We start from the raw sequence: 72,089 nt of genomic DNA on the forward strand, positions 1-72,089 counted from the left end.
GAGGCTGAGACAGGAGAACTGCTTGAACCCAGGAGGCAAAGGTTGCAGTGAACAGAGATGGTGCCACTGCCCCCCAGCCTAGTGATAGAAACTGTTTAAATAAAAATAAAAATTAAAAAAGCACAGAGTATATATGTTTCAAAGACTATTACCTAAGTTACAAGTTAAAAGCATCCCAACTCATTAAGTTTAAAAAACAACTTAAGATAGGCTGGGCGCCGTGGCTCACGCCTATAATCACAGCACTTTGGGAGGCCGAGGTGGGCGGATCATGAGGTCAGGAGATTGAGACCATCCTGGCTAATACAGTGAAACCACGTCTCTACAAAAAATACAAAAAATTAGCCAGGCGTGGTAGCGGGCGCCTGTGGTACCAGCTACTCGGGAGGCTGAGGCAGGAGAATGGTGTGAACCCAGGAGGCGGAGCTTGCAGTGAGCCAAGATCGTGCCACTGTACTCCAGCCTGGGCGACAGAGCAAGACTCCGTCTCACAAAAAAAAAAAACCCAAAAACCAAAAAAACCAAAACCACGTAAATGAGCAAGACTCCGTCTCACAAAAAAAAACAAAAAAAAACAAAAAAAACAAAAAAAACCCCAAAAAACAAAACCACGTAAATGCAGAAATTAAAACTCTTATTTCTGCATATCACTGTGGTAAAGGGTTGTTGGTTCCCCGTACCATCAATCCACAAAAGGTATAAAACTTCATGTATTATTATTGTAACCTTGTGCGGATACCAGAGTACCTTTAAAATTCCTCCCAAATTTAGTTCCAAGAGGCAGATGGAGAGTTTGGACTGTCACCCAAAATCTAAAAGGGCCCTTGTTTTGACAATTAGGTTTACGCATGCGGTACATATTGAGGGGCACATAATCACTGGTAGATTGGAAATGCATACCTATCCTTGTTCCTTCCCTAACTAAAAAAGCATTTAAAAGGAGTGAAACTCACCAGGATGGAAAAATCGAGATTAAAAAAAAATGAAAGCTGGAAAATGGACAGATTAGTTTATAATTTAGCAGCTTCAGGAAATAGAATCCCAAGGCCAACAGAACGGACAACAAAAAACTCAGAAATTCAAAAAACAAAACAAAACAAAAAAGCAGGCGTTGGCAGCAGTCCAAATCCCTGGAGGTGGGGGCAAAATAAGGATTGTTTAACCACTCAAATCCCAGATCCTTTTCTCTACACTGCACAGTTGGGCAAGGGTCCACTCTCATTTGTTCATTCTCTAGAAAAGGTAGCCCAGTCTCTGGGATGGCAGGGGTGTGTTACACTGAAAGCAGAGGCCCAACCCTTACCCTGCTGGGTTCTAGAATGCTGGTAGACAGTCTATCATCCTTCAGGCACGAGATACAAATTGACTGAGAATCAGCTAAGACCTTGACATAATGGCATAAGAAGTTCCCTAACTAATCAGCAGGACAGATCATTTTTTCAGTCGACAAACTGCACTCATGCACTTGGAGCTGCCTAGTGGCTCTTTAGTCCCCATCCAGATACAGGGAATGCTTGGAATCTTAAGAGTAACAGATTATAAAACAAGACAATTTAGGCAGGGCACAGTGGCTCACGTCTGTAATCTCAGCACTTTCAGGGGCCGAGGCAGGCGGATCATCTGAGGTCAGGAGTTTGAGACCAGCCTGGTTAACATGGTGAAACCCTGTTTCTAATAAAAACACAAAAATCAGACGGGCATAGTGGTGGTGCACTTGTAATCCTGGCTACTCCGGAGGCTGAGGCACGAGAATTGCTTGAACCTGAGAGGCCTCCAGAGGTTACACTGAGCCGAGAGTGACACCCTGTCTCGAAACAAAAACAAAACCACGTAAATGAGCAAGACTCCGTCTCACAAAAAAAAACAAAAAAAAACAAAAAAAACAAAAAAAACCCCAAAAAACAAAACCACGTAAATGCAGAAATTAAAACTCTTATTTCTGCATATCACTGTGGTAAAGGGTTGTTGGTTCCCCGTACCATCAATCCACAAAAGGTATAAAACTTCATGTATTATTATTGTAACCTTGTGCGGATACCAGAGTACCTTTAAAATTCCTCCCAAATTTAGTTCCAAGAGGCAGATGGAGAGTTTGGACTGTCACCCAAAATCTAAAAGGGCCCTTGTTTTGACAATTAGGTTTACGCATGCGGTACATATTGAGGGGCACATAATCACTGGTAGATTGGAAATGCATACCTATCCTTGTTCCTTCCCTAACTAAAAAAGCATTTAAAAGGAGTGAAACTCACCAGGATGGAAAAATCGAGATTAAAAAAAAATGAAAGCTGGAAAATGGACAGATTAGTTTATAATTTAGCAGCTTCAGGAAATAGAATCCCAAGGCCAACAGAACGGACAACAAAAAACTCAGAAATTCAAAAAACAAAACAAAACAAAAAAGCAGGCGTTGGCAGCAGTCCAAATCCCTGGAGGTGGGGGCAAAATAAGGATTGTTTAACCACTCAAATCCCAGATCCTTTTCTCTACACTGCACAGTTGGGCAAGGGTCCACTCTCATTTGTTCATTCTCTAGAAAAGGTAGCCCAGTCTCTGGGATGGCAGGGGTGTGTTACACTGAAAGCAGAGGCCCAACCCTTACCCTGCTGGGTTCTAGAATGCTGGTAGACAGTCTATCATCCTTCAGGCACGAGATACAAATTGACTGAGAATCAGCTAAGACCTTGACATAATGGCATAAGAAGTTCCCTAACTAATCAGCAGGACAGATCATTTTTTCAGTCGACAAACTGCACTCATGCACTTGGAGCTGCCTAGTGGCTCTTTAGTCCCCATCCAGATACAGGGAATGCTTGGAATCTTAAGAGTAACAGATTATAAAACAAGACAATTTAGGCAGGGCACAGTGGCTCACGTCTGTAATCTCAGCACTTTCAGGGGCCGAGGCAGGCGGATCATCTGAGGTCAGGAGTTTGAGACCAGCCTGGTTAACATGGTGAAACCCTGTTTCTAATAAAAACACAAAAATCAGACAGGCATAGTGGTGGTGCACTTGTAATCCCGGCTACTCCGGAGGCTGAGGCACGAGAATTGCTTGAACCTGAGAGGCCTCCAGAGGTTACACTGAGCCGAGAGTGACACCCTGTCTCGAAACAAAAACAAAAACCAGACAATTTAGAATGTCCAGAGCTGGAGGAAAGAGGACCGAGGTGATGAGGGAAAAAGTAACATTCTTAGCGAGAAAACATTGCTGCAACCTTAGCTCGGAAGTTTAAAATTGCCTAAGTGGTAGACAGAAGGCTTAGAATAGGGCTGAGAACCCTCCACCCCGCCATAGCTGCTGAAAGTAGAGCAATTTGAGAAACATAAAATAGAAAATAGATGGGAGAAAACCAAGAAACTCACATAACTAAAAATCTTTTTTTTTTTTTTGAGACGGAGTCTCGCTCTGTCGTCCAGGCTGGAGCGCAGTGGCGCGATCTCAGCTCACTGCAAGCTCTGCCTCCCGGGTTCACGCCATTCTCCTGCCTCAGCCTCCCGAGTAGCTGGAACTACAGGCGCCCGCCACCACACCTGGCTAATTTTTTTATATTTTTAGTAGAGACGGGGTTTCACTGTGTTAGCTGGGATGGTCTCGATTTCCTGACCTCGTGATCCGCCCATCTCTGCCTCCCAAAGTGCTGGGATTACAGGCATAAGCCACCGTGCCTGGCCTAGAAGTAAAATTCTTAAACTTCAGCCAAGCGTCCCCTCCTCTGCATACTGCTGCTAAAAACAATGGGGACAAAGTTGTAGGCACAGGTGCACACCAGATGAAGTTGGGCACCATTATTTACAAATAAAGGTTAGCTGGACTCTGGGGTTAAAAGTAATCTAAATAAGATATTGCAATATCTTTAAAGTATCTACACAACCCTATTTAACTCTTTAATTGCTCATACCTGATCCAGTGCTAATCTTCTCAGGCCACCGACAAATCAACTGCAAAGGGTTGACAGACGTAAGCAGTATCATCGTAGAATCAGGGTTTGAAAGATCACTTAACAATGGAATTGCTTTTAAAGCTGATGACAATTACATATATAGGTTAAGGAATTCAAGGGTATGAAAGATGTTCTTTTTCTCTCCATTTAGTACCCCAAGACCACAACATGGAGCATGTTGTGTAGATTAAGCTTTCTACAAAGTGCCATTTAAAAAAAACTTTTTATAGTCTATTTCCAATAAATAAAACAAAATCTTCAGCTGTGTAACACTAAAGTCACATTGCCTTCTGAATCTAGGTGGTTTGTGTTCCTGTATCTATACTCCTTTCTGGGTGAAGACATGCACTATGATTTAAAAGATACGTGTAGTACAGGCCATCTGTATGCAAAGAGAAGTTTCTCGGGATGTCTGAGTAGGAACTGAGACTTTTCAGGTTAGCTTCAACTTAATGCAAATACTGAAGTATCTAGAAAAGGTTGTCCTGGAAACAAAGAACTAGTTCGTTTGTTGTTCCTAGGGCAGGTTTATCCTCATTATGAAAGCCTACTTCTGTAATTACTTGCACCACACCTTTTTCCTCTCAGGATGGATGTGATTCATAGGATTTACTCACAACTCAAATGTAGAAGACTAATTTTTGTTTTATATTTTGATTCCTGCCAATTTAAGTTTCTACTATTATGGTTTTTTTTTTTTTTTTTTTTTCGAGATGGAGTCTCGGTCTGTCACCCAGGCTGGAGTGCAGTGGGTGCAATCTCCACTCACTACAACTTCTGCCTCCCAGGTTCAAGCAATTCTCCTGCCTCAGCCTCGAGTAGCTGGCACAGGTACGCGCCACCATGACTGGCTATTTTTTGTATTTTTAGTAGAGATGGCGTTTCACCATGTTGGTCAGGCTGGTCTCGAACTCCTGACCTCAGGTGATCCACCTGCCTCAGCCTCCCGAAGTGTTGGGATTACAGGTGTGAGCCATTGTGCCCGGCCTGTGCTTTTAGATACTATAAGGTTACATTAAAATTAAATGAACTAAGTAACAGGCAGCAATACAAAACCTTCCTCTGACGCCCAACCAAAAGTCCAGCTTATAAAGACAAAGGAGAATGGTCAAGTACGTGCTAAAAAGATCTTAATACCAAGCTATCAACCACTGGCACTATCTGCCATTTGCATCCATGTGCCAGGCACTTTTTTTTTTTTTGAGACAGAGTCTCGCTCTGTCACCCAGGCTGGAGTGCAGTGGCCAGATCTCAGCTCACTGCAAGCTCCGCCTCCTGGGTTCACGCCATTCTCCTGCCTCAGCCTCCCAAGTAGCTGGGACTACAGGCGCCCGCCACCTCGCCCGGCTAGTTTTTTGTATTTTTTAGTAGAGACGGGGTTTCACCGGGTTAGCCAGGATGGTCTCAATCTCCTGACCTCGTGATCCGCCCGTCTCGGCCTCCCAAAGTGCTGGGATTACAGGCTTGAGCCAGGCACTTTTAAGGCCTGGTAAGGTTAAGTTTTAGTGTCTTCATCCTACAGTCAGGAAACCAAGGCCCAGAGCAACTTGTCCAAATCAGTATCTAACAGGTAATAAGGGTTGTTTATTGAGCTCTGTGTGCCAGCCAGTTCTAAACACCTTACAACTGTTACATCCTTATAACCTTATGAAGCTGCTATTTTTATTACCATCCTTTTTTCTTTTCTTATTAGAGATAGGGTCTTACTTTGTTGCCCAGACTGGAGTGCAGTGGTATGATCATGGCTCACTGCAGCCTCCACCTCCTGGGCCCAAGCAATCCTCCCACCTTGGCCTTTTGAGTAGCTGGGACTACGGGCACTTATCACACCCAGCTAATTAAAAATTTTTTGGGGGAGAGACAGGGGTCTCCCTACGTTGCCCAGGCTGGTCTCGAACTCCTGAGCTCAAGTAATCCTCTCACCTCGACCTTCCAAAGTGCTGGGATTTACAAGCATAAACCACTGTGCCTGGCCTTACCATGATTTTCCATCTGGGAAAACTGAAGTACAAAAGGGTTAAGTGACTAGCCTTTGTCCATACAGACAGTAAATGGCAGAGGCAGGATTTGAGTCAAGTAGACTGGGGCAAGGTCTACACTTCTAACTACCACCCTATACTAGTGTATTGCCTGAATAATGAAGTAAATCTTTAAAGTTACTCCCAAAATATTAAGTCACCCAGTTAACTAAAGTGTTCAAAGAACAAAGAGATGCTTTTCATTTCAGCAGAGTTCAGAAGACTTCTTAAGGCCAAGACAGGTTAGCACACTAAAATATATACTCTAAAAAACAAGAAAAAAGGAATTAAGCAATGTGTGGCTTCTCTAACCCAGTATTTCCATTTAATGGTATTAATACCCATGTTTATTATTATTAGAATAAATCTAGCTTAATTTGTCAATCTATTCATTTAGTCCAAGTTTAAAATTGTTAAGAGGCTAGTGAACTGAAGTATCTAGAAAAGGTTGTCCTGGAAACAGTGCTCACATATATACTGGACCTTGTCAAAATTTCATTGTTCTATATATAACTCCCAGCATTTTTTAGCAGAATCAATTTACTTTCTAAAATAGCAAGATTATTAATATACATAAAGCTAATATGTAAAATTTTACCTCTATTTCAGATAGAAGCCAAAGCAAAACATGAGGAATAAAAACATTTATCTATGTATTCAGAATCACACACAAGTTACCTTTACAGTTCAATTTACTATATAGAAATCATTGGGTTTTATATTTTCAGTTAACTTTTGAACTGAGATTACAATATTATAACAAAAAAATTTACATTAATTCAGAACTTTTTAGCATACCAAATTGAAATACATAGGTTCAAATTTCAGATTTATGGCAAACAGTCTTCAAATACAATACAGACATTTCTTAAAAGTTACCATATCATTCACATGTGATATTTGCAACTCTGAACTGTTTCATATAGAACAGCTCTCCTGCAGATATGGCAAAGTTGATATGCCATGAAGTTCAAGGCCTGTATAGTCAAGCCAAGAACTCAAAGTTGCACCATCTTTAAAAGGTTTGGCATTTCTGGACCACAACAATGCACAACATGTAAAGAAGGTAGGAAGCAGTTCCCCCTCCTTGTTAAACGGTTAAAAAAAAGTTACATGGTAGCTTGGAATTTTGCATAAAACCCCATAATATACCTTGGAAAAGTCCAAGGGCAACTGGATGGCAATGGATTGGGGTCCTATATATATATATTTTTAATAGAACCCATGAGAGTCAAATGGGCATTAATCAAATCAAAAAAATATTAAGCACCTACTGGTTTAAGAGATTTAAATTTATTAGAGATTCATGATCAATTTCTTTCCACCTCGAAATCAAGGTGTAAAAACCAGCTATTAAGTGCATTCCAAACTTCTCCTATGTAGCACAGGTAGAATATTCTGTCCATTGGCACCAAAGTGAAGTCACATTTCCTCTTGGGAGACAGAAATTCCACACCTGAACATAGAGTAAGTTAGGAAAAAATGACCCCTGTTGTTTATTACTATTGTGATTCTGAGATCTAGGATTTCTAATATACTAGCAGTGAACAAAGCAAATTCCTGGCAACAACTGTCAGGTTAGTGATGCTAACTCCCTTCGCCCAACCACCATAAAGTTTTAGTAAGAAAAGAATTAAAAGTAATGACTAAGCAGAACAAATTGGAAATAACAAGAAACTAAGGGGACAGTTCAAACCAACAACAAAAAATCCTAAATTTGAAATAACTGCAACTGAAGATTAAGTGTGCTTCACCCCAACCCCCACCCCAACTCTGAATTTAAACATTCCGTGCAAAAGAGCAACAGGTTTCTGGATAAAGATGTAGCCCTTCTTAAGTTTTAGTGCTCTGCAGTTTTCTGCAATTTTATTTCCCTCCCCCCAAGTTTATTCAAAGTATTTAACAGAATCTTCCATTTCAGCCAAAAGATTGTGATTCAAAGATTTACTAAGGTACTCTATGCATTCTATCTATACAGAAACACCTATTTATTATTACAATTGATTTATGCAGGATTAACATTTTTGGTGTTAAAATTGTTAAACATCATGCTTACTGCACATCAACTCTCCATAATGAATCTGAACTTCACAATGATTTACCAAACACTTTACTTAAATTACTAATTAAATAACTGAAAAATGCACTGAGCCAAACAAAACTTAACTGGGCTATAAAGAAAAAAACCCTTCAAAACAGTCCATATACACATCTATTTCAAAACTACCTTTGCTAGCTAGCCCCCTTCCCAAAGTTTTAGCCTGAAAAAACAGTAAAATCTACACAAAATTTTATTGCAATCATACAAGGGTTACATTAGGTCAACAAATACTATGATGCAATTTTACATTTATTAAACTACAGTTCAAAGCACAAATTTACACATTCTAAATACACTAAACGTTATCTAATGAAGTCACACTGGTCTTCCGCTAACATTTGATATATCTGGGTGAAAGACATGAACTTTACAAGACTTTAAACACAAATCCTTAGTATAAAAACTGTGTTCTTGTATGTAAACGATTTAATGGGGAACCCAATTAATGGGCTTCCATCTCCACTAAGTCATCCATTTTGTTGCATATTTTATTTTAAACGCTTAAGGGGTAGGACAAACTGGTAGGTTTAAATCTGGACACATTATCTAAATCTCCCATTATCCCCAATGAATTATAGATGAAAGCTGTTTTTGTCTGGTCCCAAATAGCTATTACTAATAGTTTTTGTTGCCAAAAGAATTAAGAGAATAAGATTGTTTAAATTATTTTTCCACACTGGAATGTTGACCAGACAAGCTTAACCTGCAACTTCAGATCTAAAGAAGCGTTAATGCCTGTTTAAGCTTCAGCGGAAAAGCTGTCTTCTTGGCTCAGCTGAATGCAAGAAGGCACAAAGAAGAAGTTCTTCATCATTGAGTCTGAAGTAATTCCAGCATCTTGCATCTCATACCTAAATAGAAAAAATTCAGTTAAATTCTGAGTTTAAGCCCAAAGACGATGTAATCACCTAACAAATGGATAATAAAATAGGACTATAACTAGTCTTCCAAATACCTTCAAAAGATCATCATTTTTTCTATTATAGCCATGCACTGCAGAGTGATGTTTTGGTCAGACTACACATATGACTATGGTATACCCGTAAGATTACAGTGAAGTTTAAAAATTCCTATCACCTTGTTACATTGCAACAATCATGTCATAGCACAATACAATGTATTATCCTTTCTATGTTTTAAGTATCTTAAGATACACAAATGCCACTGCATTACAACTGCCAACAGTATTAAACAGAGTAACATGCTGTATAGGTTTGTAGCCTAGGAGCAATATACCACATAGCCTAGATTATGTAGTAGACTATGCCATCATAAAATCACCTAATGTTCCATTTGTCAGAACAAATTCCCATCATTAAGCAACTACACTGTACAGGCAATACATGACTGTACTTCTAAGTTTAGCATTCATCACAGAATTAAAACTTATTAGCAAGTCTACAAGGACAGTTCAAATATCCCACCTGCCTTAAAATAAAATCACCTTACCAATCACTGAATGACATCATGTAATAAATGGCTGGCCTCTGAAAATCATTAAAAGCAGAAGGTTCATGGAAAGAATCTGCTCCCATGTTATCAAAGATAAGCCAATCTCCCACATTCAGCTCAGGAAGAAGACAGCTTTCCACAATTTGATCAAGCTCATCACAGGATGGACCCCAAAGGCTGCTTGTAAACAGAGGCTCATCTTCCTTGTATTTCTGTAGGAAAAGTTTTACAATTTTTACTCATACTTACGCAGGTATTGAATTTGTAAGAAGATAAGTATTTTTCACTGTCTCAGATCCAATGTGTTCATGGAAAAAAGGCCTAGAGCCAAGGGCAGGGTGCTCCTTAAGCTCAATGGTACCATTAACTCCACTTAAAGGCAACAAACTAAAAAAGGGACTCCACCAGAAGAATGCAAATCCTCAAAAGGGGCATTTTTCCCCATTCTAAAATGTTTTTCAAAAAATTGGGAAGCATCTTAAAAAATAACAGCTCAGTTTATAAAATGCCAAATAGGTTTTAATATTTCTGATAAAACTTGCCTTGTGAACCTCTGGAATGGTATTTAAGTCCTCAGACAGTTTACTTGCAAAAGAACCATAAACACCATCATTCATATAATACATGAAGGCTGGTTCATCACTTCCGGTTTTTTCTACTGGAATAAAACAGGAAAGGGGAAAATGAATTTTTATTAAAATGGCTCATATAAAACAAATAAATGTAATTTTCACATTTCTCAAACTATTTAAACTTAAAAAGACACAGAGTACTCATTTCACAAAGGAAGATAACCAATGAGCACAAGAAAAAAGTGCTCTAGGGCTGGATGCGATGGCTCATGCCTGTAAAATTCTAGCATTTTGTGAGGCTGAGGTGGGCGGATCACTTGAGGTCAGGAGTTCAAGATCAGCCTGAACAACATGGCGAAACCCCATCTTACTAAAAATAGAAAAATTAGCCAGGTGTGGTGGTGCATGCCTGTAATCACAGCTACTGGGGACGCTGGGGCACTAGAATCCCTTGAATCCAGGAGGCAGAGGTTACAGTGAGACAGTGAGCCAAGACTGCACTACTGCACTCCAGCCTGGGTGACTGAATGAGACCCTGTCTCAAAAAAAAAAAAAAAAGTATTAAGATTCTTGAAGCCGGCCGGGCGCGGTGGCTCAAGCCTGTAATCCCAGCACTTTGGGAGGCCGAGATGGGCGGATCACGAGGTCAGGAGATCGAGACCATCCTGGCTAACACGGTGAAACCCCGTCTCTACTAAAAAAAAATACAAAAAATTAGCCAGGCGAGATGGCGGGCGCCTGTGGTCCCAGCTACTCAGGAGGCTGAGGCGAGAGAATGGCGTAAACCCGGGAGGCGGAGCTTGCAGTGAGCTGAGATCCGGCCACTGCACTCCAGCCTGGGCGACAGAGCGAGACTCCGTCTCAAAAAAAAAAAAAAAAGATTCTTGAAGCCTTTCTGATAGTTGCTGTTTCAAAAAAAGAGGAAAAAAGATCAAGCAGCAAGGAAAAACACTTTTTAGTTTCTTTTCAAATCAGCAAGAGGAAGGCAATATATGCACAAGTAATTAAATATGTGTTTGAATGTGGAATTAAAAATAAAAGTTGAGATTGTGCCACTCACTCCAGCCTGGATGACAGGGCAAAAACCCTGTCTCAAAAAAAAAAAAAAAAAAAAAAAGAAAAAGAAAACAGTGCTCTATATCATTAGTCATCAGGTAAATGCAAATTAAAACCACAATGGGATACCATTACCACCAACCTACTGACTGGATCAACTTAAAGACTGACAATACAAAATATCAAAGAGCATAAGGAGCAACCAGAGTTCACACGTATACACTGCTAGTGGGAATCTCTGTGTGTGTGTGTGTGTGTGTGTATTGAGACAGGGTCTCACTGTTACTCAGGCTAGAGTGCAGTGGTGTGATCACAGCTCACCGCAGGTTTGAGCTTCAGGAATCAATAGATCCTCTCACCTCACTCTGAAACCTTTGAAAACGCCCATTCTACTCACAGCTACTCTACTCTTAGCACAACCAATACTCATTTTCAGCTTTATCACTCACCACAAAAAACAAACCAAGGCTCCTTGGAGAAACAACTGATTACAGGACTGAGGCAGAAAAAGGTTAAAATGAGCCTGGAACATCTTGATATACCAAAAAAGAAGTGCTCAGAGAATAACGGAGACATGTCAAGGGAAAAATGAGAGTAACAGATTATATAAACCTATTGAATAAAGATCTATCAGTCTAAACTCATAAACAAACAGGAGGGAAGGAAAAGATATTCTTTAAGTAAAGGCTAATATAAACAATAAAGAAGTTAGAAATTCATCAATAGATGCTAAAACAAATCGGGTGAAAATCTGGTTAGAAACAGGTAGTTTATTTACAGTCTCTAATTAACTTGCCACTTCACAATGGAGAGAAACCTGCCTGACACAACCTTAAACAAGTGCTCAAAACTAGCATTTAAATTAAAAAAAAAAAAAAACAGCTGGGCGTGGTGGCATGCGCCTGTAATCCCAGCTACTCGGGAGGCTGAGGCAGGAGAATCGCTTGAGAAAGGCAGGAGGAAGCGGAGGTCGCAGTGAGCCAAGATCATGCCACTGCATTCCAGCCTGGGCAACAAGAGCAAAACTCTCTCTCAAAAAAAAAAAAAAAAAAAAACCAAAAACACCACAAGGCCAGGTGTATTGACTCAAGCTTGTAATCTCAGCAATTTGGGAGGCTGAGACAGGTGGATCACTTGAGTTCAGGGGTTTGAGACCAGCCTGGGAAACACGACGAAACCCTCTACAAAATAAAAATAGAAAAAAACCTAGCCAGGCATGGTGGCATAGGCCTGTAGTCCCAGCTATGTAACAGGCTAAAGGTGGGAGGACTGCTTAAGCCAGGAGGTTGAGACTGCAATGAGCCCTGATGGAGCCACTGTACTCCAGCCTGGGCGACAAAACAAGAAAAAACACCTAGCATCATCAATATTAGAACAGACCACTATCATGTGCCTCCTAACATGATGAAGTGAGAATAATAGACCAACACTTCAGTGGACTTCATGCCCCAAATGCATAGCCTAAAAAATATAATCACGGCTGGGCGTGGTGGCTCATGCCTGTAATCCCAGCACTTTGGGAGACCGAGGCGGGTGGATCACGAAGTCAGGAGATTGAGACCATCCTGGCTAACGGTGAAACCCTGTCTCTACTAAAAATACAAAAAAATTAGCCGAGGATGGTGGCAGATGCCTGTAGTCCCAGCCACTCGGGAGACTGAGGCAGGAGAATGGCGTGAACCCAGGAGGCGGAGCTTGCTATGAGCCGAGATCGTGCCACTGCACTCCAGCCTGGGAGACCAGAGCGAGACTCCATCTCAAATATCATGAAGAATCATCAAACAAACCCAAACTAAGGATCAGCTATGAAATTTCTACTCTTCGAAAATGTCAAAGTTAAAAAATACAAAGTAATGAGCTGAGAAGCTATCCAGATTCAAGGAGAAATGACAAATTCAATGTGGTCCTGGACTGGATTCTAAACAAGGAAAAACAAAGCTGTAAAATAAGATAATATTGGGGAAGTGGACAATTTTCCTATGGGATGTGGATTAGTCCACAGCCAAAAAAAAAAAAAAAAAAAAAAAAGGCTTGTTAATGTAAAACAGTATTTCCTACAATAATATTTATTAGCCAACGAGATGGGACTGTCTAGTGCCTTTTTGTTGGTTTGACTTGAGTTAGATTATAAGGACGCTTTGTGGCCCTTAAGTAAGAAAGTATGAAAACAGAGCCTCCCTGTGATCCACGTGAGAAAAGGAGAACAGAAGAGAATAATGGATGAGAATTAATCATCTGGTAGACATTTATCAAAAACACACATATGTAAACATCAGTACCAAGAAAGTTGGATTTGGAAGTCTTATGGAATGGGACCTTGGCTTTAAGATTTTTTTTTTTTTTTATTTGAGACAGAGTCTCGCTCTTGTCGCCCAGGCTGGAGTCCAGTGGTATGATCTTGGGTGACTGCAACCTCCGCCTCCCGGATTCAAGTGATTCTTCTGCCTCAGCCTCCTGAGTAGCCGGGATTACAGGTGTGCGCCACCACGCCCAGCTAAGTTTTGTACTTTTAGTAGAGACGGGGTTTCCACCATACTGGCCAGGCTGGTCTCGAACTTCTGACCTTGTGATCCACACGGCTCGGCCTCCCAAAATGCTGGGATTATAGACATGAGCCACCATGCCCGGCCAGCTTTAAGATTTTTAAAAGCTGAAAACCACCTACAACTTCATGACCATCTGTTCATTTCCAGGCTAACTGCAATTATCTACCAACAAAAATAAAACTATAAACTTCATAACTTACCTCCAGAGGGAAATTTATCATTTTCAACAACTTTCTTTGCTATGATATTAACTGCAAGTGTAAATGCAGAAGACACATAGTAGCTTCCGGGTTCTGAAATTATCTTAACACCAGATCCTTCAGGAAAGTAGATATCCAACAGAGGGCTGATAACATGATTTACCTGTGGATTTTAAATGCCACATTATGATTTCAATATTGGATCAGATAATTCGTAACATTCAGAAACTGATATTAACAAAATCTTCTAGGAAAATGGAGCAGTTCCAATCACAGACTATGAACCTTAGCAACTTCGTAATTATCTCCAAGCAATTAATTAGGCATGCTTTCAAGTCAGTTTATTTTGTAACTATCAGAATGGCATTAATTTTAAAAATAGATAGTTCTAATAACAAATACTTACTGGTATTTGTTTTTGTTTTTTTTTTAAGTCATTTTTCTATACCTGATCACTAAAAACAGAAGCAAAATTTTCAAATCATAGTTTCTAGATATTGCAGAAGGAAGGAAGGAGGGCAGAGCAGGAAGGTGAGAAAACAGGTGTGACGTGCATCTGGCCTAAGTGCTAAAGTTGGCCTGGGAGTGGTGGCTCACGCCTGTAACCCCAAAACTTTGGGAGGCTGGGGCAAGAGGATCACTTGAGGCCAGGAGTTCCAAGACCAGCTTGGGCAATACAGAAAGACTTTTTTTTTTTTTTTTTTTTTTTTTTAAGTCCCAGCTGCTTGGGAGGCTGAGGCGGGAGGATCACTTGAGCCCAGGAGTTGGAGGCTGCAGTGAGCTATAATTGTACAACTCCACTCCAGCGTGGGCAACACAGGAAGACCTTTTTTAAAACAAAACAAAAAAGGTAGTAGTGAAGTTTTCTAAGTATTAAATCATTTGTGCCATTAAGTATAGAAACACAACTGAAATAGAAAATGTTCCATGATAATGTTCAAAGAATTCTATCAAACTTTTCAAAGTTAGCTAGGTCTACTAACTACCATTAAGTATCCATATTTTCTAAGAATAAAATTTTAAAGAGACATTACAGGGTTTACTTTCTGCCATTGTAAAAATCCTGCTCTACACATCTACCACTTAAGTAGCAAAGAAAGCAATTATTCTGTTATGTCATCTACTGAAAAGTTTACCTCTTCCAATTGAAATTCAGTTCCTGTGAATCCTCCACCAATGTCTAACATGTTCATCGTAAAGCCAATTTCTCCCTACAGATGGAAAAAAAATTATTTAAATGCTTTCCCAAATTGTAATGGATATGAGAACATTTTAAAAACCCCCTCCTAGGGAGGTAAATATCTGTTCTGATCTTTAGTACAGCAAGTTCTTGATTTTTTACTGATAGAAACAGATTGATTCAATGTTAGGTATGCTCTTTGATTTTATTTGTACTCTCTTCTAGACTTATACAAGTTAATTACTATTTCACTCCTTTACCTGCTTAAAAGGTGTGACTGTATAGAGCTCTGAATGCTTATGTAATCAAAATGAGGTGTGTGACGTTGAATGTAGTCAGAGTAATTCACACAGGCAGAAAACAATACTTCGTCTTTAACTTAACATCCTGGCTAAAATATCAAAATAATTTAAAGAAAGCACTTACAGCCATGTCAAACACACATCGAGCATCAGATAGAGCATGTACGTATACTTGAGATTCTTTGCAAGCACTCGAAACATGAAATCTGAAATACACAGAATAATAACCTTAAAGGAGCAGAAAGTTTTAGAGACATCTCCTGTAATTTCTTTCAACTGTCATTCATCATATTCATACCATTAAGTATCCACATTAACTTTACCAAATACTTAAACCATTAGAAGCATCAGCCTCTAATTAACCAAAGTTACAGTACCAGCTTTTTAGAAAAGGCAATGCCAAGATAAAACTGTAATTCTATAAACAAAAATTCTTAACAATAAGTCAATTATCAGTACTGTTGCAGTTATACAATAAGGTGTGCTTTTATGTATATGTGGTGCTTTTATGTTTATATAGTGAAGTAACAAGCGTACAAAATCGTATCACGTTCAGTTGAGCATAAAATTGAACATTCAGTTTTACCCAACCAAATACAAAAATGTGTCTGTTGTGAAACAAATATAAATGAACATTAACCAAGTTGAGTAACAGTATTACTATTATTCACTACTATTACTAGTGATAAAGTTTCGGAATAGAATACTTCCTGATTGTGGCAGTGGTTACACAAGTACTAAAATCCATAGAACTGTACACCATAAAGCCAATTTTTCTTTTCCCTTTATCTACTCGAGATAGTACTTCATTAATTTTTATGTCAACTTAAATTAAAACTTAGTTGAAATATGAACAAAACTCTCAAATGTGTCAATATTGTCACCTAAGGCAGAATTCAAACTAGACTGACGTGGAATGTTATCTATTGTGTAGGGCACAGCACGATCCAATTCTTCGTTTAAAAGACTACCACCTATTTATGTACAAAGTAGAATAGAAAGATACACAGTAAGGTCAGGCACAGAGGCTCACACCTGTAATCCCAGCATTTTGGGAGGCCAAGGCGGGCAGACTGCTTGAGCCAGGAGTTTGAGGTTGCAGTGAGCCGTGATCATGCCACTGAACTCCAGCATGGGAGATAGAATGAGATACTATCTCAAAAACTAAATAATAAAATTAAAGATACACAATAAACTATTAACAGTGGGGACTCTACATCTTTGTGAGTGTTTGAAAAAGCAAGACCTTTTTACTTTAGTAAGAATAGCAATGGACTGGCAAACAACATCTAGGGCTTAGTGTTACTATGTCTGTAATTAGTTCTGAGGATATAATCAAGTCTTTGAACCTCTTGGAGTCTTGGTTTCCTCACATATAAAATTAAAAGACTAAAAGCAAAGTCTAATTTATTGAAATTCTCCAGAGGAATTAAAAGGAGGAAAAGGCCTGACACTTTTATTTTCCTTAAGAATTCTAGCAAATCCCCTCCCATCCAATTTAAAAGGTGGCGATTTAAGTTACTCTGCACTAACCCGAATCAAAATATTATTTGCTATTCTTTTTATTGTGGGGAAGGAGATACAGTTGCAAAACAGTATGAAAAGGGACAAGGCATACTTGTTTTGCCTAAACTAAGAAGAAAACACATACATGTGTGTTAAAAGACTAGAAAAAAATTGCGTCTTAGATTTCATGCAAATAAAGTCTTAAATCAATAACCAGAAAGACAGGCTATCACCGTAAAATGTTCACAGTTTTAAAAGTTTAAAACAAATACTCACTTAACCCCAATTATTTGGACATCAAGTTCCTTAGCACATTCCAAGAGATGCCTACAGTTCTTCAGGGTAGTGCCAAACTTCATATTACCCTCTTCACCTCCAATATTATCTTCTGTTGCAATATGTAGTAAGACCCTAAGAGAAGGGGAGATGATTGGGGCAGAGTTGGTTTACATCATCATCAGCACATGTGAAGCCTGAAGATTGTAGGAAGCGTGTTGATTATGTTGCCAGTGCTCCCAAATCCAGCGACGGATGAATCAAGTGAACCTAATGAAAAACAATCCTGTATAGAGAAAAAACTAGCAATTAGGGCCTAAAGCATGAAGCTTACAAGGATGGGATTTTGGAAAATGCAGCAAGTTAAGACTCTGTTGTAGCATCAAGAGTTGGTTGGGCTCTGTAATGAAAGACGACATTACTTTCAAATGAAGTCCATCAGTCCATAAATCCACCTAGGAAGACTAAATTGAATAGCAATGCCATCATTGTCTTTCAATAAAAATATCAGGGCTTTAAATGTCTTCAAATTTCTTTGATTGTGCTAACTAGCTAAACCTCCATGCTTACTGCAAACATTCTTCCTACTAACATAGTTACATGCCAGCAGGTTTCTAACTGGAAAAAATTGGTGTCTTTTTTGTCTGAGATGGAGTCTCACTCTGTCGCCCAGGCTGGAGTGCAGTGGCGCAATTTTGGCTCACTGCAACCTCTGCCTCATGAGAGTGCCTCCTGAGTTCAAGCAATTCTCCTGCCTCAGCCTCCCAAAGTAGCTGGAAATACAAGAGTGCACCACCACGCCCAGCTAATTTTTTTTTACTTTTAGTGGAGACGGGGTTTCACCATGTTGACCAGGCTGGTCTCCTGACTTCAAGTGATCCACCCGCCTCGGCCTCCCAAAGTGCTGGGATTACAGGCATGAGCCACTGCGCCCAACCTAGAAAGCTTTTTTAAAAAATTATTTTATGTATTTAAACAGCAGCCTTCTAGTCTACTGATTCAAATCTATTTGGTATTTTCTTCCAAACCATGACAATCAAGACACTATGACCAAGACTGATTAAATTTCTTTAATTTCAGGAGCTGAGTAATGACAAACTGCTAGAAGTTGCGAATATACAAATTCTTTTTGTATAACTCTTTTCCTATGGATGTATTAATTACATAAACTAAGAAGGTTAATAATGTGGCCATGAAAATATAGCTATGGCTCTCATCTGGTAATTAGAGGACAAGACTGATAAAAGCAAAAATTATTCTAAGGTTAGAATCAGCTCCATCAAGAAGGTGCCAGTCTACAATCTAACATACATCACAAATCACAGCTTGTCTTCACAGGATCACAGAACAAGATTTTTCAGAAAAACAAGTGGTTCCCTAAAATTTTCCCAACAAGGTTTTCATCCACACAAAGATTTACCAGAGTAATCAATGCTGTCAGGATATCTTAAGTACACCATTGAAGTCAGTATGAAAATTATGTACATACAAAGAAAACACAGATACAATACATTTTCAGAAACATACGTAACTCATTAAAAAAGTAAGCCAACAACTGCATAATTCAATATGCTTTTAGTATATTCTTAAGCCCTCTTGATATACCAGTTTGTGAAAACCTAAATATTTGCCTTAAATCTTTTTGCTTTTGGCCGGGCGCAGTGGCTCAAGCCTGTAATCCCAGCACTTTGGGAGGCCGAGACGGGCGGATCACGAGGTCAGGAGATCGAGACCATCCTGGCTAACACGGTGAAACTCCGCCTCTACTAAAAAAAAATACAAAAAAACTAGCCGAGCGATGTGGCGGGCGCCTGTAGTCCCAGTTACTCGGGAGGCTGAGACAGGAGAATGGCATAAACCCGGGAGGCGGAGCTTGCAGTGAGCCGAGATTGCGCCACTGTACTTCAGCCTGGGCAACAGGGCGAGACTCCGTCTCAAAAAAAAAAAAAAAAAAAAAATCTTTTTGCTTTTAAAAAGGCAAACCTTATCAGGGAATCTTGCTCTGTTGCCCAGTCTGGAGTGCAGTGGCACAATCTTGACTCACTGCAGCCTCCGGCTCCTGGGTTCAAGGGATTCTCTTGCCTCAGCTTCCCAAGTAGCTCGGATTACAGGCGCAGGCCACCCTGACCTTAAATGATCCACTGGCCTCGGCCTCCTAAAGTGCTGAAATTACAGGTGTGAGCCACTGCACCCAGCCTTAAAAAAGGTAAACTTTCTAATTTAAAAAAAAAAAAAAAAAAGAATTCCTCTGGATGCATGAAGGTGCAAGTAAAAAATTTAAACTTCATGTTCAAAAAGAAAAGTATTAGCCTTAAAAACAAAACTCCCCAAATCTACGGACTAGGCTTCGAAGACAATGTCAGTAAAGACCATTTAAGAATTATGGCCTGAGGAGATTAAACCCTCAGCTAAACAGGAAGCTGACCACAGTATATCCTGTTCCTAACATTACAAAACTCAGTTACAGAAATAATGAAAATATAGCCATGGCCCTAATTTGATTATCACACCAACTATCAAGGATTCCTTGAAGATTACAAAATTATATCCCCAAACTGCCCTTAATTTTTTTAATCCCAATTCCACACAAAGGATCAAAGGTAGAGAGCCAATAAAATGCTACTAGTGTTTCCCAGAGGACCTTTAAATAAGTTGTAATTATGATACACATCATTGCCCCTACCACAAATGCTCCTTCTTCCCAGCTAAAAGACAAACCCAACCCTCTAAGTGGTAAGTAACATTTTCAAGTACTTAGTTTTATACTTACTTGGCATTTGGGTGATTACGCGCAATTTTCTTCAATTCAATTTCATTGTCACATGTCATGATATTCACTCCAACTTTTGCTGCATACTTTATCTGAGACACTTGCTTGCAAGGACTTATGTAAATAATGTTTTCTGGAGGTACACCCAACTCTTGCACTAAAGCCATTTCATTCTGTGAAAATGAGGTTAAATTAAGAATACATCATGTCACAGTTCATATTCTGATAATGCTTCCTCTACTACTATTACCCCCACCCCTTTTAAAACCAGGGTCTTACTCTTTGTATTCCAGGCTCAAGTGCAGTGGCACAATCATAGCTCAATGCAGCCTCCATCTCTGGGGCTGCTCAAGTGATCCTCCTGCCTCAGCCTCCCAAAGTGCTACGAGTACAGGTGTGAGTAACTGTGCCTAGTCAAACCAATATTTTTATTTAAAAACATAAATAAATAAAAAGTGAGATGAGGTCTCACTATGTTGCCCAGGCTGGTCCTAAACTCCTGGCTCAAGCAACTCTTGCCTCAGCCTCTCAAAGTGGTGGGATTACAGGTGTTAGCCACTGCTCCTGGCCTAAACATTGTTAAAAAGAAGCACCAAAGAAATCTCAGACCTTAGATATGTGCTATAGTTTGGCCTAGAAGTAGCTCTAGCCTAAGAATGAGGAACAAATTAAAGTTTTCAATTAATAAAGATAAAACGTTTCAAAGGCTCATCACACTGAAAACTTCCCTTTCATTGGTGCACTTTAAAAGCTTGTAATTTTCTGGCCGGGCGCGGTGGCTCACGCCTATAATCCCAGCACTTTGGGAGGCTAAGGCGGGTGGATCCTGAGGTCAGGAGATCGAGACCATCCTGGCTAACACGGTGAAACCCCGTCTCTACTAAAAATACAAAAAATTAGCTGGGTGTGATGGCGGGCGCCTGTAGTCCCAGCAACCCAGGAGGCTGAGGCAGGAGAAGGGTGTGAACCCAGGAGACAGAGGTTGCAGTGAGCCGAGATCATGCCACTGCACTCCAGCCTGGGCGACAGAGCGAGACTTCGTCTCAAAAAAAAAAAAAGAAAAGCAAAGCTTGTAATTTTCCAACATAGGGCTGCAGATTTAAACAATTATTTCAAAACTCCATCCAAAAGTCTAGCTTCCTTGCATCTGTTCTCTAACCACTGTAACTACATTAAGTTAAATTATTAAATGGTTCAGTTTAGTTAAAAAATGAAAAATACTTACTTTACTGGAACAAGCAAATCCAGTTCCAAGAGCTGCCAAAATCTCAAGTACAGCTGGAGCAGAGTTGCACTTCACTGTGTAGAATGGCTTTATCTGAGCCACTACATTCTGCCATTGACTGTGTTTCTTCACAATCTTTCCAAGATCTCCCACAAAAAATGCATTTTTCCCTGTCTATCACGGTTATGAAGAAAAGACAAATATGAACAAAAAACCATTAAAAATAAGTATCAAAATAGGAAGAATATCTTTCCTCCACAAATATATGGGCCAAGACATATATTTACATACAGTAGTACATTTAAAGCTTGTTAACTGATTTAGTAAACATTTAAAAAGACTGAATACATTTGTTCTTTCTTCTATTTATTTTGCTGTGCTGTATACATAAGCATATAAAATATTCTCCCCTTTGAGATTAAAAAAAACTATTTTCAATTACAGTGACAAAAGTCAAAATGAAACTCCCTTGATTTTACTTTTTGGCAGTTGAAGAAAGGAAACCTATTTTCTCCCATGCTTCCCCCACTGTTTAAAATACTTTGGCAGCTCAGGATATAATTTCCTAATACAGTAAGAAGAAATGCTAAACAAAAGCTATATATCAACATTAAAAGTGCACCTTAAGATAACATGGTAAAGTAAGAGACCATCTTCACTGGGAAACCTCTTATTTTATTACTTTTTTCAGAGTTGAGGTCTTGCTCTGTAGCAGACTGGACGGCAGTGGTGCAATCATAGCTTACTACAGCCTCCAACTCCTGGAGCTCAAGAGATCCTCCCATTAGGCCTCCCAAAGTGCTGGGATTACAGGTATGAGCCACCGTGCCCGACCAGGAAACCATTTTTAAAAAGACAAGGTTGTCAGTCTGCACATGGAGACGTCAAAATTAGATTTTAAAAGTACGTAAGTCTACCAAATATCAGATAAGCCTGAATAAGAATAATCTTCCTTAAAGTTGTGGCTATTCTAGAACTAGAAAGATGACTTATGCTTGTTGGACAGAACATATATTACTCAATGTTAGATAGCAGGCAAAAAAATCTTATTTAGGACGTACAACATCCAAATACCGTTTGAGAATCCATGAAGACAATGTTACTGTTTTGACCTCTTTAATTCGCAGTATTTGAAAATGTCCATTAGAATATAGTGCCCAACTGATATAAATGCAAAATGCACATTATATGCAGCAGAATTTTAACAGTTGTATTAAGTTATCCATCCTCCCAAGTTATGGTATCTATAGTATTCTGGAGACAAAAAGTTTATATTTAATTTGATTGGGAAAAAATAAGATATTTATGGGTACCACCAAGAGAAATGGGATGAAACAACAACAAGCTTCCTTCCTTATCTTAGGCATGATGTGAGTCTAGAAAATTCTCAGTAGGCAACGAAACACAAATTTAGGGAGCAGGGAAGCCTTGTATTTAATGAATATTCAACAAAATTAAGCAGGCTTAGGCAAACAATAGGACAATGAAAAGTGAGATAAGTTAGGAAGTCACTATAATGACATGTGCAAAGACGAATAGATAGTGGGAATGGAGGAGGAGATGAATACAAAGATGTGATGGAGGCAAGACCAAGGTTAAAAGCACAAACAAAAGGTGGACTGAATGACTCAGAGAACACAGAAGTGTCACCCCAGAACCAGCAGAGAATAGGGTTGAGGACTAATCCTCATTGAATGTTACTAAATGTGGGATAATTTAGATGTGGGATGAAAGGAATATTTCAAAGATTATATCTGACTCCCAAAAAGTGTTGCAAAAAGAAGAATAAAGTTAAGTGATTAAGAACGATCATCAAAATTTGACTAGGAGCTTGCCAGTGGCAACTGACTGGAAGAATGACTTGGCAGAAATTGGTTGACCAATATGACAAGTTTCATGACCAATATGTCAAGTTTTCAGCAGCTGAATGGCAGAGGATGACAAAGGGATTTTTGCTAGTAGGATGAGGGGAAGATGAACACGTCTGTAGACTTAAGGTCAAGAGAAGGAGAGAATTTTGGATATTCGATTACTGAACACCAGTAACATGAAAAACAATTCTCTAACAAGTTTGGTGGAATATAGGAAATCTTCTCCAATAAAGAAAGACTGTATCATTTAATATGAAAAAAAATTCAGTTCAACTCATCAGATCTCTTTCACACCATATAGCACAGACTGAAAAGTTGAGGATGTTTTTATTTTTACCAAGTTTACCAGGCTGGGTGCAGTGGCTCACACCTATAATCCCAGCACTTTGAGAGGCCGAGGTGGGTGGATCACCTGAAGTCAGGAGTTTGAGACCAGACTGTCAACATGGTGAAACTCTGTCTCTACTACAAATATAAAAATCAGCTGGGCCTGGTGCCGGGCGCCTGTAATCCCAGCTACTTGGGAGGCTAAGGCAGGAGAATCGCTTGAACCAGGGAGGCCAAGGTTGCAGTGAGCTGAGATTGCACCACTGCGCTCCGGTCTGGGCAACAAGAGCGAAACTTCATCTCAAAGAGAAAAAAAAAAAATCACCTTAAGTAGCAGTGAGTATATGATTCTGTAGAAGTTGACTCCTGGAGCAGTAGAGAGTAAGCATTCAGGATAAATTATCAAATTCTCAATGAACATACACAACCAAGATTATCTGAAAGTAAATTAATATCCACTGAAGAATACAACTGAGACCAGGCGCAGTGGCTCACACTTGTAATCCCAACACTCTGGGAGGCCGAGGCAGGCAGATTACATGTTGGTCAGGAGTTCAAGACCAGCCTGGCCAACATGACGAAACCCCATCTACTAAAAATACAAAAACTGAGGCCGGGCGCAGTGGCTCATGCCTGTAATCCCAGCACTTTGGGAGGCCGAGGCGGTGGATCACCTGAGGTCAGGAGTTCGAGACCAGCCTGTCCAACATGGTGAAACCCCATCTCTACTAAAAATACAAAAAATTAGCTGGGCATGGTGGCGGGCGCCTGTAATCCCAGCTACTCGGGAGGCCGAGGCAGGAGAATTGCTTGAACCTGGGAGGCCGAGGTTGCAGTGAGCTGAGATCGTGCCACTGCACTCCAGCCTGGGCTACAAAGGTAGACTCCATCAAAAAAAAAAAAAAAAAAAACTTAGCTGGGCATGGTGGCACACATCTGTAATCACAGCTACTCAGGAGGCTGAGGCATAAGGATCCTATATCAATTGCTTGAACCCAGGAGGCAGAAGTCACAGTGAGCCGAGATCATGCCACTGAACTCCAGCCTGGGCAACAGTGTAAGAATCCATCTCGCCGGGCGCGGTGGCTCAAGCCTGTAATCCCAGCACTTTGGGAGGCCGAGACGGCGGATCACGAGGTCAGGAGATCGAGACCATCCTGGCTAACATGGTGAAACCCCGTCTCTACTAAAAAATACAAAAAACTAGCCGGGCGAGGTGGTGGCGCCTGTAGTCCCAGCTGCTTGGGAGGCTGAGGCAGGAGAATGGCGTGAACCCGGGAGGCGGAGCTTGCAGTGAGCTGAGATCCAGCCACAGCACTCCAGCCTGGGTGACAGAGCGAGACTCTGTCTCAAAAAAAAAAAAAAAAAGAATCCATCTCAAGCAAACAAGCAAAATAAAAAAAAAAAAGAACTGAGGCCAGGCACGGTGGCTCGTGCCTATAATCCCAGCACTTTGGGAGGCTGAGGTAGGTAGATCACCTGAGGTCAGGAGTTCAAGACCAGCACGGCTGACACAGTGAAACCTTGTCTCTACTAAAATACAAAAATTAGCCAGGCGTGGTGGTGTGCGCCTGTAATTCTAGCTACTTCAGGAGACTGAGGGAGGAGAAATGCTTGAGCCCAGGAGGCGAGGGCTGCACATGAGCCAAGATCGCACCACTGCACTCCAGTCTGGGTGACAGAGTGACACTCGTCTCCAAAAAAAAAGAAAAAAGAAAAAAAGAAAATTGAGAAAAATGAGTAAGAAGCCATGTACTGATTAGAAGGTTGGCTGGCATCACATCAACAGAATAAACAGAACATAACTGGGTGCCAGATGCTAAAAGGCATAGCAGGGTAGCAGAGAAAAAGGGCCATAGGGAGGATTTTTAAATAATGTGGATGGGAAAAAAAAAATGGATCACTACTCAAGGGGAATGGGTGTGGGGGATGAAGGTCAAGTTAAATCAGATAACATCTGAACCAAGTACTTTTAATCAGATTACCATCTTGGAAATTAAAAAGCATTCATGTTTCAGAGCTTGGAAAATGACAAACACTGTATTTGAGAAGTGGCACTTACCAGGGTATGTTCATAAACATAGTTATCAATAACATTTCCAAGGTTTGTTCCTTCATCCAAAAGGCCAACGGAGTAGTTTGCATCATCAATAAATCCTTTCATCTCAGCCGTATTCCACAAAGCCGAAAGTCATAAACCAGGAAAGACAAGAGACGGGCCACCAAGCCTATGTCTGGGTCCTTAGAATATGCAACAAACTGTCAAAATATAAGTTATATAAGTCTGTATTATTCCTATAGACATAATGTACGAGTCAATGAAAGTGTGCTAAGTGCCTAATTTAGTGAGGAATGTATGCAATCATTTTACAATTTCAGAAACATCAGATTATTAATTTCCTTTAACGCCTATTTAAAAAAGCAAATACATGAATTAAAATACATTTACCCAAAAAGGTCAATATAATTTGAAGGGGTAACTCACATACATACACAACATATTACAAGCCTATATGGTCCCCTTATTTACAGAGTTGAAGACCCAATCTGTATTATTATCTTGTTTTGTGCGCCTGTAACACACTTAATTTTACCCATTTTAAGAGTAAAGAAACCTAGTGAAGTAAGTATCTGCAGCCAAGAAATCAAAATACCAGTCTCAACTTCCAATATACTGTAAGCCACATAATGGTACTGCCAGGTAATTGCAGATAAATGTCTTATAAATAAATAAAAGTCCTGGCCAGGCATGGTGGCCCATGCCTGTAATCCCAGCACTTTGGGAGGCCCAGGCCGGTGGACTGCTTGAGCCTAGGAGTTTGAGACCAGCCTGGACAACATAGCAAGACTCCGTCTCTCCTAAAAAAAAAATTCCCAAGTAGGTAAAGTAATAAAAATGGGTGAGGGTGGACGGTGGCTTGAGGGAACAATCTGAAGCTTTGATACAGACTGCCTAGGCCTTATCTCAAGCTAAAACAGTACTAAGCTACATCAAGTTAGCAATGTTATGAGGTGAGTTGCTTTGGTGAAATCACTGGACTAGGAGTCAGAAGACCTGGTCCTGGCTGTATCATTTAGGAGAATCTACATCAATTTCTCTAAACCTCAGTTAACTATCTTAGTTATTTATTCAATAGGTTGTTTAAAAAAAAAAATCATAAAGCATATAAATTAAAAACATCTGTTTCAGTGCTGGCTAGACTAGAGCTAAATTAAGTTGTCAATTACCAGAAATGCAAAAACAACATAATTAGAAACTACATTTGTAAGTTAGGTATCTGTACATCCTGAACCAGTTACTAAGAAATCTGATTTTTAAAATGGCTTTAGGCTAAATCCTACCCCTCTCCAATCAAATCAATAAAATAAACCTGCCCACTCCACCCGAGCACTCATTGTCCTGAGGCAGCACATACTGACATATAGGTTTATCTTCTTTGTTGAACTTCACTGGTCCTTAGGTTACTTTAGGAAATAACTTCAACATAAATGAGATAAAACAGGTCCACCAGACAGGATACTACTTAATATCTGGTACTAATTTCTGGTTGCCACATTAATAATGGCACTGACCAGCTGTCTTGTAGACTATTTTAAAACCTGCACAGCCTTTCCTGTGTCCTTGATTCCTCCCGCCACCCCCCTCCACCCTCTCCAGTGCCCCAAACTAGAGTTCACCCTTGGGTGATGGCCACTCTCCTGAAAGTGTAATCCATTCCAATGGTTCTTAAAAGTGTCAGCATTTTGGCTTCACCAAAACAGTCCTTAATAAGCTATATTAGTCAAATTTCATGAAATACAAATACTCAGTTTTAATTTTTAAAACACTAACAGCTTCATTTCCAAGAAGCTAACTACATTCAGTGCAACTCATCAGATCTCTTTCATGCCATATAGCACAGACTGAAAAGTTGATGTTTTTATTTTACCAGGTTAATTGAGGCCTATCTGAATAGACCTAATACTTATGCAGTGAAGTTAAATCACAGCCTGCACATTCTCTAAAGGTTGTTATAATAGGACTGCTGTAAATCTGTGCCCAGAAAATAGGGATTTTAGGCTAAGAATACATGTTTATTTTACGCAATTTAAAGCACCAATTTTGAGGGGATATTCAACTGAGTACTAAGAACAATTAAAAAATAAAGGTCACTCATTTAAAAAGATCAATACAAGAAAATAAGGTAAAAACTTCCTGTTAAGTTTAGCATCACCAACCTTTTTGGCATAGCAGCCAGTTTTCATTTATCCTACTATTAATAAATGAAAAAATACGTAATCAAGACTTTTGGCCTAAATAAAATACTTTGAAATGAAAATAAATAAATAAATAAATAATGTCCTCACTTTATGTCAACAGCTTCTTGCAAACTGCATCTTTTAAGTAAAAGAGGTAAAACGAAACCATTTTTTTCTTACCATTATAATGAAATGTTATTTGAGGGCTTGCTGTACGTCTTTTTACTTAAATTCGCAGTTTCCAAGAACCTACTGATGATGTTCAGTGAGGACTTAATTGTATCTCAGTTGCTAAGTCTCTGATCATAGTCTAATATATACGTAGTATTTAGTATTTACTTGAAACCTTTGGTTATTGATTATAGACCACAACACACAACTGCTGCCAAATACAGAAGGCCTAGCTTTTAAGTCAGGATAAGATAAACCTCGATTTCCTACAACCATAGTATTCTTAGGAAGGGTAATTTTCCTTTAACAGTCAGGATCCTCAGTACCTATAAAAACATCAGGTCCACTGGATAAAGTCTTACTCACTGACTCCCTACATTCTTCAGAGCTTCTGCTAGAGTAGTATGATGATATGGATAAAGATATTTTTTCCCAAATATTTTCAAATCATGCAATTTCATAGGTTCAACTCTTGACTGCCTGCTAAGCTAGCTTAAAGCTAACAGCAAACATGTTTATAGCAGTCTCCCAGCCTAAGTATTTCATCTATTCAATATTAATTCTCCTAACCCTTAAAACCACAATGACGGTATTATCTCCATTTATATACTGAGGAATGGAATAATTAAGTAGGTTAGCTCTAGAGCTACTAATGATCAAACAATGTCAAAACATTTAAAACAATATGAAAACTCTGCTTCCCCAACACCCCATCCCTATAAAACACAGGACTTCTTTTTTGGGGGAAATCCAACACAGTTCTCTGTCTCTTTAAAAGAACTTTAACATATCCACATAATCAACTAACCCCTTTCAGACATATAAACACCCATACTTGTTGAAAAATGCTAAGTTTATTCACACTGGTATAAAAACATTATCACGCCTACTCGTAGCCTTTCTTCACATGATGTCCCTTTTGCAGCAAATCCCCAACTCCACCCCAGGCAACCACTGACCAACTTCTTGTCACTATAAATCAGACTTTTATAGAAGCTAAATAATTTTAAACATCAACTGAAGGCTAAACCAAAACAGTTGACATATAGTGGCATTATCAATATAAATAAAAATAGTAAAAAACATGACCTCCTCTAAAGGAAAGATAAAATGTTTGTGGAGTTCGCTATTCATCTTTGAAATGGAACTGTCACTTCAGAAGTAACAGCAGAGTTGTTAACCAAGTCCCAGCTGAGTGACAAAGTCATTCTGTTGGAAAAACGAAATAAAATTCATTTGCTATACTGGCAGTACTTGACAAAATGAATTAAGGATCACCTGAATCCACATATGCAGTACATTAACATTTGTTTTCTTTCGTTACACAGAGAACTACAATAAAGTAGTTGATTGAACCCAGTACTTTGGGAAGCTGAGGCAGGATTTTGTGAGGCCAGAAGTTTGAGATTAGCCTGAGCAACATAGAGGAGACCTCATCTCTTAAAAACAAACAAACAAACAAACAAAAAAACCCAATAAAGCTCTAATGGAGGTTTATTTTCTTTGATGCTCTCTTGAAGGCTTTGAGATTGCTGTAAATTCCTAGCCTAGAGTAGGTACTCAGAAACAAATGGACAAAAGACTTCACAATAAAGAGTGAGGAGTTCTTAAACTTAGGGGTGGTGGTAATGAACCCCTGGAAGTGTATTGAAAAAGTAAATACATTTTTCCTTTTTTTTTTTTTTTTTGAGAAAAGGTCTCATTCTTGTCACCCAGACTGGAGTGCAGTGGCATGATCAAAGCTCACCGAAGCCTCAACCACTCAGGCGATCCTCCTACTGCAGCCTTCAATCCCACCTCCACTCAGTCAGTCCCTGTAGCTGGGACTACAGAACATGCCACCATGTCCAGCTAATTTTTTTTATTTTTTGTAGAGAACTCTTTGTTCATAGTGTCTCATTATGTTGCCCCAGACTGGTCTCAAGCAATCCTCCCTCCGTGGTCTCCCTAAGTGTTGTAATTACTGGCTTCAGCCACTCTGTCCAGCTCTTTCACATTTTTTTTTTTTTTTTTTTTTTTTTTTTTTTTGGAGACGGAGTCTTGCTCTGTCGCCCAGGCTGGAGTGCAGTGGCGGATCTCAGCTCACTGCAAGCTCCACCTCCCGGGTTCACCCTATTCTCCTGCCTCAGCCTCCGGAGTAGCTGGGACTACAGGCACCCGCCACCTCGCCCGGCTAGTTTTTTTGTATTTTTTAGTAGAGACGGGGTTTCACCGTGTTAGCCAGGATGGTCTTCATCTCCCGACCTCGTGATCCGCCCGTCTCAGCCTCCCAAAGTGCTGGGATTACAGGCTTGAGCCACCGCGCCCGGCCTGTTTCACATTCTTAAAAGAAGCCCATAACTTTGATATGCAAGCAATCCAGATATACAGTCATGCGTTGCATATGCATAACGTTTTTGACAAGGACAGATCAAATACATGAAGGTGGTCTCATAATACCACATTTTTACTATACCTTTTCTGTGTTTAGATACACAGATACTTACCACTGTGTTAAACTGTCAACAGTATTCAGTACCAATACACAGGATGGTAGCCTAGGAGCAGTAAGCTACACCATACAGCTTGGGTGTGTTGTAGGCTGTACTATCTAGGTTTCTATACGTACACTATGATGTTCAAACAACCTATGAAATGTCTTTAGGACACATTTCTCAGAATGTATCTCTGTCATTAAGCTACCCATGCCTATGAATGCAAAGCTCAACTATCAGCTACTGTTAAAGACCAAAAGGCCAAAAAAAAGCCAGTTCCTCAAAAGAATTTGTAAAACACAAACACCTCCAGCAACAAGTTTTCTTTTTTTGTTTGTCCTCTTTATGGAGAATGGGGTCTTACTACATTGGCCAGGCTAGTCTCTAATTCTTGGGCTCAAGCTATCCTCCCGTCTCTGCCTCTCTTAAGTGCTGATATTACCAGTGTGAGCCACTATGACTAGTCAAATTTTCTAATCCATCTCGAGCCAACAAACAAAGTCTTTGTTCAAATGAAATGCCACTTGGAAACCCAATATTTCCAGCTGAAAAGGGATAAACAGGTGGGTAAGGTAGGCTGCTTAAGTCTTCCCTATGTTGTGCCCCAATCTCACTGAAAGTCCTAAAAAAGCAGCTCAAATCATACCTCTGGGATCACTGCTAGCAGTTTTCTTAATACATTAGCAAAAATAGTTTACAGTTCCATTGTTACAAAAATAAAGGTTTATGTTCTTACATTTATGCCTTACTGAAAGCACTAAGAAATATTCTGCCAAAACATTTTCAGGAGGTATTAAAGTTAATTGGTGACAATGTTAAACCAAAAACCTTAGACACTGCATGTTCTAGGGAGCAAGCATGAAAATAAGTGTGCATGTGTTGGGGGTGAGCAATTTATACCTTATGCCAGGTTCACTAAGTTAATCTACCTCAAAACACCACAGGGGGCTGGGAGCAGAGTAATCCCAACACTTTGGGAGGCCAAGGCAGGCAGATCACGAGGTCCAGAGATCGAGACCATCCTGGCCAACATGGTGAAACCCATCTCTACTAAAAATATAAAAATTAGCTAGGCATGGTGGCACACACCTGTAGTCCCAGCTACTCGGGAGGATAAGGCAGGAGAATCGCTTGAACCCAGGAGGTGGAGGTTACAGTGAGCCGAGATTGTGCCAAGGCACTCCAGCCTAGCGACAGAGCGAGACTCTTTCTCAAAACAAAAACAAAAACACCCCCACAGGGACTCTTTCCAGGATGTCTCCATACTCTCCACTAAGAATGCAGACTCAAACCAAGGTGATACATCAAAGATCTCCCTGCAGTTCTGAGTGGAAATAATTCTCAAAAGAAACTGTACCACTTCTTCTGGCTTACATATCAGAAACAGGACTGATATTATCAATAGACACTAGAAAGTATTCTCTACTCACAAGCACTTTTAAGCTATTTTCAACCACCTTATTAACATAAGGTTGAGAAAGCTCAGGTTATTTTACACTAATACAGTAGCGTATAACCATAATACTACTTTTATTAATAATTTCCTCTTAGACTCATAACTGAGAAGAAAAAATATGTAACATTCCTTATTCACACCTTCATATTGGTGTTTTTTGTTAATACATTTTTCCATGAAGAGCTGCCAAAAGAAACAAAAGGCTCCAAAGAACCACACACTGCTCCCTGGAGCCTTTCATGAGGCCGCTGAGTCCTCATGTTCATCGACAGGGTAGCTCCAAGAGTAGCGGCTGCAGCAGCTGGGCACTTGCCTTGTTACACACCTGCTACAAAGGCTTCTACAGTTGATTGTACTTCAGAAGAAACTGATACATCTCTCAAATAATCACAAGATAATTCTGGCAGCAACAGCCCACTTGACACCAAGCTGGATGAATATGAGTCTTGGATTTCTGAAGTGAAGACCTCCCTGGAAGTAGAACAGGGAGAGCTGAAAGGTTGAGAATACTGTTTCAGAGATACCTAAGCAGGAAACCCAACCTTAATACATCAACCATTTTTCTAAAAGAATTTTTACTCATTAAAAATGAGAAAAGATATTCTGAAATTTATACTATTACTGTTACTCTGAAGATGTCTAAGTGCATTTCTACTTTTATTTTTACATAGGCATTTGATGATTTAGCACCCAGCTCACAGCTTTAAAAATATACAATGTTGCTTAAGTCCCCTCTGCATTCTACCTACAACAAAAAATGTTACTTACCACATAGAATACCTTTAAAAGTAATTGACCAGAAGAGCACTAGAAGCTTCTAAAGAATGACTCTGGTACTATAGATGTGAGACCTCGAGTAGGTCTGAATCACTACAAAAGAATTCCAGGAAGCTACATACTGAAACTGGTAGGAAATCCTATAAACTGAGCGATCATAAGATCAGGTAAACTTCCGCCACCCTGGACCCCAAAATAAGTGATAGACAATAACAGCCTACATCGAGTACTCAGGATAAATCAGGACAAGGCTTGCTTCAATAAGAAAGCCAGTAATCACAATGCATACCCCTAAAAATTATTTTTCAGGTGATGAGGTTGAAAAAAACCGAGTAACCCTAGAGAAAGAAAACTAAAGGTGACAAATAAAGAATTCTTTCAAAAGAGAGGAACAAGAATGAATTGGAAATAATCAAGGGGGCAAAAAATCCTAAAGGTTATAAGCCCAACAGGCTAAGTTTGAAGTGCCTGTATAAAGACTGCCCAATGAACTGCCTCACCATAAATATTAAAATGTAGCTTAATGAGAAAACGAAATACACAATTCTCACAGCAATATTATTTTTGCATGTGGAATTAACACAATTAGACTCCCTTAAAAATGATGTCTTGACTATTCAATGTGAAGACTAAATTTGTTTTTCCGGAGAAAATGTGTGTTTACTAAAGTGTGTGTGTACCTGCACACGAGTGAAGTATTTACAACCCTTTGGGCAACTAAGATGTGATAACATTAAAGATGACTATTACAATACGACATGAAGTACACAATCACTTAATTTCAAGTTTTCTAGCTTTCCTGGTTACAATTAAGCATAGGGAATAATCCTTTAAAGAGACACACTATTTTGGTAACTTTAAGGCAGAGCTCATTGCCGGCCTGTCCCCCACTCACCAAAGGAAAACATACAGAATACATGTGCAATACTGTAATTGTAACCAAGACCAAGTTAAGCAGGTTATTAAGAAATAAGATGCTGGCTGGGCATGGTGGCTCATGCCCATAATCCCAGCACTTAGGGAGGCTGAGGCGGGTGGATCATGAGGTCAGGAGTTCAAGACCAGCCTGGCCAAGATGGTGAAACCCCATTTCTACTAAAAATACAAAAATTATTTGTAATTTTTGTATCTTGTAATTATTACAGGAGCAGTGGTGGGCACCTGTAATCCCTGATTCACCTGAGGCAGGAGAATCGCTTGAACCAGGGAGGCAGAGGTTGCAGTGAGCCAAGATTACACCACCACACTCTAGCCTGGGTGACAGAGCAAGACTGTCTCAAAAAAAAGAAGAAAAGCAAGAAATAAGATGCAATACTTCAGAGGCCCCTGTATATCTCCCCCAAGTGGTGGTGGGTACATCTCCCTTAGAATTTGTTTAGACCTTCTCTAACCATCATTCCTTTGTTACTTAATAGTTTTATTCTTCTATGCGACCCTAAAACAGTGTTGGGCAGTATGCTACTTTACATTCTGGTACTAGAGTCCTTATTCCACTGACTGGCAGTTTAAGTAGCACTGATCCAGGGACTACAGTCTATACCTGGGACTGGAACTGCTAAATTGTTAGTGGCAAACAGCTTTCAAGTCTTTTGCTCATTTTCTTGTTTTTGCCTTTTATTTATCTGAAGCAGCTCTTCATGAATTAAGGATAGCAAACCTCTCATTAGGAGGATTATTTTGAGGAGGACTGTTTTGTCGGAATTTCCATGTTGAACCTCCCATCCTACCTTTGGTCATGCCAAATATAACATGTTCATGCTGAACCTACATGCGCTAAGAAGATACCAAACTTGTTTGGGAGATCTTTGTACTGCCAACCACAGTGGCTAACACCTGTAATCTCAGCACTTTGGGAGGCCGAGGAGGGCAGATCACCTGAGGTCAGGAGTTCGAGACCAGCCTGACCAACATGGAGAAACCTTGTCTCTACTAAAAATACAAAATTAGCTGGGCATGGTGGTGTGCACCTGCAATCCCAGCTACTTGGGAGGCTGAGGCAGAAGAATCGCTTGAACTAAGGAGGCAAAGGTTGCAGTGAGCTGAGATTGCACCATTGCACTCCAGCCTAGACAACAAAAGCAAAATTCCATCTCAAAAAAATAATAATAAAAAAAAAAATTAGCAGGGTGTGGTGGCATGCACACCATGGCTGGACCTCATGATGGCTGGCTATGGTCTAGGCAGGTTGAACCTGACTATCCTAATCCCTGTAACCCAGTATGCTATACAGTATTTTCTACTCATGCATAATGTAAAGAACAGTAGATTATCAAAAAGGATAGCTAAATATCTGCTTTAGTTAACTTGTGACAAATTGATGATTTGACTGGGCATGGATGACCCTGGAATGGAGGAAGGACAAAATATCTGTGTTCCCTGGGGCCTTATCAGTATGTAAGCACTTCACTTGGAAGAGTCTCCTTAGGCTTACCTGAACAATGGGCAGTCTAGAACAGTAGCCTACCATATACTAGATTTTACAGTTTACAAGCCCTTATCATATATGCAATATCTCATTTATTCTAATGGAAGTTGAATATCGCAAAAGGAATTGGTTTACCTGGGGCTGGGGTGGGGTGTGGGGAGACCCAAACTGGAAAACTCTGAAACAGGTTGGGTGAAGACTATGATGGAACACACAGATTGGTAGTATTAATTTTCTCAGCTAAACTAACCTCTGTAATAAATGAAAAAGCCATTTATCCCCTTTAAAAACTGGTCTATGGCCGGGCGTGGTAGCGCATGCCTGTAATCCCAGAACTTTGGGAGGCCAAGAAGGCGGGTCATGAGGTCAGGAGATCGAGACAAGTCTGACCAACATGGTGAAACTCTGTCTCTACTAAAAATACAAAATTAGCTGAGCATGGTGGCGCATGCCTGTAATACTAGCTACTCACAAGGCTGAGGCAGGAGAATCGATGGAACCCGGGAGGTGGAGGTTGCAGTGCGCTGAAATTGCGCCACTGTACTCTAGCCTGGGCAACAAGAGCGAAACTCCATCTCAAAAAAGAAAGAAAAAACTGGTCTACATTGCTTTCCAATCTTTTTGACCTTCCTAAAAAAAAAAAAAAAAAATGCTGTATTTGCTCAAAGCAAGAAATACCATGTCTCTAAAACTTTGTTTATCCATTAATATGCTAGTATTCACATTCTGCTTTTACAGAATATTTTTTTGCTACATTACACAAGCACTGACACACCACTGACTCTATGCATGCCAAGGGGATAAACAGACTGTATTTCAACGATAGTGGTTTCACTCATCTTTTTGGTCAGAGTATCAACTGCCATTAATGAATGTTAAGTTTGCTTGTATCACAGTATCCTTAAAGTACCAAATATCATCTGTGAGAAATTAAATGGGAGGGGGAAGAGAAGAAAAAAAAAAGTACCAAATATCAAAACTAAAATTTTCCCCTTTCTCTGCAGTCAGGGTCAACAACCTCCCTTTTCTTTGAGACAGTCTTGCTCTGTCTCCTAGGCTGCAGGGCAGTAGTGCCATCTCGGCTCACTGCAACCTCCGCCTCCCGGGTTCAAGCAGGCCTCAGCCTCCCTAGTAGCTGGGATTACAGGTGTGCACCACTATGCCCCACTAATTTTTGTATTTTTAGTAGAGACAGGATTTTGCCATGCTGGCCAGGCTGGTCTCAAACTCCTGACTTCAGATGATCCGTCGGCCTCGGCCTCCCAAAGTGGATTACAGGCGTGCAGCACCGCACCCAGCGATAACCTCCCTTTTCTACTGACAATTTACAGTGAAACATGAGGAAGGAGTATTAGCAAATTAATAAAGAACATCTTTCCAGCCAGGTGCAGTGGCTCATGCCTATAATCCCAGCACTTTCGGAGGCGAGGGGGGAGGGAGGAGGATCACCTAAGGTCTGGAGTTCAAGACCAGCCTGGCCACATGGTGAAACTCATCTCTACAAAAATACAAAATTTAGCCGGGCATAATGCATAATGGTGGGTCCCTGTAATCCCAGCTATTCTGGAGGCTGAGGTGGGAGAATCACTTGAACCAGGGAGGCGGAGGTTGCAGTGAGCCAAGATCGTACCACTGCACTCCAGCCTGGGCGACAGAGGCAGACTCCATTTCAAAAAAAAAAAAAAACACCTTTCCTGGTTACAATAATCCTAATTAGGTAGGGAGCTCCTACTAAGGCATATGTACACACTAGGAGACAAAATGTGAATATTTAAAATACTGATGTTCTTCTGAAGTTCCTACATGTATAGAGTTGACTAATCACAACCAGGTAAAAAAAAAAATTTTTAGAGTCCATTTAAGCAAATCAATTAACTGAATCCCTTTTCCACACTGCACAACATTAAAGGGTATGTGACAATGGTTAATTCAATCTGACCTCATCACTGGATCCACTATGAGAAGCAAACTTAGCTTTCTACGTTTTAAAATATTTTCCATTAGGCTAATTCATTAATTATAATTGAACCTACAACCAAAATAAATAGAAGACTAGTCCACTGGAAAATCTTTACTTCAGCATCAAGACCTAGGGGATTCCCTCTTTTTTTTTTTTTTTTTTGAGACAGAGTTTTGTTCTTGTAGCCCAGGCTGAAGTGCAATGGCATGATCTCGGCTCAATGGAACCTCCACCTCCCTGATTCAAGCGACTCTCCTGCCTCAGCCTCCGAAGTAGTTGGGATTACAGGTGCCTGCCACGATGCTCGGCTAATTTTGTATTTTTTTAGTAGAGATGGGGTTTCACCATGTTGTCCAAGCTGGTCTTGAACTCCTGACCTAAGGTAATTCACCACACCTGGCCTAGGGGATTTCTTAAAAGGCTCGCAAAAACTTTTTCACAATTAGGGGCCCATTAATCTTTGATATTGACCTTAAAATATTTTGTTAAGATATTTTTACAGTGTTCACATACTACATCATACACACATTCTAAGTTATGAAAGAAAAGGATTATGTAAGCAACTTCTAAAGTTTCCAGATACTTAATGGAATTAACTATCTCAAAATTCAGGTGGTTGATTTAAAACCTAACTCTGAAGCCAGTTCTGGATCTCAGACTACCTGCACTGGAACCCTAGTGGACCAGTTCAAGTAGAGTTCATATAGCTACATGCTTTGCAATGTTATGGGCCAAGTAATTTCCATGAAGGCTGTTTTAACTCCTTTTAATGGTTTCCAAATAATATTGTTGATCTACAGAAAAGCAACGCCAGGATTTTGGTGTCCAATAGAGCAAACTGTTACTGATTTGTAAGGATAAACACATTCCTGGAATGCGGAATTTTCTCTTGCCAGTTTTACAAATTCTAGTCAAGAAACTTTTGGGGCCAGGTATCTTTGTGAATTCAGAATTCTCCAGATTTTTGAACAATAATGTAGTACACATACTTTACATATGTTATGTAATACTCTTCAGAAGAATGAGTCAGCACCCTGCAACCACAATATTTCTGCAGCAAAATTTAGGAATATTAACACTAAATGGGATAAGTAAAGATAAAAATAGCCTCAAATGAGCACAGATTCAGGTCAAGCTTTTTTTTTTCCCCAAATCAGTTAAGGTCACATTAAGGAAGCTATAAAAAAAATTATTTTTAAGACTTTTTGGATTTCAGAATGCTATGAAAAAGGGATTGTGTACCTGTAGCTTTATAGCAAAGCATCATATATGAGACATGCAAAATTAGAAGATTACCTGTGAACATTTAAACAAGTTATATTTGTTTGACATAATATACATTGTACCTGGACATAATAAAGTTAAAAGCCAGTTACTCTGGCTGCCAGAACCTGCAGAATAAATAATCTTTAGCTTCTATCTGCTCCCATTCCTCCTACCCAAAAAGGAGGAGACACTACAGACTTACTGAATCCTACTTACTGAATCCTGAATTATTAATATAAAGACTACTTTTCCCTGATTTTGCAGAATCTTTCAGCTCACTGACAACAGTCTCTCAAGTTTCTAAGAGGAAACACCAGTAGAAATATTAAATATAATGTAAGGTAACTTTTCTTTAAAGCAAGAGACTTGAATTAAAAGAACGATTATCTTTTATTATGGTCTTCCTCAAAAGATGAAGCTTGTTCTTAAATTTCTGCCTTGGAACCGATTCACGAGTATGATGGTAACTAACAGATCGCACCACCCAAAAAGGTTTTAAATCTCCAAGCCAACTTGGGAGAAAAACATCAGGTATGTTGCAAACAGAACAGATGGACTAACAAAAATTAGGCAACTGACTTAGTATTGAAATGGCGATGACCCCGCTTCTCTTTAATATGCACACAAGCCACCTGGATATAGACTCTGGGTTTGGGTGAGGTTGAGATTCTGTATTTCTGTTCTAGGTGAGGATGCTCATGCAATTCATCCAAAGACTACACTGCATAACCAAGGACAGCAATATACTCAAAAAAGAAATTGACAGTTTAAGACAAAAAGAACTGTTCCAATCCAACATTATGTTATAGCTGGGATTCAAAACACAGGCATTTGCTCAAATTTACACAGGTAGGACAGAGCCAGTATGGGAAACCCTCTAGTCAACATTCTAAGTCAAAGCTTTCAAGAAATCTTACTATTTAAACTGTTTCCTTCTCTTTAGCCTTAAAAATCTGAGTTTAAAATTCTAATTTGTATTAACATCAAATGTTTGCTTTAACATACTCTAATTAGAGCAAACATTTTTATCCAATAGGGATCTGTTTAACAAGATCAGATTAAAACTGATACCCTCAGCCTTCCTGAAAACTTACCTCCAAGTCCCTGACCAAAACTAAAAACGCTTAAATTTTAATACCAAAATCCAAATTTCCGTAAAAGTCTATACACCACAAAATGTATGAACCCACACAAATCTAGCAGCCCAAATTTAGTTTACTGTGGAATTCCATTTTGCACAGGGGCTCAATTCTAAAGTAAAATCCACACATGGAAAAGCAAGTATAGTTAAAAACTATCCTTGAAAATCTTTTTCATGTTGGGAGACATGCCACCTTAAATAGATACATATAAATATATATATTTATATATATCTAAATACTTATTTTAATACCATATATATATAAATTTAGATATATATGTAGCTCTATAATCTTTCAGCAAGTCCTCTAAAAACAATCAGTTTTTCCTACCAGCTGAGTAGCAAAAATCATTTCACTAAGTTAAATGGTTGAATGATGTGATAAACTACAAGTTAAATCCCAAAAGCCCTCTTCAACTTATATTTTCTAAGTTATGCATTCAAGATAAAGTTTTAAACGATCCAGTCATTGATAAACAAAGCACATAACTAAAGCAGTCAAGTCTGTAAACAGTAACTGTCATATCTCTATTTCAGAAATGTAAAAGTCACTACACTTTAAGAGGTAAATACAATTCCAAATTCTGAAAAATACTAAGCAAGGCAGCACTCTTCCTTAGATTTTAAAGACCTCCTCCCCCGCTAACAAATGTGCAAATACTTACATGGACAAGTTGGGAGATGGAACCCCCCTATCATCAGCTAGGTTCCCAAGGTGGCTCAGCGTTGAAGTCGAACTGCTCTCTATACAGCACTTCTCCTAGGCCCTCTGGGTAGTTGTATACTTGGTCAGAAAGTTCGCCCTAAAAGAAGGAAATAGAAGTAGCAGAAGATAGTCCTATGTTAAAAAAAAAAGTTTAGGCTGACTTAAACATAAACTGTAGAATACATGCTCATTTTATAACAATGTTTCATTAAAGTCACATTACACAAATGATGTTTTCAAAGGGTTTACCATAGAACCAAGTACTTTATGTAGTAAACATTTCCAAGCTGCTGTACTATTAAAAATTAACAGAACTCGATGTCATGGCCATCTTACCAAGTTGTTTTATCTGCCAACTCATGAGTTACCAACCTTCATTTTTGAAAATGAAAGCTTCATTTTTGCTTTTATTTTTCCTCTAAAACTCCACATTTTTAAGTGACCCAGAATTTAAAAAATTCCAAGTACCCCCACCAACCTAATGTATTTGCAAGACTTTATATGAATAATGCACTAGCATGATGTAATAGTTTGGAACCACCCGGAACACTCTTCTACTCCTCAAATAACTTCTTTGCCTTTTACATTTTAAGTGTAAAATTCCACCACAATACCAAAAGAAGATTTTAACTTAGCTAATGCATTGTATATGTATCTAAAGTAACTTTTGAGAAACACAAAATAACTTGAGAACTACCTTATAATATTAAGCAACTAATCTCTTAAGATTTATCTCCTCATATCTAACCTATTTAAGACATAATTCATTCTATTATCACCAGCAGCAAATAAATGTGATAAGTGCACAGCACACTATACAACATGCTAGGTGAGTTTTAGACATTGTTATCACTCATCACCTCTAAGCTAAAATGATATACCTATGTTTCTATTTGTAATTCAGTGGTTACTGTTTTAAAGTAATATAATCTGATGGTATTTGCTAGAAAGGGGTGGTAAGAAGGAAGCCAGAAAACCAGAAATTATAAAGTCAAGAGTTGGAGGGATTTCAGAAGCATTGAAGGCATACCTAAAGTGTATCTCACCAGGATCAAGGCACTCCTGGTGGAGGCAAAATGTTTCATCTATCTAGGAGGAGAAACTGATCACATGCTCAATGAATGACATTTATGGATAATGAGGAAAGAACTCCTACAAACATGTAATGATGATAATAATCTTACATTAGATTCCAAATAATGTACTACTCCATAACAAACATTCTGATTCTTTCAACACCGACATAATTTTTTAAATAAATAAAAAGTTGAGTCATGATGGGGACAGATCATTCTCAATTACCCTAAGGAATAGGATCAGATACTCAGGGTAAGACATTATTCATCTTTTCCTCAATACATATATCCACGGCTATTTTGCTGCTTAATGCAACCCAAGAGCAATGATGTGAAACATTAAGGACGTTAAATGTCAGACATTCCAGAATGTTCCTCAGTGAGAACCCTACAACATTTCCATTTAACAAAAAGATACTAGTAAGGAATGAAGGCTCTAGAATTTGAAAGGAATTATTTAAATAGAAAAAATAAGGCTAGACACAGTGGCTCCGAGCCAGCGGATCACTTGAGGCCAGAAGTTCAAGACCAGTCTGGTCAACATGGTGAAATCCCATCTTCTACTAAAAATACAAAAATCAGCTGGGCATGGTGGTGCACACTTGTAATCCCAGCTACTCAGGAGGCTGAGGCACGAGAACTGCTTGAACTCAAGTGGCGGAGGTTGCAGTGAGATTGTGCCACTGTACTCCAGCCCAGGCAACAGAGGGAGACCCTGTCTCCAAAAAAAGAAAACAAAAAAGAAAAGAAAAGATGAGTCAGGTGTGGCAGTATGCACCTATAGTCTCAGCTACTGAGGAGGCTAAGGCAGGAGGACTGCTTTGAGCCCAGGAGTTTGAGTCCAGCCTGGGCAACACAGAAAGACCCTGTCTATTGAAAAAGTGCATAGGATAAGCACATTAAGATAAACACACAAGATAGATAAGCCCTTCTTATAAGCACTTACATACAGGATAGATAGAATGTTTATCCTGACAGGATAAAAAAGCATGAAGAAGGAGTTATTAAATGGAAATGCAGAGAAAAGGCAGTATAGAAAAAAAAAATTATTTTCACTTAGAATGGTGTATGTAAACACTGCAAATTCTCCAACAACACCTTAGAGAATACCACAGAGAGGGCTCAGTTGGTCAGTAAGATACAAGAAGCATTTTATGTAATTTTTAAAAATTTTCTTAAAAAATAGAGACGGGGTCTCACCATGTTACTCAAGTTGGTCTTGAATTCCTGAGCTCCAGTGATCCACCCGCATCAGCCTTCCGAAGTGCTGGGATTACAGGTGCAAACCACCGTGCCCAATAGCAAAAACTTCCTATCAGTAACTATTCCAAACTTAGTATCTTAAATCAGTATGTCTCTGAAAACCAATGCCTTTACCAATGATTTTTAAAATTGTTCTATAGTATTCTTTATAAAAACCCCAAACCCCAGTTTAATCATGAGAAAAACATCAGGTAAACTCCAAGTTTAGGGGAGGGGAGTATTCTACCAGATATCTGACAGTGCTTTTCTAGACTGTGATAGTAATGAAAAACAAGGGAAGACTGAGAAACTGTCACAGACCAAAGGAAACTGAGGAAGACCTGACAACTAAATAAAATGTGGTAACCTGGATTCTGGAACAGAAAAAAAAACATTAAAGAAAAACTGGCGAAATCCAAATAAAAATCTCGAAAGTAGTTAATAGGGCCAAAGTCAGTTTCTTAGTTTTAACAAAAGTACTGTAATAATGTAAGATGTTTCTAATAACTGGGTGGTAAGTATGCAGAAACTGTATCTTTGCGACTTTGCTGGGCAACTAAAATACTCCAAAATCAAGTTTATTTTATTTTATTTTTTTTGAGACGAAGTCTCTCTCTTGTCCCCCAGGCTGGAGTGCAGTGGCGCAATCTCAACTCACTGCAACCTCCGCCTCCCAGGTTCAAGCGATTCTCCTGCCTCAGCTTCCCGAGGAGCTGGGATTCCAGTCGCCTGCCACCACGGCTGGCTAATTTTTGTATTTTCAGTAGAGACGGGGTTTCAGCATGTTGGCCAGGCTGGTCTCGAACTCCTGACCTCAGGACTCCTGACCTCGATCCATGCGCCTCGGCCTCCCAAAGTGCTGGGATTACAGGCCTGAGCGACTGCGCCCGGCCTAATAAAGATTATTTTAAAAAAACCAACCAAGGGATAGTCACCCAATGGGCTACTACTCAGCAACACAAATAATCTACAGATAAAGACAACAGGGATGAATATTAAAAATATGCTGAGTTAAAAGAAGCCTTTTACACCAAAGAATGCATACTGCATGATTCCATTCAAGCAGAAATTCTAGAATAGAAGAAAATAACCTATGGGTTAAAAAAAAAAAAAAAAAAAATCAAGATCGGCCGGGCGCGGTGGCTCACGCTTGTAATCCCAGCATTTCGGGAGGCCAAGGTGGGCGGATCATGAGGTCAGGAGTTCGAGACCAGCCTGGCCAACACAGTGAAATACAAAAATACAAAAAGTAGTTGGGTGTGGTGGTGGGCGCCTGTAATCCCAGCTACTCGGGAGGCTGAGGCAGGAGAATCGCTTGAACCGGGGAGGCAGAGGTTGCAGCGGGCTGAGATTGTGCCACTGCACTCCAGTCTGGGTGACAGAGCTAGACTCCATCTCAAAAAAAAAAAAAGATCATGGTTGGCTCTGTGGTGAGTGGGAGAGGAGTTGAAAGGACAAGAAAAAACTTTTAAGGGTGATGGCGATATTCTACATCTTGATAAAAGGTTTAGGTTACACAGCTGTATTTTTGTCAAAGTTCATCAAATTGCATACTTAACACTTGTGGGTTTATACTGATGTGAATTTTACCCTCTAAAATTTAAAAAACAGTAAGCTGTACTGAGCTCTATTTAATATGCATATACCAAAGTTGGAGGGGTGAAGTGTTCTGCTGTCTCCAGCTTAGTTTGAAATGCATCAACAAATAAGGCAAAATGTTAATTGCAGAATCTAGGTGGAAACATAACTCTTTCACCTTCTGTTTGAAAGTGTATGTAATAAAACCTTGGGGGAGAAAGGCACTGACTACTCGACCTCACTTATCACCACCGATAATCAATTTCTTTTGGAGTCTTTCCTACTTAAACTCCTCGGGGCTTATTTCTCTTCATGATCAGCATCTGCATGCTCTAATTTATGTAAAAGAAATTAATCAATAATGAGGGCCTTTCCAGACAATCATGAGCCATATTTCTGCCAACCCCTGCTATATTTGATGTGCTTCGATGTACTTCTACTTTGTGCTTTGATGTATCTCTACGTCAACCTTTGCTGAGCGCAAGGCAATTCCCCCTCCTTTGAGTCCTTAGATTCCCACCCAGTCTGGGAATTCACGACAGAAACATGACGGGACACAGAACTAATACAACCAAGATGCCACCAAAAAATCCAGTTAAATGTGCTGAAACATGGGGCGGTAAACCGTGTCCTCGACTGTTTCGGGTTTCTGAACCAGCAGCTTAGTCTATGAAACACACCTTCAGGATAGATACCGTGTAAGTGTTAGAACACGTCACCAGCAACAACCGTTGGCACTCAAGACAGTAGCTGATAAGCCACCCGTCTACCAATCTGCCTCTTTCTGCCCAGGAACCGTGGCGCGGACGGAAAAACGAAGCTAGGCTGACTAATCCTCGGGCTCCAGGAGGTGACTGGGGTGAGTGAAGGCGACTTGACCCAATCAGGAGCGCCGCAGGGGCGGAGCAGCAGCCCCGAGGCTTCCAGAAGGGGCCAAAGGCCTCTCGCTCGCTACCTGACACCGGGGCTTCCCCGCCGCCAGGCCCCAAGTGGCGTCAACTTTCCTCCACCAGAGGGGGACCGCGCTCCTCGCGCCCCCCAGGAATCCGACTTCCTCCGCAGCTGTCACCAGAGGCCGGCGCGGGGCCCGCCCCGTTCCATTCATAACCAGGACCCCAGCCGTTGCAGCCCACAGCGGCGCTCGCCCGCCGGGCTTCTGGAGGCGAAGGCGGCGGCGGCGGCGGCGCGGCGCGGCGCGGGGTAGGGGCTGCGGGACCCCGGCCCCTCAGGGTTGCGGCCAGGCCCCCTCCCCGGAAACAGCAATGCACCACGGGAGAGGGGTGGGGGCCGCACGCCGCCAGAGAGGACGGTAACCCCCGGCTGCGAGACCCCCGCGCGCGCTCCCACTCCCACACGCCCCCTCGCCCCAACCACTGCGGCTCCGGCTCCGCCGAGCGTCCAGCAGCCGCCCGAAGGTCCCGAGGCGCGGCCCGCCGCCCAGCCCCGCCGCCGCCGGCGGGGGCACAGACAGCCGCCACACATGCCGCCGCCGCCGCCGCCATGTTCGAGACGGCCGGCTGCGGGGACGCCTAAGGGTGGCGGGGCCCAGCCGGAGCCCCCCGGCCGACCCCCGAGGCCAGCCCCGCGTCCTGGCCCCTCCCGCGCTCCTCGGCTGGGTACTCACGTGAGATAACGGCCCAAAGAGTCGGGTAAAGCGTCTTCTCTTTTTCGGCGGAATTTTTAAAGAGGGATGTGGTTACCTTGAGCAGAAATACCCAAGGCGGCCTGGGCCATAGGCTGCGGGAACGACGTGGGGGTAAAAGCGCGGCACCGACACCAGCTGTGCAGCAGTGGCGGCGGCGGCCGAAGGAGAAATAGAACAGCGCAGGCAAAAGAAGAAAGGCGCGGTCTGGGTGGGAAGAGGATTCGGACTCGTAACACCGCAGAGCAGCAGAGTGAGAAAGGATGAGACGAGGCAGAGAAGGCGAGGGCAGGAGAAAAAAGGAAAAAAGGAAACGCTGCGGCCGCGATCAGAGCCTGAGAGTGTGAGAAGGCGGTGCCAGCGACGCCAGTATTTATATTAGGGGGCGTGGCCTGGTGACATCACAGCCGGCCGGGCAGCCGCGCGAGGGGGGCGGAGCGCGGCTGCCCCCCGGAGAAAAGGGAGGGGGGCGGAAGAGGAAGGAGGACTGAGCCCGGGAGAGAGAGGGGAGGGGGTGGGCACGACCGGGTCATGCAGGTGCAGACTGGCCGGTAGCTTCCCGCCCTCCCGCCACCCGCAGCTCCCCGGCAGGCTGACGGCGGCTGCGTGGGTGGGGGCTGGGAGAAGGTGGCGGCTCGGCCGCAGCGCGCCGTCCGCCCGCCTTCCGCCGTCTCTCGAACGCCTGCGCTCACGCTGCGGGGCCCAGCGCATTGTGAGCCCGGTCGGGCTCCACGCTGGCAGCGTATGAGACCTGTCCTGGGCCGGAGGTGGCGCGACCCCGTGCGGCCTAGAGTGGGCCTGGGGTAAGCCTGTGTGGGCGCCGCTGCCGAGCCTTCCGGTCGAGGTCCCTCCGCTTTGTGAGGCCTGTAGTCCACCCTGGGGACTGTCTTTCCTGGCTGAGGCGCCCGCCCTCGGGGATGCGGTACTCCTTTAGGAAAGCGAGTTCCTCGTGGCCAGAAAGGACCGGCCCAGTGTCCGGGTGTTAAAAAGGGTTGTGACCGCGTGAAAATGTCCTCAGTGTTCGTACATTGCAATACGGTGCAGTGGAAATTTTTTAAAGGAATATGGCTTTTATGTCTTCATTTTTAAAAGGATTGGTGCAGTCAGTCCCAAGCAGGACTTGCTTTGGAGAGGGGATTACTGATGTTACAAGTGCACCTTACTTCAATCCCCTAGATCTCATTTTCGCGGTCGTTTTAATTTTTCTACTTCGCAACAGACTTTTTTTTTTAAAATTGTGGGTTCTAAGATTGATCTATATAGCTTTTAATTTATTTGCATCTTTTTTAGATGCCTTAGCACTAATGATCGTGATCAGAGACCCCGAGTTCTTTCGCGCTACTACGCTTTGCAACCCAGACACATAGCACAAATGGAATATGTATTGACACACCCCTCTAAAGTTAAGATCTTTGATATTAAGACCCTGACTTTTCCCCCTTTCATTCTTCCGAACCCTTTGTGTACTTCGAGCAGCACTGTGGTTGATTAATAAATCATCAAATGGGAAAGAAGAAAGCGACCTTCGTAAGTGGAAAAGTAGGATATCTTGCGAGGCTGAATGAAAGAGTATTCGGTAGAATAAGAATCTGTGGATGCATTCCTGATTTTGTTTTTCCTTATTTTGCTCGGCTATATCTTGGCTCTGTCTTTCATTTCTTGAAAATTCTGTTCCATTCAGAACATTTAAAAGCACAGCCAATCACTAGACCCTCTCTGGTGGAGGAAGAAAAACCAGAGATGAATACAACATTTGAAACCTTGCTTACAATCTAGCAGGGGAAATAAGACAGTGATACAAAATAAATTGTTGACTGATACAAATAAAATGCTGCAAGGACCTAGTGGAAGGAAGAGATGATTGCAGCGAAGTGAGAGAAAGGCTGCTGGGGAAAGGTACAGAGTGATTTTGAGAAAAGCCGTTCTAGACAAAGGTGCTTCGTTTTTCACCAAACTCACCTGTTTGGTGATTTTGAGAGTAGATGTTCCAGTGTTCCAGGCAAGGGAAACATGAGAGAAGGCCCAGAAGTGGGTGGGTTTAGAGAATTGTGAGTAGCCTTTCTGGTTCCAGCATAGGGGCATGGTTGGTTGCAAATGAGATTGAAAGAGTATATTAGGGAGACATCAAGACATTGGAGGCGGGGCGCGGTGGCTCACACCTGTAATCCCAACACTTTGGTAGGCCGAGGAGGGCGGATTACCTGAGGTCAGGAATTCGAGACCAGCCTGACCAACATGGAGAAACCCTGTCTCTACTAAAACTACAAAATTAGCTGGGCGTGGTGGCACATGCCTGTAATCCAGCTACTCAGGAGGCTGAGGCAGGAGAATCGCTAGAACCCGGAAGGCGGAGGTTGCAGTCAGCCGAGATCACACCATTGCACTCTCCAGCCCGGGCAACAAGAGTGAAACTGTGTCTCAAAAAAAAATAAATAAATAAATAAATTGGAACTTGGACTTTATTCTGGAACTTTATTCTGGAAGCATAAACAGGAACATGATATGCTCAAAAATATGTTTTTTAAAAGATTACTCCAGCACCAGTGGATGGGATTGAAAAGAGGTAGAAAATTTGGAAGTGAAGGAAACTCTTATAGCAGTTTTGTGGCGTGTTTTTTTGTTTTTTTGTTTTTTTTTTTTTAGTACTAAGGGGGTCGGGCGTGGTTGCTCACTTAGTGGCCGAGTGATGGTGTGGTGGCCTAGCACTTTGGGAGGCTGAGGCAGATAGATCACTTGAGGCCAGTAGTTTGAAACCATCCTGCCCAACATAGCAAAACCCTGTCTGTACTAAAACTACAAAAATTAGCCAGGCGTGCTTGCATGTAGTCCCAGCTACACGGGAGGCAGAGGTTGCAGTGAGCTGAGATCGCACTACTGCACTCCAGCCTGGGCAATGGAGATGGACTCTGTCTCAATAATAATAATATAATAATAATAATAATAATACTAAGGGGATTCAGAATGGATGGGAGGGAAAAGGCACAGAGAGTAGAGATAATCTTGACTTTCAAATGAGATGAGAAGGTGTCAAATGATTTGGGGATATTAAGCTTATCAACAGGGAGAATTCTGGAGCCATGAACAGAGATAGAAATAGAAGGACCCCGGCCGGGCGCGGTGGCTCAAGCCTGTAATCCCAGCACTTTGGGAGGCCGAGACGGGCGGATCACGAGGTCAGGAGATCGAGACCATCCTGGCTAACACGGTGAAACCCCGTCTCTACTAAAAATACAAAATCTAGCCGGGCGAGGTGGCAGGCGCCTGTAGTCCCAGCTACTCCGGAGGCTGAGGCAGGAGAATGGTGTGAACCCGGGAGGCGGAGCTTGCAGTGAGCTGAGATCCGGCCACTGCACTCCAGTCCGGGCGACAGAGCGAGACTCCGCCTCAAAAAAAAAAAAAAAAAAAAAAGAAATAGAAGGACCCGGCCAAGCGCAGTGGATCACGCCTGTAATCCCAACACTTTGGGAGGCTGAGGCGGGCGGGTCACGAAGTCAAAAGATCGAGACCATCCTGGCCAACATGAAGAAACCCTGTCTCTACTAAAAATACAAAAATTAGCTGGGCGTTGTGGCGGGTGCCTGTAGTTCCAGCTACTTGGGAGGCTGAGGCAGGAGAATGGTGTGAACCCAGGAGGCGGGGCTTGCCGTAAGCGGAGATCAGGCCACTGCACTCAAGCCTGGGCAACAGAGACTCCATCTCAAAAAAAAAAAAAGAAGGACCCAGTTTGGAGGGAGTAAGATGAGGCTGGGATTTTTTGCTTTGTGTGTGTGTGCATGTGTGACAGTGTGTCACTCTGTCACTCAGGCTGAAGTGGAGAGGCACAGTCTCACTGCAGCCTCCACCTCCTGGGACCAAATGATCATCCCACCTCAGCCTCTGAGTAGCTGGAACTACTGGTGCACCATCAAGCCTGGCTAATTTTTTGTGAAGACAGGTCTTGCCATGTTGCCCAGGTTGGTTTTGACCTCCTGGACTCAAGTGATCCACATACTTCGGTCTCGCAAAATTCTGGGATTATAGGCATGAGCCACCACACCAGGTCTGAGGCTGCTCTGATATAGAGTTTGAGCTGTTGAAGAAATAGCCAGGTAAAAATGATCCAGAGGCCTCTGAAAATGGGGAGATCTAGAACCCTTTGGGTGTGAATTTGGGAGCCTTTCCTACAGATGATACCTAAGGAATTATTGAGGTATACAAGAAAAGGGTATAAGCACAGGATCTGTAGAATGCCAGAGAGAAAAGACAGCAGCAGAGAAGACCAAGAAGCCAAAGAAAATCACAATAGTGCAATGCTGTGCAATTCAAGGAGGAGGGTGCTTATTGCAAAATGGGATGATCAGGGTTGTCATATACTCAAACAGGTTGCAAAGGGGATTCTGATTTTGCCAAATGGCAAATCATTGGTAAACTCCAATCTCATATTAAAAAATTTGGGTTTATCAATGCTATAGGAACTATATGCCATAGGAGCCTAACTCTTATTTAAATCAACTTGTCTCTGGCAAAATTGGTTTTGTTATGCAATACGTGGTTTGACTTAAAGTTACAGTTTCCAAGAACCTATTGATGACATCAAGTGAGGATGTACTGTGTTAAGTACTATTGTATATAGTAGATTACGGCATTGTAGCATTATAGTATATTATTGCAGTCTTAACAGTTGGGAGTATAATGTGTTTTAGTTCCCTGCCAGCCCACAGAATTATTCAGACGAACCAATAAAATTTTGTTTTGAAATTCAAGGCGCATCTCACTTTCTTTTTTTTTTTCTCCTAAGAGACTCTCACTCTGTTTCCCAGGCTAGAGTGCAGTGGCATGATTATAGCTCACTGCAGCCTCCACCTCCTGGGCTCAAGTGATTCTCTCACTTCAACCTCTCGAATAGCTGGGATGACAGGTGTGCACCACCATGCCTATTTTTTTTTAAATTTTTTGTAGACACGGGGTTTCACTATGTTGTCAGAGCTAATCTCGAACTCTTGGGCTCAAGCAGTCCTCCCACGTCAACCTCCCAAAGTGTTGGGATTACAGGTGTGAGCCACCACACCCAGCCTATCTCACCTTCTTGGTACTACAAAACCTTCCTCAGTCTCCCTGTTTATTCTCTTTGCTCCCAAGTGCAATCCCTGTGTGGGCCTGCATAGGTTACACTACTTTCCTCCTCTTGTCTGAGGGAATTTGTGACTAATAAACTGTTGTCGATCTTTAAAGAAAAAAAAAGTTTGGGTTTATATTCCAAAGGCATTGGAAAAGGCTTTATTCATGGAAATGATTTGCATTTTAGAAAAGGTAAGAAAGTGGGGCTGAGAAGGTAAAATACTCTTAAGTTTATGGCAGGCAGAACATATGAGAAGCCATTGTAGTCATTCATGGAGAATAGTAAGGGCCTGGAAAGAATTTTCTCTATAACCTTTAACAGAGTAATATCAGTAGAGTAGGAGAAACAGGAAGTTGTAAAGGGTTGAGTGAGGAGCTGTTGCAGTCAGTGAATGTTGACTTCTTTTTAGGTAGATGATGCTGGACCAGGGCCTATGCCAACACAATTTACTCCATGAAGCAACGCAACAACATTTATTATGAAAACTATGTACCCACATGATTAGTATTTGTGTATTCAGATTTAAAGAATAATCCTAGCTTTACATAAATACAATGGAGCCTTGAAAACTATACTACAGTAGGCCAGGCACAATGGCTCATGCCTGTAATCCCAGCACTTTGGGGGGCCGAGGCGTTCAAGACCAACCTGACCAACATGGAGAAACCCCGTCTCTACTAAAAATACAAAATTAGCCAGGCGTGGTGGCTTATGCCTGTAATCCCATCTACTCGGGAGGCTGAGACAGGAGTATCACTTGAACCCGGGAGGCAGAGGTTGCAGTGAGCTTAGATGGCACCATTGCATTCCAGCCTAGGCAACAAGAGTGATACTTCATCTCAAAAAAAAAAAAAAAAAAAAAAGCGAAAAAGAAAAGAAAGAAAAAAGAAAACAAGGAAAACTATACTACATTGGAATAGACAACTTAGTATAACTTTAATGGAAGGATAGCTATCTAATGAGAATGGCATATTTAACTGTGTTTGGGGTTTTGGTTATTTTGCCAAGTCAGGTTACTCATACACAAATACGCAGGTAGTGCCAACAAAAATATTATCATTAAATACAGCCCTAAGATAAAATGATATAATACTGTTCCTACTTAGATCACCTTGGTCCATTGATTCAAACTTATATGCTATTGTGCCAATAGATACGAAAGGTTGAATGAATTAGATGATTGATAAGGGTAAGTCACTCAAAATAATAGTTAAGGCTGGGCATGGTGGGTCACGCCTGGAGTCTCAGCACGTTGGAAGGCTAAGGTGGGGGGATCCCTTGAGCCTAATAATTCAAGACCAGCCTGGGCAACATGGTGAAATGCTGTTTGTACAAAAATTATAAAAAGCCAGGCATGGTGGCATGCACCTGTAGTCCTAGCTCCTTGGGAGGCTAAGGCAGGAGAATCACGTGAGCCCAGGAGGTCAAGGCTGTAATGAGCTGGGATCGTGCTACTGCACTCCAGCCTAAGTGACAGAGCAAGACCCATGCTCAAAAAAAAAAAGAAAGAAAGAAAAAAAAAGGTAAACTTAAAAATCATCACCCTATAATAGAAGTCTCATGTAACCACATATATAAAAGTAAAGAGTCTACTGATAATACAGAGTAAAAATCCCAGTTTATTGAATGCTATGGTTTGAATGTGTACCTCAAAATGCCTGTGTTGGAAGCTTAATCCCCAGTGCAATGTTGTTGGGAGGTGGGGCATCATGCAAGGTGATTAGGTCATGAGGGTAGAGTTAATAGATTAATGCCAGAGGGGGTTCCTTAAAAGAAGGGGAGTTCAGTCTTCTTACTCTCTTTCTCTGTTGTCCTCTCTTTGCTCTTCCACTATGGGATGACCCAGCAAGAAGGACTTCAGCAGATGCTGGCCACTTGATCTTGGACTTCCCAGCCTTCGGAACAGTGAGCCAATAAATTTCTGTTCATTGTAAATTAGCCAGTCTGTGGTATTCTGTTACATCAGCACGAAATGGACTAAGACAATGGGAATGTTTAAAGATAGCTTCCTATACATTTTTATTGCTAAGGTAAATTCCTAGAGTACTCATTATCCTGTAGAAAACCAAAATATACAGGTATTGAATAGTTAAAACATTCACATTTTAAAACATGATATTTTAGCCGTCTACTACATCTTTTTGTGCTCCAGTAACCTTTCTAAAAAGCCAACTTGCTTACCAAGAATCTAATGCTGTGGTATTTATGGTCTAGTAAAAATGTTTCAAATTACATTGCTGGGTACAGAGTTTAGATTATATACTATTCTCTCTTTTAACTAAATAGATGTAAAAAGCCTAACAGATGCTCCTTTATTTGCTGAGTATCTATTATTAAAATCCTGACCAGGTGCAGTGGCTCACGCCTGTAATCCCAGCACTTTGGGAGGCCAAGGTGGGTGGATCATTTGAGGCCAGGAGTTTGAGAGCAGCCTGGCCAACATGGTGAAACCTCATCTCTACTAAAAACACACACACCAAAAATAAAAAAATTAGCTGTAGTCCCAGCTACTTGGGAGGCTGAGGCACGAGAATCACTTGAAACCCAGAGGCAGAGGTTGCAGTGAGCCAAGACTGTATCACTGCACTCCAGCCTGAGTGACACAGTGAGACTCTGTCAAAAAAAAAAAAACAAACCACAAATCCTTGAAGTAATTTTTTTTCCTTTAAAAAATTTTTTTGGAGGCAGAGTCTTGTGCCTCGGCCTCCTGAGTTGCTAGGATTAGAGGCATGTGCCACCATGCCTGGTTAATTTTTATATTTTTATAGAGATGAGGTTTCACCATGTTGACCAGGCTGGTCTTGAACTCCTGACCTCAAGTGATCCGCTCGCCTTGGCCTCCCAAAGTGTTGGGATTACAAGCATGAGCCACTGTGCCAGGCTAGACTTGTAATTTCTTTACCTGGATTGGCTTTTACCTCAGATGACAGATCATTTTATTTATTGTATTGTTATGTTTAATTCTTTTCACAAAATATAGCACTTAGGTCAGTAGGGTTCTGTGCCATTCCAGTCTAGAGGTGCCCTGTGTCTCACGTGTCCATGTGAAGAGACTACCAAACAGGCTTTGTGTGAGCAACATGGCTGTTTATTTCACCTGGGTACAGGTGGACTGAGTCTGAAAAGAGAGTCAGCAAAGGGTGGTGGATAATCATTAGTTCTTATAGGTTTTGGGATAGGTGGTGGAGTTAGGAGCGATGTTTTGCCGGCAGGGGGTAGATCTCACAAAGTACATTCTCAAGGGTGGGGAGAATTACAAAGAACCTTCTTAAGGGTGGGGGAGATTACAAAGTACATTGATCAGTTAGGGTGGGGCAGAAACAAATTACAATGGTGGAATGTCATCAGTTAAAGCTATTTTCACTTCTTTTGTGGATTTTCAGTTGCTTCAGGCCATCTGGATGTATATGTGCAGGTTACTGGGGATATGATGGCTTAGTTTGGGCTCAGAGGCCTGACATTCCTGTCTTCTTATATTAATAAGAAAAATAAAACAAAATAGTGGTAAAGTGTTGGGGGGGTGAAAATTTTGGGGATGGTATGGAGAGATAATGGAAGATGTTTCTCAGGGCTGCTTCAAGCGGGATTAGGGGCGGCGTGGGAACCTACAGTGGGAGAGATTCAACTGAAGACAGATTTTAGGGTAAGGGGTGATATTGTGGGGTTGTTAGAAGGAGCATTTGTCGTATAGAATGATTGGTGATGGCCTGGATGCGGTTTTGTATGAATTGAGAAACTAAACAAAAGACACAAGGTCGGAATAAAAGAAGGAGAAAAAGAGGTATTAAAGGACTAAGAATTGGGAGTACCCAGGATGTCCAATTAGAGAGTGCCCAAGGGGGTTCAATGTTATTGTTTGCTTGGTTGGCGAGTTTTTGGGCTCTATCCTTGAGTTTTTTTTTTTATGTTGTTATATACCAGGCCAGATTGATTTAGGTAAAAACAACACTCTTCATTTAAAAATATTCAAAGTCCTTTTTTTTTTTTTTTTTTTTTTTTTTTAGCAGTGTGTAAGTCAGGGCCTTGGCAATTTTGGAGGAAAGAGAAATGCAAAGCCAGCAACTGTTTGTTAAGGAAGGATTAGAAACGGCTAGGAGGGAGTGAGATTGATAGTGTGGTGGAGAAAGCTGGGGAGAAGTAGAGGGTGGCATAAGAACGGGAACCAGAATAAGAGTGAGTATAAAAGTAAAGAATAGGACTTCATCAGGGTTAAAGTAATGGGGGTACCTTGCCACTGAAGATCTTCTATCCACTTCAAGAGAGACTTAAGGGTGGCAATTTGAGGTAAACCCAGGAGCCACTAAATACCAAGAGCCTGAGAAACTGAGGTGGGAAGGCCAAACCAAGGAATTATGTCTGACAGAAGGGAAGAAATGACCACGGTGGCCTTCTCAGACCCTGTGGGAAAGGCCTCTACCTATCCAGTGAAAGTGTCTACCCAGACGAAGAGGTATTTTCGTTTCCTGACTCGGGGCATGTGAGTAAAGTCAATTTGCCAGTCCTGGGCAGGGGCAAATCCCTGAACTTGATGTGTAGGGAAAGGAGGGGGCCTGAACAATCCCTGAGAAGTAGTAGAATAGCAAATGGAACACTGAGAAGTGATTCCCTTAAGGATAGATTTCCAGAATGGAAAGGAAATGAGAGGTTCTAAGAGGCAGGTTAGCAGCTTATAACCTACATGGAAGAGGTTATGAAATGACTATAGAATAGAATGGGCCTGTGAGGCTGGAAGGAGATATTTTCCTTGGTCCAAGAACCATTTGCCTTGTGTGGGAAGAGATTGATAGGTGGAAGTTTCAGTGGGACAGTAGGCTGGAGTGACCAAATGAGAAGGAGAAAAACTGCCATGAGTGACAGAAGTTGGAATGCTAGCTGCTTTTTTTTGCTGTCTTATCAGTATAAGCATTGTCCTGAGCGATGGGATCTGATGCCTTTTGATGGCCCTTGCAGTGAACGACTCCCGCTTCCTTTGGAAGTAAAGCGGCCTGGAGAAGAGTTTTTATTAAAGAGGCATTAATGATGGAGGACCTCTGCGTAGTGAGGAAACCTCTTTTTGCCTATGTAACAGCATGGTGGTGCAGGATATGGAAGGCATATTTAGAGTCAGTATAAATATTGGCATGTAATTCCTTTGCAAGAGTGAGGGCTTAAGTTAAGGCAATGAGTTTGGCTTGCTGAGAGGTAGTGGAGGAGGGCAGAGCAGTAGCCTCAATGATAGATGTGGAAGATACTATAGCATAGCCTGCCTTTGCTAGTGAGTGGGGATTAGGCCTGGTGGAACTGCCGTCAATAAATCAAATGTGATCAGGGTGAGGAACAGGAAAGAAGGAAATATGGGGAAATGGCGTAAATGTCAGGTGGATTAGAGAGATACAGTCATGGGGGTCAGGTGTGGTATCCGGAATAATGTGAAATCCAGGCCAGGAACAATTGTGGGAGACTCAACAAAGAGTGAGTGTAGCTGAAGGAGCCAGGGAGCAGAAAGTATATGCATCAGGTGTGAGGAAGAAAATAGATTTTGGAAGTTATGAGAGCTGTAGAGAGTGAGTTGAGAATAGTTTGTGATTTTCAGGGCCTCTAAAAGTATTAGGGCAGTGGCAGCCACTGCATGGAGACATGATGGCCAGCCTAAAACAGTAAGGTCAAGTTGTTTGGACAAAAAGGCTGCAGGGTGTGGTCCCAGTCCTTGTGTAAGAATTCCGTACTGCACAGCCCTGCACTTCAGCTGTGTGTAATGAAAATGGTTGGAATGAGTCAAGGAGAACTAGTGTGAGGGCAGTCTCTAAAGCTGTCAAAGGAGTGGGGAAAGGATTTAGGATCTATGGGGTCAGCTAAGTTTCCTTTTGTGAGTTTATATAATGATTTTGTTAGGATGGCAAAACCAGGTATCCAAAGGCGGAAGTATCCAACCATTCCTAGGAAGAAAAGGAGTTGTTGTTTTGTAGAAGGCGTTGGGGTTTGAGAGATCAGTCGGACTCGATTGGCAGGGAGAGCACGTGTGTTTTCATGAAGAATTATGTCAAGATAGGTAACAGATGAGGAAGAAATTTGGGCTTGAATGAAGTAATGGGGACTGTCCGTGAAGTCTTGCGGCAGTACAGCGAGGTAATCTGCTGAGCCTGATGGGTGTCAGGGTCAGTCCAAGTGAAAGTGAAGAGATGCTGGGATGAAGGGTGCAAGGAATAGCAAAGAAAGCATGTTTGAGATCCAGAACAGAATAATGGGTTGTGGAGGGAGGTATTGAGGATAGGAGAGTACATGAGTTTGGCACCACAGGGTGGATAGGCAAGACAGTTTGGTTGATAAGGTGCAGATCCTGAACTAACCTGTAAGACTGGTCTGGTTTTTGGACAGGTAAAATGGGGGAATTGTAAGAAGAGTTTTTAGGCTTTAAAAGGCCATGCTGTAACAGGTGAGTGATAACAGGCTTTAATCCTTTTAAAGCGTGCTGTGGGATGGGATATTGGCATTGAGCCGGGTAAGGGTGATTAAGTTTTTATGGGATGGTAAGGGGTGCATGATCGGTCGCCAAGAAGGGAGTAGAGGTGTCCTATACTTGTAAATTAAGGTAGGGAGATACAAGGGGAGGATGTGAAGGAGGCTTTGAACTGGGGAAAAGGGCAGCAATGAGGTGTGGCTGTAGCCTAGGAATAGTCAGGGAAGCAGATAATTTAGTTAAAATGTCTCAACCTAATAAGGGAGCTGAGCAGGTGGGGATAACTAAAAAAGAGTGCATAAAAGAACGTTGTCCAAGTTGGCACCAGAGTGGGGGAGTTTTAAGAGGTTTAGAAGCCTGGCCGTCAATACCTACAACAGTTATGGGGGCAAAGGAAACCAGCCCTTGAAAAGAAGGTAATGTGGAGCGGGTAGCCTCCATATCGATAAACGGGATGGACTTACCCTCTACTGTAAGAGTTACCCAAAGCTCTGCGTCTGTGATGGTCCAGGGGACTTCCGAGGTGATCGGGCAGCGTCAGTCTTCAGCCACTGAGCCGAGAAGATCTGGGAAGGAGTCGGCCAAGGAGCGTTGGATTTGTGCTCCAGGGGCTTTAGGAGCGGTGGCAACGTGAATCAGACAGCCTGACCTCCAGTGGGGGCCCGCACAGACAGGGTATGGCTTAGGAGGAATCCCGTGCTGTGGGCATTCCTTGGCCCAGTGGCCAGATTTCCGGTCCTTGAAGCAAGATCCTGGGGGAGGAAGTCCTGAAGGAACGCCTGACCGCTGTGGCTTAAGCGTTTTGAAGTTTTTGTGTGCTGGAAATACGGCTGGGGTTTCTCTCACAGCAGAGGCAAGTAATTGCAACTCTTCTCTATTATTGTACACCTTGAAGGTGAGGTTAATTAAGTCCTGTTGTGGGGTTTTAGGGCTGGAATTTAATTTTTGGAGCTTTTTCTGATGTCGGGAGTTGACTGGGTGATAAAATGCATATTAAGAAAAAGGCGGCCTTCTGGCCCTTCTGGCTCTAGGGTGGTAAAGCATCTAAGGGTTGCTGCCGAACGGGCCATGAACTGGGCTGGGTAGTTTCTTTAAGTTTGTCATAATTAACAGCTTTGTAAACTGCCTTTTTAAGCCCTTCAACTAGGCAGGAAACCATGTAATCTCGCCTAGCTATACCTGGGGAATCTGCCTGATGGTTCCATTGCGGATCTCAGGGAACTGCTCTAATGCCTTCCTGGAGGTCTGGCTCATGAAGCCTGTGGTTATCAGCGTGAGACTGGGCTAGAGAAAAAACTCTCCTGTTCATCTGGGGAGAGGCTAGAAGTTGGGATGACATAAGTCACTCCAGGTTAAATTGTAGGACAGAGTTAGATATCAGAATTCCTGTATATATTTAGTGGGGTGTGATGAGAAAGAGCCTAAACACTGACTGATCTGAGAGAGGTCTGAGAGAAAAAGGCACATGTACCCTGACTATGCCTTCAGCTCCAGTCACCTCTCTAAGAGGAAATTGTTGGGCAGGTGGGGGAGAGCTAGTCAAGGAATGAAACTGTAAGCCAGACCGGGTGTGAGGAGGGGAGGTGATAGAAGAATTATAAGGTGGGGGAGCAGAGGCTGAGGAAAAATTAGAACCTAGCTCGGGCCGGCGAGGAGCAGCCTGGGGAGGAGGGGAGAGGTCAGATGGGTCCGTAGAAAAGGAAGATTCAAAAGACTCAGAGACGCTTGGGGTAGGGACTGAAGGAACAGACAGGAGAGAAAGAAGAAAGATTTGGGATGAGTCTCATTGGGAGTAGAAACTAGGGAGGGACCAATGTGTAAAAGAATGCCTGGACGTCAGGCACCTCAGACCATTTGCCCATTTTTTGACAAAAATTATCTAGATCTTGTAAGATAGACAAATCGAAAGTGCCATTCTCTGGTCACTTGGAACTACTGTTGAGTTTGTACTGGGGCCAAGCGGTATTGCAGAAGGAAGTAAGATGCTTGGATTTTAGGTCAGGCGAGAGTTGAAGAGTTTTTAAGTTCTTGAGAACACAGGCTAAGGCAGAAGGAGGAGGAATGGAGGGTGGAAGGTTGCCCATAGTGAAGGAGGCAAGTTTAAAGAGAAGGGTAGAGACACGGAGAAGGGGGTAGGGAGCAGCCCTGGGCTGCAACATGTGTGATCAGCCAAATCATGCATCCCCGCAATTGACTTGCCACCAAGGGAATGTGGGTGAATGCCAAGGCAGGCGTCCCCGCGATCAGACACCAATGGGACATGGGTGAATAATCAGAGAGGCGTCCCTGCAATGATTAAACACCAAGGGAAGGCTGACTTCCCGAGTGCGTGACCAGTGCCGGAATTTTGCGTCCATGGATAAAATGTGTCTCCTTTGTCTTTACCAGAAAATGAAAGGAATTGAAAGTAAGACAAGGGAGAGATTGAAGGGTGGCGCCAAGATTGAAAGGAGAAAGAGGTTGGAGGATAGTGAGAGGTTGGAGAAGAGAGTGAAAAGAGGCCGCTTACCTGATTTAAAATTGGTGAGATGTTCCTTGGGCTGGTTGGTCTGAGGACCCGAGGTTGAGGTCGTAGGTGGATCTCTTCATGGAGTGAGGGTGAGGACAGGGGACTGGTCTCCCAAAGGAGTCCTGCTGACCCGGGTCTTCGGCACCAAATGTCTCACGTGTCCGTGTGAAGAGATCCCCAAACAGGCTTTGTGTGAGCAACATGGTTGTTTATTTCACCTGGGTGCAGGTGGGCTGAGTCTGAAAAGAGAGTCAGCAAAAGGTGGTGGATTATCATTAGTTCTTATAGGTTTTGGGATAGGTGGTGGAGTTAGGAGCGATGTTTTGCAAGCAGGGGATGGATCTTACAAAGTACAGTCTCAAGGGTGGGGAGAATTACAAAGAACCCTTAGGGTGGGGGAGATTACAAAGTACATTGATCAGTTAGGGTGGGGCAGAAACAAATTACAATGGAGGAATGTCATCAGTTAAAGCTATTTTCACTTGTTTTGTGGATCGTCAGTTGCTTCAGGCCATCTGGATGTCTACTGCAGGTCACTGGGGATATGATGGCTTAGCTTGGGCTCAGAGGCCTGACACCCTGCATCCTAGCACTGGCTCATTTCCCATCACCTATATCTTTGTTCACAGGATAATTTAACCTATGGAATGGTGTGCATGGCAAACAAAGAGTGATAGAGTCCAGATTAAAATTCACCTGTAAGAGAAAAGAAAAACATTTTTCCTATTTTCATTTCAATGGCTATGTATGTCAGTAGATGGGGGTCAGCATTTTCCCATATCTGAGTGACCTGGAAGGTTTCTGCAATAAACAAGTCATAAGCATACACTGACATCTTTTATTACTTCCAGAAACAACAAATTACTCACTGTTAATTTAAGAGGGCTGCTTTAGAAACCTCTGTAAGAGGCCAAAGGAATAATCCAGTTTTACAAGTTAAATGTAACTTAGGTGATGTGTAGGGAAAACTCTCTCTATGATTTTTCTCTACTCTGACACCACAACAACAATCAACAACATAAGAAGACTTCTGTGACCAAACGTGGGGTTTTTTTTCCCCCATGCACCAAGCAGCAGACACAAGCTGGGTGTCCTCTAATTCAGTTCCGATACTATCTACCTGAAGATACTGTCAGAACCCACAGGTTGAGGGCTCAGTCCCCAAGACTGCCCACCCCCAACTCCAGTGATTAAGTTCAGGCCTCCAGAACTTCTGACCTACAGGCTTTAAGGAGGTTCCCATGACCTCCTCTTTGGGTTCGATTAATTTGCTAGCCGGCTCACAGAACTCTGGGAAACACATACCTATATTTACTGGTTTATTATAAAGGATATTGCAAAGGATACAATTGAAGAGACACATAAGGCAAGATATAGGGGAAGAGACGTGAAACTTCCATGCCCTCCCTGGGCCTGCCACTCTCCAGGAACCTCCATGTGTTCAGCTGTCTGGAAGCCCTGTGAACCCAGTTCTCTTGGGTTTTTATGGAGGCTTCCTGACATCAGCATTCCTTCTCCCAGGGTATAGGGCAGATTCTTTCTGGGAAAAGTCTTAAAACCCACAATTAGAAAGATAGAAGATTAGAGTCCTGCCTTGGGGCAAGTGAAAGGAGGGCAGGAGAAGGTCAGAGGCCTGCTCCTGAGGCTTAACACACCTCACATTATGACAAAAGACTGTAACAAGGGCTATAGGAGTTATAAGCCGGGAACTGTGGATAAAAACCAATGTATATCATCACACCACAGATGATTAGAATAAACAGTGGACAGATCCATGAGCTTCCTTTGGAAGTTAAGTAAATCCTTGTAAAGTTTATTTCATTTTCACTTTGCTACCAGGCATTTTCTGATGACAAATATATTGTTTATTGCATAATATATTCTAAGATAGGCTTGTATCTCTCTATCTCAAAATAGCCACCTGGTGGCTAGCCTAACATTTTTGGTTGAGGGCTTAGAAAATGGGAGCTCTGAGGTTGAGTCTTGTTGGGTTTGAATTGTGGTTTACTCTATATTCTTTAATAATGTAGCCTGGGTGCTGTCACATGAGCTTATTCTGCTTCCTAAATGATTGTTAATAATGGTAACTGCAGGCTACATTTTATTGAATGAGACTTTTAAGATTACTCTGTCATTCAATTTGGTATTTTGCAAGTTTTCTTGTTAATCTTTTTATCGATCTAAATTTGCCTTCTCTGTAACTGGAAGGAGAAAAGTTCATGCAATAAAGACAATAAAATATTAGTTCTTTATCAAAATAGGAAGAAGAAACATAAACAACTTTCTTTCACAAAAATAATGCTTTTGTATCTGACTCAAAAGGATTATCAGGCCAGGCTTGGTGGCTCACACCTATAATCCTAGCACTGTGGGAGGCTGAAATGGGCAGATCACCTGAGGTCAGGAGTTCAAGACCAGCCTGGCCAATATGGTGAAACTCCATCTTTACCAAAAAAATACAAAAAAAAAAATAGCTGGGCGTGGTGGTGTGCACCTGTAATCCCACCTACTTGGAGGCTGAGGCACCAGAATTGCTTAAACCCAGGAGGTGGAGGTTGCAGTGAGCCGAGATCTTGCCATTGCAGCCCAGCCTGGTGGACAGGGTGAGTGTCATTAGTTCTTATAGGTTTTTTTGTCTCAAAAAAAAAAAAAAAGATTATCCAGTGACCTATAATAGTAGTTGCTCTACTTGGCTAAGTGACTTAACTGTAAACTATCTCCATTTCTTTCAGAAAATGTGTTTTCTATTCCTTTGGAAGTACTTTTCCCTTGCTATTCCCTGAGTTCTGTTGTGAGCTGTCATCATAACCTGGGCCTCCCTGGCTAAGTAATTGGTATAAGGACTGACAACTTCTTGCCCAATCTTGGGAGTTGGTGCAGCTCAATAATGATTGGCACATGTTTGACTTAGACCATTCTTTCCCTGGCATTTTTCTATTAATAAATGGTTGCAGGAAGGAGGACTTGAAGAGAAAATCATTTCATTTTTGTCTCAAGTTATGACAATATGAGTCAAGATCTGCCTGTAACTGGGGTCCCAGAAGAAACCTATGTGAGAAGATGAAGCCACCGTTTGTCATCATAGGGGTGGGTCAGCATTCCAGTTGTCCCATTTTTCTTGCTCTTCAGTTATACAAATAAAGAAATTTTTCATTCTTATCTAAGGTAGGTCCGGCTAGCTTTCTGTCACTTGCAACCAAAAGTCCAGGCTTATACAAGAGAGAGAAACAAAAAGATATTTAGGTTCAAAAAATCAGTTGCATAAGTACAAGACAGGAGAAGCCTGCCTGATTGTTCACAGTTTACATAGTACCTAGAAATGTTAGTTAACCACAAGCCTGCCATGAACCAACGAAGGCTTGAATTGCTTAAAACAAAACAAGACAAAACTTGAGTGCAATTTGGATTGCAATAGTAAAAGTATAGGTCAGAAGGGAGGTAGCAGTTTGGTTTACTATGTTTGGTCAGATCCTGACTGTAGCTTTTGTGTTTTGGGGAAAAGTGGTATTGTTGTAAAGTTCTAGATAGCACATTGTACAGGAGAATGAAAACTAGATGGTATAGAGGAGGATAGCCATAAAAGTGAGGAGATTTAGAAAAAAAATTTATTAGTAGTAATGATTAAAATTCTAGAGAAAAGTTGGTGAAAAATAACAAGGGAAATGGAAAAAAGTAGAAGCAAAAGCTACTATCTTTAAACACCAAGTACCAGGCACTGTGCTCACGCACTTTATGTTGTTATTAAATCCTTCAGTAAGCTTCTCAGGTAGATAGGTCTTACTATGCCCATTTTACAAATGAGAAAACAGAAGTACAGTGAAGTTATGTAATTTGTTCAAAGTCACCTGGCTAAACAGAGAGGGTCCACATTCATATCCAAACATGTCTAATACCCAAAGCCAAACTCTAGCTATAATACCGCTTTGGACAACTTTCACTGAATAATATGTCAAGCTCTGACAGGTAAATGAGATAAATTAGCATCAGTACAGGCAGTTAGGAGGATCAGTGGTTCCCTCAGCCAGACAGGCTATCTTGTCTCTCCCTCTGAGTATCCATGAGGTTTGGTTTGTACCTTTCTAATGCCCTTTGAATTTCTTGTCTGATGTTGTTGTATTATTTTGTCTGAACTCTGTGAACAAGATATTAAGTTTCTTTAGGGCAAAAAACTTTGTTTTGTTTGTTTGTTTGTTTTAATCTCACAGAACACTCAATTCGGTGCCTAGTGCACAGACTTCTAGTGACTTCCTAACCATGGGATAACTGACAATGGAATGGGATGTCTCATAGAGCAGAAAGCTATTATATCACTGGATGTGTTCAGAGACACAGAGTGAATGTCTGCATTGGATATTGGACCAGAGGAACTCCTTAGACACTTTACTTCCTTAGCCCCAGTGTTCATTACATACTACATTTTTCAAAATGAAATTAGCTTTAACTTTAAATATGATGATTGCATATAAAGAAGTTATATTTCTTTATAATTCTTTGTTTATCCATACTAAAATTAGGATACTTATTTTTTTTTAAGATGGAGTTTTGCTCTTGTCGTCCAGGCTGGAGTGCAGTGCCACCATCTCTGCTCACCAAAACCTCTGCCTCCCAGGCTCAAGCGATTCTCCTGCCTCAGCCTCCCAAGTAGCTGGGACTACAGGCATGCGCCACCACACCCAGCTAATTTTTGTATTTTTAGTGGAGACAGGTTTTCACCATCTTGACCAGGCTGGTCTCGAACTCCTGACCTCGTGATCCACCCGCCTCAGCCTCCCAAAGTGCTGGGATTATAGGCATGAGCCACTGCGCCCGGCAAAATTAGGATATTTTTTAATCAGTATTGGCCATTTTATTGATTTCTCCTCCTCCGAAGGGAAATCAGCAGCCTACAATAGAAAAAAAAAATGTCTATGGCTGGGCGCAGTGACTCACACCTGTAATCCCAGCACTTTGGGAGGCCAAGGTGTGTGGATCACTTGAGGCCAGGAGTTCAAGACCAGCCTGGCCAACATGGTGAAACCCTGTCTCTACTTTACAAATACAAAATTTGCCAGGCACAGTGGCTCATGCCTGTAAATCCCAGCACTTGGGAGGCCAAGGTGTGTGGATCACTTGAGGCCAGGAGTTCAAGACCAGCCTGGCCAACATGGTGAAACCCTGTCTCTACTTTACAAATACAAAATTTGCCAGGCACAGTGGCTCATGCCTGTAAATCCCAGCACTTTGGGAGGCCAAGGCAGTTGAATCACCTGAGGTCAGTTTTTTTTTTTTTGAGACGGAGTCTCGCTCTGTCACCCAGGCTGGAGTGCAGTGGCCAGATCACAGCTCACTGCAAGCTCCGCCTCTCGGGTTCACGCCATTCTCCTGCCTCAGCCTCCCGAGTAGCTGGGACTATAGGCGCCCACCACCTTGCCCGGCTAATTTTTTGTATTTTTTAGTAGAGAGGGGGTTTCACTGTGTTAGCCAGGATGGTCTCGATCTCCTGACCTCGTGATCCGCCCGTCTCGGCCTCCCAAAGTGCTGGGATTACAGGCTTGAGCCACCGCGCCCGGCCTCTGAGGTCAGTTTTAAGATCAGCCTGGCCAACATGATGAAACCCCGTCTCTACAAAATACAAAAAAATTAGCTGGGTATGGTGGTGTGTGCCTGTAGTCCCAGCTACTCCGGAGGCTGAGGCAGGAGAATCACTTGAACCTGGGAGGCAGAGGTTGCAGTGAACCAAGATCGTGCCACTGAACTCCATCCTGGGTGACAGAGTGAGACTCCATCTCAAAAAAAAAGAAGAAAAAAATGCCCGTGTCAACTGGGCACGATGGCTCATGCCTGTAGTCTTAGCACTTTGAGAGGTCGAGGCAGATGGATAGCTTGAGCTCAGGAGTTCAAGACCAGCTTGGGCAGCATGACGAAACCCTGTCTCTACCAAAAATATAAAAATTAGCTGGGCGTGGTGCAGTATGCCTGTGGTCCCAGCTACTTGGGAGGCTGATGTGGGAGGATCACTTAAGCCCAGGAGATCAGGGCTACAATGAGCTATAATCGTGCCATTGCACTCCAGCCTGGGTGACATAGTGAGACCTGTCTCAAAAAAAAAAAAAAAAAAAAAAAAAAAAATCCTGTGCCTACTTTGAGAGAAATTTATAAATTTTAAGTTTTTAGTCAGGAAAGTGGAAATTAATTGTCATAAAATGGGATGTTTTATATTTATTTTTGTTCCTAGTTACTAAGACAAGAATGCTATTCAAAGAAAGTGAATGAATAGAAAATGGGAGACACTATAATAGTATCACATCAAGAATGCTTAAAAAAACAGTCTCAGAATTGTTCTTTGTACACAAAAACAATGGTGCTTAACAATATATTGGTTCCTAAATCAAATTTCCAGCTGCCAGCAGCCACTCTTGAGTAGGAAGTGATTTAGTGCGAGCAAGTTGGTTGCAGCATGCCTCCTGCTTCCCAGGCACTGAACCCACTGGCAGCAGAGCTACAGGACTGTTGAGCACTTGGATCCAATATCCTACTGCTCATAGTGCTGTAAAACCATGAACTAAACCTTTTAATTGTTAGAGGACAATGGTCAGTAAAGCAAAATTGATATTCTTCCAGATGGCATTACTTGGGGCCTCCACTGCTGCTTGTTTCTGCCCTCTGGTTGCTTAGATCTTGGGGAGCCTCGTTAGATGGGTCAAAGCTTGCATGATCTGACAGCCTCAGTGAGCAGGCCAGAATTGCAGGGGAGAATATGGGACAACAAATTCTACAGTGATGGTCTTACTATTAGGTAAGAAGCCCTTGGGAAATTTACTTCATGCTCTGTCATTTTTGCCATTTTGGGTAACTGCCAAACCTGCTTATTTGAAGTTCATCCATATTCTTCTTCATCCCAAGCACCCAGAATACCAAATCAAAATGTGAGGAAAGCAGGAAGGTACTAGAATGTGGGGGCAAATATGGGGGCCTTCAAAGCTCATAGAATGAATCAAATCAACAATAAAAAATACAACTAGAATTTCAGCTTTATCATAAGGGCCATGAAAATGGGAGAATAGCCTTTGTGTTTTTCCTAGATGCATTCTAAATTGTACTGTTAAAGAAATTTCTGAACTTTTACATACAAGGTTTTAATTGGTCATTGTGCTCATAAAAATACTTTTAGAAAACAAGTGAAACTTAGGAGTGGTAATTTAGTAAAATGGCTGTCAAGATCTGGCAGACCGCCGGATGTCATGGCTCATGCCTGTAATCCCAGCTTTTTGGGAGGCCAAGGATTGCTTGCTTAATGAAGCCCAGGAGTTCGAGACCAGCTTGGATGACATAGTGAGACCTCCATCTCCACAAAATATAAAAAATTAGCTGGGCGTGTTGGCACACACCTGTAGTCCCAGCTACTTGGGAGGCTGAAGTAGGAGGATCAATCGAGCCCAGTAGGTTGAGACTGCAGTGAGTTGTGATCACACCACTGCACTCCAGCCTGGGTGACAGAGTGAGACCCCTCTTTCAAAAAATAATAATAATAATAATAATCTGGTAGACTGAGTTAGATTATTAGGATTTCTAAAGATATATTTGAAAAATATCATAAAATCCTATGAGTTGCTCAATATTTTACATTTTAATAAGATTGGAGATTTTTCAAATTATGAAATATTTTCTTCATGTCTGTGATATTTTCACTCAGCCTTAAAATCAGTACAGAAGAACTCCAGTCCAAATTAAAATCATTGGATAACCTTAAACTTTCCCATCTTGTCTCCTGATAACCTCCTGTTTATGCTTTAAAAATCAGTATAAGCATCATTTTCCTCTATGGAAATTTTAATGAATTTTTCCTGTAGGTAAAGTTATTTTTGCCTTCCTTGATGCCCAAATTCTGTCTGTCCTAGCTCAATGGATTCAATATTTATTGAATTGCCCAACATGGGTGAACCAATTACAAAAACAAAGACATGGGTATTGCTATGGTTTGAATGTCCTCTTCAAAACTCATGCTGAAACTTAAGTATTGAGAGGCAGGGACTTTAAGAGGATTAATAAATTCATTGATTAATGGATTAATGGCTTCATGGATTAATAGGTTATAATGGGAGAGAAACTAATGGTTTTATAACAAGAGGAAAAGAGACCTAGCTAGCATGTGAGCACACTCACCCCCTTCACCATGTGATGCCCTGCACCACCTCAGGACACTGCAGAGTCCCCACCACCATTAAGAAGACTGTCACCAGATTCGGCCCCTCAACCATAGACTTCCCAGCCTCCACAACTGTGAGAACTGAATTTCATTTCTTAAAAATGATCCAGTTTCAGGCCAGGGGTGGTGGGTCACTCCTATAATCCCAATACTTTGGGAGGCTAAGGCAGGAGGATTGCCTGAGGCCAGAAAGAGTTAGAAACCAGCCTAATCAACATAGTGAGACTCTGTCTCTACAAAACCAAAATTAAAATTTTTTTTATTTTTTAAAAATGTTAAAGTAGTTTGGATGTGGCGGTGTGCACCTATGGTCCCAGCTACTCAGGAGACTGAGGCAGAAGATTACTTGAGCCCAGGAGTTTGAGGCTGCAGTGAGCTGTGATTGTACCACTGCACTCCAGCCTGGGTGACAGAGCAAGACCCTATCTCTAAATAAATAAATAAGTAACCAACCCAATTTCAGATATTCTGTTATAAACAACAAAAAATAGACTAAGATATCTAAAAATATAACTGTTAGATACTGTGGCAGGCAGCCTCTAACATGGTCCCCAGTGATCCCACCTTTTGGTGTATAATCTCGTCTCCTTGAATATGGGCTGGACTTACTGACTTGTTTCTTTTTTTTTTTTTTTTTTTTTTGAGACAGAGTCTGGCTCTGTCTCCCAGGCTGGAGTGCAGAGGCTGGATCTCAGCTCACTGCAAGCTCCGCCTCCCGGGTTTACACCATTCTCCTGCCTCAGCCTCTGGAGTAGCTGGAACTACAGGCGCCTGCCACCTCGCCCGGCTAGTTTTTTTTTTTTTTTTTTGTATTTTTAGTAGAGACTGGGTTTCACCGTGTTCGCCAGGATGGTCTCGATCTCCTGACCTCGTGATCCGCCCGTCTCGGCCTCCCAAAGTGCTGGGATTACAGGCTTGAGCCACCGCACCCGGCCGACTTGTTTCTAATGAATAAAATTTGGCAAAGGTCACTTTTGGGATTAGGTTATAAAACAACTAGGGCTTTTTCTTGAGCATCTTCTCTCTCTCTGTCTCTCTCTCTTTCTGAAGGAAGCCAGCTGCCATATTGTGAGTACCCTCTGGAAGGGCCTTTATGGCAAGGAACTGATGTTTCCAGCCAGCAGCCAGCAAGAACTGTAGGCCTTGTGAATGAGCTTGAAGCAGATCCTCCCACACTCAAGCCTTGATATGACAACAGCCTGAGACCCAGAGGTCAGTAAATTGTCAAGTTTTTGTATCTAGCAAATAGCAGAGCCAAAATTCCTGTTTCTCAAACTCAAGATTTCCTCATCTATAAAATGTGATAGTTGTTCCACATAGCCAGAGCTAAGTGTTATTTAGCTATAAGAGTCTAATGAATCTAGGTCCCAAACTAAGTTCATCATTGTCCCCTCCTTCCCTCTACACTGATCCTCTTCTTTCAGGCTCCCTGCCCATGTTTTTTTTCTTTGTTTCTTTTTTCCCTCCTGCCCATGTTCTTGATTAGCTCTCTAATCAGCCAGGCTCAAAATTTTGAGAATTTTAACACCCTCTTTTTTTCTACCTTCTCATATATAAAATGAGTTCTGTATGGTTTTATCTTGAAATTATCTTTTTCTTCTTCTCCCTAGTTCAAGCTTCTACCATATCATGTGTGGATAGTTGCAAAACCTACAGCATCCAGTTTTTCCTGATCCAATCCACTTTGTTGGATACTTCTCATACTAATCTTCTTTAAATGTTGTTTTCATCAGTTCCTCCAAAAACCATAACGAGCCCTTGTTTCTTATAAATTATGTCCCACTCCTCTCCTGATTTAGCTCTCCAAAAGCCAGCACCACCCTTGGGAGCCAGCCTTCTAATCCCCAACACAAACCTTCTGCTTCAGTCTATCTGGCTTGCTCTTGGCCCCTTGAGTTATCCATGCTAGTGTCTGCCTCTGAGACTTTGTATCGTCTTTGGATTGTTATTTTATTGTTTACCCAAATTCTGCTATCCATAACATCCCAGCTAAATCCAACATCCTGCTCAGATCCCAAGAGGCTTCACTATTGCTAAACTTTACATCCCAGGTCTTTTTAGGCCCTTAGGGGCTACTATTCCCCATTAAACTTCCCTATCCCCTTTCCATACAAGTACCTAAAATGTAAGTGTCCCCACTCATCCATCTTATCCTGTATACTGGTCCCCAGACCCCCTTGTGCCTACCCAAACTCATTCCCCCACTGCTTCCTTCCTCCTCACACCTTTCTGCTGTACTGTACTCTCCAGAACCCCCATTTTATGGAAAGCAAACCATCCTACATCCCCAGCCTATCTCCCACTCCTTGCCTTAACTGAAACTTGGCTATCTTACGAGAACATAGCTTCCCCTGCTACTGTCTTGAATTGAGGGGTGTTTACTTTACCAGTCCTCATATACTGTGGGGTTGGGAGCAGAGTTGGCCTTCTCCCAGCTTCACAATGCTACTGCCACACCATTGCTCTGAAAATAAATAAGAGATTAAGCCAGCTGGCATGCCCGCCCCCCATCCGTCCATGCCTGTATCATCTAACACCTTCCTGACACTCCTACAATGACTTTTTTAAAAAGGCACCTGGTTTATAATCTTTCTCTCCTAAAGATCTTAAATTACAGCTTTAAAACAGTATTTTTTATTATTCTTTCTCCTTAAAAATATACTATTGTAGGCCCTGCAGGATGACTCATACCTGTAATACCAGTGTACTGGGGGGCTGAGGCAGGAGATTACTTGAGGCTAAGAGTTTGAGACTAGCCTAGACAACATAGCAAGACCCCATATCTACAAAATATAAATACTAAAAAAATTAGCCATGCATGATGGCATATGCCTGCAGTCCCAGCTACGAAAAGAGGCTGAGGGCAGAGGATTGCTTGAGCCCAGTTTGAGGCTGTAGTGAGTTATGATTGCACCTGTAAGTAGCCACTGCATTTCAGCCTGGACAACAGAGTGAAACTGTATCCTTAAAAAAAAAAGTACTATAATAAAAATGCCTCTATAATCTTATCTATCCACACCCTACTCCAGTGATGACCACCATGCACAGCTTGGTGTGCATGCTTCTGAATCTACTTTAGAGGTCTCGAATCTACTTTGGAGGTCATTGTCTTTGTGGATTACCTTTAGAGCACCCTACCCTTCCTGCACTTTTATCTGCTCAACTCCAGGGACCGTCACCTGCCCCCAACTATTCTGTATTAGGGGGCTTAAACTCCAACCTTCCTCCCTCTAACTACAATCTCCTTTCCCTTCTAGTTGCCTCATGCTGTCCCCATACCTGATTTTGAGGTATAATCACCCAATCCTTTCTTTTTAATTGAGCTGAAATTCACATAACATACAATGAACCATTTTAAAGTATACACTTTAGTGGCATTTAGTGCATTCCAAGTGCTGTGTGAATACTACCTAGTCTACAGATTCAATGCAATCCCTATGAAAATCCTTTTTTTGTTGTTGTTGTTGTAGAAATAGAAAAACCTATCCTAAAATTTATATGAAATCTCAAGGGACCCTGAATAGCCAAAACAACTGATGTAGAACAAAGTTGGAGGGGTTCATGCTTTCTGATTTCAAAACTTACTACAAACCTATAGTAGTCAAAACAGTATGGTACTGGTGTAAGGACATATAGACCAATGGAATAGAATAGAGAGCCCAGAAATAAACCCTCACATATATGGTCAATTGATTTTCAAGAAGGATGCCAAGACCATTCAATGGGAAAAGGACAATCTTTATAACAAATGGTGCTGGGAAAACTGCATATCCATATGCAAAAGAATGAAGTTGGATTCTTACGTTACATCATGTATAAAAATTAACTCAAAGTGGATCAAAGATCTAAAGGTAAGACCCACTCTTAGAAGAAAACGCAGGAGAAAATATGACATTGGATTTGGCATATTTATTGGATATGATACCAAACACAAAAGTAACAAAAGGAAAAAACCAACAGTGGACCCCATGAAAACTAAAAACTTTCGTGCATCAAAAGACACTATCAACAGAGTAAAAAGGCAACTTACATAATGGGAGAAAATATCAGCAGATCATATATCTGATAAGGGATATGTTTGGGATATTTCCAGAGTATATAAATTACTTTTTTAAACAAAAATATACTATTTTTGTGAGGTAAAAGATAATTAAAATTTAGAGGCTTACTTTCTATATATATGTATTTGTATGTGTGTCTGTAGATATACAAATAGACCCCAACTTATGATGGTTTGACTTATAATTTTTCAACTTTATGATGGGTTTATCAGGGTAGTAAATGCATTTTCGACTTACACTATTTTCCATTTACAATGGGTTTATTGGTATGTAATCTCCTCGTAAGTGGAGCATCATTTGT

The 72,089-nt window shown here is 41.5% G+C and overlaps 1 protein-coding gene across 9 annotated transcripts; it reads right to left on the reverse strand.

Moving 5' to 3' along the window:
- Window positions 1-6,591: 6,591 nt before the first annotated feature.
- Window positions 6,592-45,881, reverse strand: AZIN1 (antizyme inhibitor 1). 9 transcript variants are annotated; one of them, XM_033202857.1, is made up of 13 exons: window positions 45,482-45,881; window positions 39,921-40,058; window positions 32,012-32,157; window positions 25,409-25,605; window positions 21,149-21,322; window positions 19,924-20,096; window positions 17,154-17,288; window positions 15,496-15,577; window positions 15,026-15,100; window positions 13,890-14,052; window positions 10,058-10,170; window positions 9,513-9,727; window positions 6,592-8,914 (listed from the first exon to the last, which is right to left on the reverse strand). In XM_033202857.1, exons 4-13 carry the CDS (start codon window positions 25,508-25,510, stop codon window positions 8,803-8,805), a joined length of 1,344 nt encoding a protein of 447 aa, XP_033058748.1. In that variant the 5' UTR covers window positions 25,511-25,605; window positions 32,012-32,157; window positions 39,921-40,058; window positions 45,482-45,881; the 3' UTR covers window positions 6,592-8,802. The 9 variants fall into 9 exon arrangements, with proteins under 9 accessions (XP_033058748.1, XP_033058744.1, XP_033058752.1 ...); XM_033202853.1 differs by having other exon boundaries at window positions 10,058-10,173; XM_033202861.1 differs by having other exon boundaries at window positions 10,058-10,173; window positions 17,154-17,439.
- Window positions 45,882-72,089: the final 26,208 nt, after the last annotated feature.

The sequence above is a fragment of the Trachypithecus francoisi genome, unplaced genomic scaffold (genome assembly GCF_009764315.1).
Source record: "Trachypithecus francoisi isolate TF-2019V2 unplaced genomic scaffold, Tfra_2.0 Lachesis_group7, whole genome shotgun sequence".
NCBI classification, from domain to species: Eukaryota; Metazoa; Chordata; class Mammalia; order Primates; family Cercopithecidae; genus Trachypithecus; species Trachypithecus francoisi.

Excerpts from the sequence above, each read along its gene's own strand:
- AZIN1 (XM_033202853.1), bottom strand. The coding sequence starts at position 25,510 with ATGAAAGGATTTATTGATGATGCAAACTACTCCGTTGGCCTTTTGGAT. Across the intron at positions 14,053-15,025 it reads CTGAATTTCAATTGGAAGAG|GTAAATCATGTTATCAGCCC; the intron begins GTAAACTTTTCA and ends TAAAATCCACAG. Across the intron at positions 10,174-13,889 it reads TGATAAATTTCCCTCTGGAG|TAGAAAAAACCGGAAGTGAT; the intron begins GTAAGTTATGAA and ends GTTTTATTCCAG.